Source organism: Schistocerca cancellata, chromosome 7, assembly GCF_023864275.1.
Source record: "Schistocerca cancellata isolate TAMUIC-IGC-003103 chromosome 7, iqSchCanc2.1, whole genome shotgun sequence".
Lineage (NCBI taxonomy): Eukaryota > Metazoa > Arthropoda > Insecta > Orthoptera > Acrididae > Schistocerca > Schistocerca cancellata.
In genome coordinates this window covers 446386809-446458897 of record NC_064632.1, presented here as the reverse complement: position 1 = coordinate 446458897, position 72089 = coordinate 446386809, and positions in this window count along the sequence as shown.

Sequence of the window (72089 nt, the reverse complement as noted above, 5' to 3'; positions counted from 1 at the left end):
GATCCTTCAAGGGGTGATCGTGGCCATGCGGCCCGGGTCTGTACTAGCCGCGGCTCGCGAGCTACGGGCCAGCCAGGCTGGCCGAGGCGAGACGCAAGTGAGCGAGCTGGCGATGGCGTTGGTGGGCCAACAGCCCGGGACGAGCCAGCACGGCTGTGCCGCATGCCGCTGCCTCTGCCTGTGCCGCTCCGTTTGACGTAAATATGTTTACCTCTTCTCCTGGAATCAGTATAAGAGAGGCAAGCATACACATCAGGCTGTCTGCCGTAATGGCTCACTGGGAGAGGTCTATTCGAGGTAGAGTCAAAAATGGTTCAAATGGCTCTGAGCACTATGGGACTTAACATCTGAGGTCATCAGTCCCCTAGAACTTAGAACTACATAAACCTAACTAACCTAAGGACATCACACACATTCATGCCCGAGGCAGGATTCGAACCTGCGACCGTAGCGGTCGCGCGGTTCCAGACTGAAGCGCCTAGAACCGCTCGGCCACTACGGCCGGCCGAGGTAGAGTCGTCGCTCTCATTGAGGAAGGAGGACGTTCCATCAGAGAAGCTGGCAGACGGTATGGCGTACCACATACCACTGCAACCTGATGGTGTAGGATCTGCCTTGAAAGAGGCACCACCAACAGGGCTCCTGGCTCAGGCAGGAAGAGAGTGATCTCACAGCAGGAAGACAGGGACCTAGTGTCTAGGAGCAGAGAAAATCCCTTTCTGAACTCGAAGCAGTTGCTGCGGGAGACCAACTTCCCCGGCTCCAGTGACACGATTCGCCGAAGGCTGAGTGAGGGACGCTGGACTGCATGCTCGACGATCTGCTGTGAAACAAGAGCTAAGCGAAGACAACGTTTTATACCGGCTAGCATTTGCGGAGCTCCATCTCAGGGCGTCGTGGGACAACGTCATTTTCACTGATGAGGTGTTTTCCACCAATAACGACGGTCCACGAATCGTTTTCAGGCCGCAAGGGACTCGCCATCGACGCGAATATGTAACCACGACGAGAAGAAGTGGCCGGCTATGTGTTACCTGCTGAGGTTGGAATTCTGCGAGAGTGGCGGGAATTCTTCACAGGATAGAAGGAACTCTGGACAGCGCGCAGTATGCCCACATATTGGAAAATGTGATGCTTCCGTCAGTGCGAATGCTGTACGCAGAAGGGGACGGCACATTGGAAGAGGACCATTCTCCCATTCACAAATCTGCATTTGTTCAGCAGCAGCTCTCCACGATTGGCGTCAACGTCATGGACTGGCCGCCACGGGCGGCTAATATGAACACCATGGAAAACATGTGGGCTGAGGTCTCCAGAACATTAACAGAGAACTGGCCACGAAACCAACCAACTTCTGCGGACGCTCTTTGGGACTGCGTCCTGGAAGCCTGGGAGGAAGTTGCTTCTTCAGGCTGTTACGTCCGACGGCTTATACGTTCTATGCCAAGACGCGTGATAGAAGTACAAATAATGAAGGATTCTGGTTAAAATATTCGAGTTCTTAAAATGTTTTGTTATGTCTTCTTTTTCGTCATTTTTCCTCGTTCGGAGCTAGTGGAAGATCGCGTGGCAACAGAAAAGATACAATATGGGTTAGCTTTCCTTTGAGTTGTCCTTTTAATTCAAGTGGGTTTCTTTTGAAAATACAGTTTGTTAAGTATTCTATTTTGATTTCATTTATACCCTGTCTACTTACTTACAAACTAATCAGCGTAGATGGACTCTGTCACAGTAGTTTTTGTTATTTCAAATACGTCTCTCTCTTCTCCTCCATCCATGAATACACCCTCCGTCCTCCACACAATACGCCAACGATTTCATATTATGTTTATTCGCCACGCGGGATTAGCCGAGCGGTCTGGGGCGCTGCAGTCATGGACTGTGAGGCTGGTCCCGGCGGAGGTTCGAGACGTCCCTCGGGCATGGGTGTGTATGTTTGTCCTTAGGATAATTTAGGTTAAGTAGTGTGTAAGATTAGGGACTGATGACCTTAACAGTTAAGTCCCATAAGATTTCACACACATTTGAACTCGTTGTTAGTATCTCTTTTATTCTCTCTCACACTCTCTCTCTCTGACATTATCGCCGCAAGTGCCCTTCTATTACACTCCCCCAAAACTTTGTAAACAAATCTAGCGGTTTCCAATGACGCTACATTTTCTCTTTTAATTGCTGCTGTATTTACCCTCTATCATTCCTCTCACCACCTATGAAACCGTATTCTTTGATCTCCCCTTCCCTATAACCCATTCTTCGTTCTGAGAACAGTCCTTCCTTATCTCTCGGTCCTAAGATAAAACGAACTGTGGTACACATCTAAGTAAGCAATACCTTGCAAGCATTTCACGCTTATATTTTGCACTTCTGCACTTCTATCCATTCCCAGACCCCGCCCTCCTTCCTGTTACGCGTCCCTTGACATCTGCATCTACATCTAAATGAATACTCTGCAATTCATAATTATGTGCTTGGCAGGGGGTTCTGTGGTCTGGTGGATTAATCTTGTATTGATGTGTAAAAAGTGTAGGTTCACATCTCACGTCAGGCGTAGATTTTTAACACACACAAGTAGCTCTCCTTCACCCCTAGTAACACCAAGTGCAGAACGCCAGTAAGCTCCGTAGTTCAATATCCGCAGTAAAGATAACATCACTTCGCTGCCGACTGGGCATTCGTTTGAGCTGTGACAGATGGATAAACCCCGTAAGGCAGAGACTCTGTCACCAGCAAGCCGTCGTAAACTAGAAAACGTATTTCATTTAATGAACCAATGGCCATGTAAGTTCACAAGGCTCTTACTTTATTTGAAACTGAGACGTTGAAAATTGTGGTGCTGGACTGGGATTAGAATTCGATTTCACTGTGTTCCCGAAGATTGCAAACTCTTCTAGGCGTCCTCGAAAGACACCTATCTGGTTTCGAATCCTGATCAGCACAAACTATTCATTATTTCATTTCAAGCCCTAGCATGTGCACTCCGAACTACTGGTGAAAAGTAGTTGCATTTCCAACGTCTCTTCGTGCGTTGTCAGCTGTAACGTGTTCGTTTCAACTCACAGTCACATGATGAGCTTTTTATCACAACATTACAAGATCAAAAGTTTCCTTACACCTTTTCAAGTTTAAACATTCCTCTCCATCTTACTGGTGAAAACGGATTTGGGTTTGACGTTGTGTTCGTCGTGATCACCAATGACGACATGTTGCGGATACAACTTCTAGCCAGCAGAGTATTGTCCATCACATCATTGAAAGTACAAACACGCCATTCCTAGGTATTATTGGAAAAGAATTTGATACTTAAAGTTTCTTCATGACCACGTGTGCGGGGTTTGAATTCCATTCAGCTCAGAACTTTTCGTCGCCAGATGTCTAGCTAAACATGCGCCCATCTCGTTACTGGTGAACCAACACTAGCTATTTATCGTCTGTTCCTAGCTAGAAAACGACGGTACTAGATGCTGGGTTCGAATCCCAGTCAGTAAAAAACAATTCTATCGTCAATTAAGATTCCAGCATTTCGCTATTGGTGAAAACATATGACATTTAACTTCTGATTTTATGTACAGTCGTGCTCAAAGGTATCCGGACGACCTGAATTGCATTTCACCTAATTCGCATGCGACCTACATAACGCAGCTGTCTAGCAAGTCCTCTAATCGCTCCTTGGTACAGTCGTTTGAATATTGAAAATGGTTCCAACAAATCACCACTAGAAAACACTGCTCTGTATCGCAATAACTCAAGATGTAAAGTAATACCACGATACTACAAATATCAGGGAACACCTCATCACAGATAAGACTGTCCTTAAGGCTTGTAAGCTCACATTTATTGCAATAAATGACATACCTGAAATGTTAGCACTCTCATTATTACGTCAGATAGGTAATGCACGTAGTAAGTTCGTCGTATTCATGATTTCCTCTTCAAAGTAACATACAATACTTGTTATTTAACACAAAATGTCATTAAAAATTTACGTTATTCACGAGCAGCTAGTTGAGAATATGTATGAACTTCAAATGACACGACGAACCACCTCGTTCTGCATATGGATTCAAACCCAGGTCATGCAGGCTAGCTCGTGGTGGTCGTGCGGTTCTAGGCACTTCAGTCCAGAACCGCGTAGCTGCTACGGTCGCAGGTTCGAATCCTGCCACGGGCATGGATGTGTGTGATGTCCTTAGGTTAGTTAGGTTTAAGTAGTTCCAGGTTCTAGGGGACTGATGACCTCAGATGTTGAGTCCCATAGTGCTCAGAGCCATTTGAACCAATCATGCAGGCTAAGATTTCGTGGCTGACGGAAATCAACAGTCATTCCTGACTAGGCATAAAGAGAGTGATATACCTCATTTTTGGACAGTATGAGTTAGCAAATATCAACTGTAAATTACATAACGTAACATTTTCAACGGACGCGAATTCCTACCCAACATCTATTGTCCCTGTTAACGAATTACGAGAGACGTTAAATATTGCTACTTCACAAGTAACTTATTTGAAATGCAGTGAGGTAAAGCTTTGTGTTGGACAGGGATTCTAACCCAGAACCTAATCGGATTGTTATCGAAGCACAATCAACTTTGACATATCGGATTTTCTCGGCAGTAGCTAGATGTATTAACTGAAATGACGAGACGAAACATTAATTTTTTCCTTCCCAGGACTCCAACCCGGCACATATCGCTGTTATATTCTAGAGAAAAGGAACGTTAAGTATGGGTTTGTTACACCAGCAGCGACATGTGAACATGTCTGATCTAGAAATAATATGACGAAGTGTTCAGTGCTGACTGAGAATCGAACTCCAAATATATCGCTGTTGACTACACACAAAGAGACGTCAACTACCGAATTTTTCTCCACCAGCAGCTCGGAATTACATCCTTGAACTTACAGTGATCTCGCAAATAGTTCTGTGTGTCACTGAGAGTCAAAAAGGTCAGATATCGTTAGTGTCGACAACGAATGAAAATGCATTAAAAATAAAAATTATTATCCACCAGCAGATAGGTGTTCTCATGCTAGAGCTTGATAACATATAGTGAAAAGATTAGTGCTGGGCCAGGATTCCAACCCATTCATGCGCAATATGTGGAGATGTTGAGGAATCTGAAGTTTTGAACAAACAACAAGTTGTAGTCGAGCTGTATTGTCACGAAGGGATCAAATTCCGCGTTAAGAGCGGTCTGAGTTGCATTCCCAGTTGAGAACCAATTTTATCGACATACAGAAGCTCAAATAAAAGACGGAATAAGTGTCCTGTGACCATAAACAGGGTTTGTTTCGTCACTAAAAATAAATAACTAGCATAAGAAAGGTTACTGGTGATAGTTTCTACATGTCGCCATTCCTTACTTTATTGTGGTTCCACCTAACGTCTACTTGGTAGAGAAGGAATATCATGTTTAGTGTGATTTTCAGACCACAATGCCATTATACCTTCTTCACTTGGCGTATCCAGAAGAGAATAGAATCTGCCTCTCCCTATCAAAAAACATCGGCAGAAGTTGGAATCGAAGCGAGACCATCATTATATGAAACCATAGTCAGTCCAACAGACCACCAAACCCTCTTCTCTACGACTCATTTCTCTATCATAACACCATTGCGGCACACAAGATGAGAATTCTGACACACAGGCTCCCTGTAGTGGTTTGCAGGATGTTCAGTCCATTCATTTACTTGGTTGACCGAATCGCCATGAACTAGCTGCCATGGCTACCCAGTGCATACATTCGACTCTGTTTTGTCATCACCGAAATAAAATAACGTAACTGCCACCTACGCAGAACTGCCAACAGTGTAGGATGCAGAAATTTAAATAGGAAGTGTTCCTTTCCATTTGAGCTACTCTATTGCGCTATCTGTTTGTTGAAACCATCGTGCAGTGCAAAAGAAATGCTGTAACTGTCTGTCTCTCAGAAGTCTAGATCCGGCCATATGCATTATCTCACAGCACTGTGAAATGCCAAAGTTCTGGAGGAACTGTTGTTCGCTTCCAGAGGTGCTGTAGCTACGTCACAGCTAGTAGCGTAACGTAAGCGTCGTACACTGTTGATAAGACGTCGCGTGTTCTATTACATTCGCTACTACATTTTCTTTAAAACGCAATTCTGCTGTCTGCTGAAGTTATTAACTTAATGGAACTTTGAACATAATTCACTTCTCATCCAAAAATAGTCGCATGTGGAAAAAAGGCTAACTTCTGCGTCATTTTGTTCTTTTCAGGTTTAATAGACGGCCAGGCAGTAGATGCGGTCGAAGCTTTTGTATTATGTACGGGGAGAGCGCATCGTGCCAAAATAGTCAGAAAAGTATTTTCTACATTACCTGTCGTCTGGCAGTGGCATTTTATTCTTCTTCAAACCTTGTTTCACACCTTTAACTCAGAACAAGTTTTCTACATGCATGTAATCAATAAACTGCATGTGCATTGTCAGACTGTTATAGATAACATCAGAGAATTCGCACATATCGTTGATGATTAATTTCTCTCTCGTGTTTAGTATTGTTTTAACAACACTAAAAGAAACCTTACGAAAACTGTGCACTGTACTGTAAGAAATGAAATAAAACTACCCACGATAAGCTTACGTCGAAAGTCTGTTTTAACAAAACTGAGTATCTGCACACAAGCGTGCCTCTGTCTACACGAATTAGTAAAATACTACTCACTTAGATTTCGATTGGGTCTGTGTTTAAATGGTATGGTGTGACATACTCAACAGATATGCAAACGTGGCATTTCATAAATAAAGTTACGTATTCCTAGAAACCCAAAATTTGCTGGTCAGCAGCGGAAAGAGGCGTTACCTGTTTTGCAGCATTGTAAGTTTTTCACCATTGTACATTGAGCTGGAAGTAATTTCTTGCGATTTGCTAATCAATTTATTTCCTTCATACTTAGCACCCTGGCATGGGAGTCTTAGGTGAAGAACGTTATTCAATTTCGTATCGTTGACGGTCGATTCGAATTTCTTCAGAGACGCTTTATTGTATAGCAGCTTGGCAGTCAGAAAGCCGAGATCTACGAGCATTAACACAACTTACAGAATCGAGCTGCCAAGAGGATTTGATGTGTAAAGGTTTTTTTCTGATTTTGTTACAGTATTTTTTCTGGGAGTTCGCAGTTCCATGATATAATGCACAAAAAAAGTTCGCACGCGCTGTCCATACCACTGTTAGAACTGACGATTTTCTCAACCGTTGTAGCACGAGACACGGGCGGTACCACGGGGCTACGGACACACTGTAGCCAGCACGCCACTCTCGTCATGGTATTGGTCGCTCAGCCTCATAACGCATCGTGAAAGATATTAAAAGTTGTCACTTATGTGAAGAATAGCATTTCTTTAGCCAGAAATTTGAAATTTCCGTCTCAGTGTCTTAGTTTACGTGAGGATTATATACCACGAGTCATTCAAATGGGAAGGGCATATCAAGTGAATTTAGCGAGTCAGTTCAGTACCATACACGGAAGTGATTGCACTGTCACAGTGCTGCCAAATGTCTGTGACGATGTTGCCAATTCTCAGATGTGCTAGGAACAGCTCTGTAGCGTTTTAGGAGGAGAATCCCGTGCTGGTATCATAGCAGGATACGGAGAGGAGGCGCGGGGTTTGGTTAATATGCAGTGTTTTCTCCTACAAGCTGTGTCAAACATTCAGGTGTGTAATCTTCCATCACGATTACAGTTTCCCACAAAATATATACGAATAAAACACTTACCTTGTTACTTTGTTGCAAAAGATTATTTCAGTACAATAAAAAGTCTTTGGAAATCAACTTTGCCAACCTGTCACGAAAAGTAAGATAACAAACACTTTGCACCTCGAAATCGATTGCATCTATGTGCAGTCTTGTGATCATACAAGTAGAGTTTCATGAATTACACGAGAGTGTAGAAAAATGTTGGTGCGAATGGAAGCTGTAAGAAACACAGTTACCTAACTATACTGTACCACGTAATAATCAATTCATTTGATAATTCAGAAGAGAAGAAACTAAAAATTATGCCCATTAAGACAGAAACTAAACTGCAGATGCGGGCACTGTGCAGATCTGCGCATTTCATCTTCAGATCTATACAAATAATGTATACTAACCAGCGTATTCATTGTCCGCCGCTCGTGGTCTCGCGGTAGCGTTCTCGCTTCCCGAGCACGGGGTCCCGGGTTCGATTCCCGGCGGGGTCAGGGATTTTCACCTGCCTCGAGATGACTGGGTGTTTGTGTTGTCCTCATCATTTCATCATCATCCAGGAAAGTGGTGAAATTGGACTGAGCAAAGATTGGATAATTGTACGGGCGCTGATAACCACGCAGTTGAGCGCCCCACAAACCAAACATCATCAGCGTATTCATTGCTTTCGTAATGTTTCCCTCTTGTTTAGTCTTCTTATGATGAACTGGATCCACACCCATGAGTCTGATTTTTTTCTTTGTATCCTTCCATCGGTGTTCAAAAAGCAAAATATTATGCCTGCTCCCACGAGGTATTAAAATGAGATCGCAAAAAGGCTAACGAATTATAATCAAAATACAGTGAGACTCCAGTTTGTCTGTCGTCATGGTGTTAAGTGGACAGAGGTAGTTGGGTGTAATTGTCGTCTTTTCTTATTGAGATTTTCATATTACACTGACACAAGACGCCGAGATAAATGTGTATATTCTCCGTGACGAAACATCCCACATTCCATTCATCCTGATCCATTCGTTACGTGCATCTGCGGCAATGAGTGATAGGAAAGCTGTTGTGGGGTGACGAATAACAATAACAATGGTACTAATTACAAATCAATAATCAAGGATGTTTACTTCATTACAGACGATTAACAAAATAACCAAGAATGACTGAGTGTTTAATTGGCGCACTGAGTAGGTGTTCTTACCACTTTGTTACTGAATTCTGTTCCAGTTGTTTGCAGAGAGAAAACAAAGAACCCCGTAGTCATACATATCGCTAGTACAACGAGATATTACCAATCAACTATCCTTGCTTTACATCACGAGACGAACATGGCGTCAGTGAGCTGATATTTGAAATACATTTCTGTTTTCTCTCTCTGTCTCTCTCTCTGTTTTTATTTTATTTTAATTTTTTGAGGAAATCATCGAGAAGCGCGATAATAAGCAAGCAGGCATATAACCTGTTTACAGTTATTTTCATCGGGATACATAATGCAAAAATACAACTTTTAAGTGTGTTATTGCGTAATTTCAGTTATTGACAGTCTGCTCGTGTGCTTGCTCGCATTCAGTGGGGTGAAACCTATCACAGAAGCAAACAAAACACAAATATTTCTTGCACCATGCGCAACACATAAACGAAATCTCGCTGCACTGACGTGTTGTCCGATATATTGCACGCAAAACATATCTGATTCATGTTGCTAAATACAGCTTTATCAGATACCAATTTGGAAGCGTACCAAGTGTGTAAAAGTATATCTTGAAATACGCAGAAAGGCCCATACAAGTATTCGACTAAAACATAGCCATGACCAAAATTGTAACTGGGGTCGACAGCATCGTCGTCTACCACCTTGACAACTCGAACGGTGACAGTGCTCGGCCGGTTACTTACGTTTACTGGTATCAAAGTTACAGCATGAAAACACAGAAATGTTAATAACCCGAAGATAATTAGTTTTGGAACCCGTAGAAAGTAAAGCAGTCATCAGTCGCAAGAGTGGTTTGAACACCACAGTGCTTTAATAGGCACGGTCTTGTTGGAGGTGGTATGCTGTTGCTTTCATCCGACCTTTGAGTTGACTTAGCTAGCCAGTTAATAGGAGAACCTACAGTTTTACGTGGCTTTCGGACCACAGTGCAACTCGGCAATTTTCACATCAACAAACACTGCCCCAGGGGAAATATGTGTAAAACGGCACATAAAAATCCTCGGACTGGTGAGGGATCGAACCTGAGACCTTCGTATCCATTGTCTTGCTCTTTATCACCTTGCCACCATGCACCCAACACTGTGATTTCTGCTTGCCATTCAAATTAAGGATCTCTCGTTTGTGCCTGCGTTGGCACTTGCGTGTCCCTTAGGAGACCTTACCTTTGGGATTACCCTCGTATACGTGTGTGTAAACGCCTTCCAATGCCCACTCAAGGAAGACAAGGATACCTTGTCTAGCTTCAATATTACAAATACGCCTCTGTTTGTGGATGAACGCAGACTTAGGTTGATAATCATTTTGAATATTTATCAGTACTGTACCCATTGGTGTGAAACTCGTTTTCTACCAATGATTCCCACAGTTACAGGAACACTACTTTAATACCTCTTATACAAAATACTTACGCAGTGCTATCAGGCGAAAAGATGAACCTGACGCAAACTGTGGGAAGTTTGTTTTACAACCTTCGTACCTGGATAAAGAGCTTTTCCTATTTGAGATATCTGTGAACGTTGCTGCATAAGACGATTTAAGAAAAAACTAAATTTCTTCAGCTACGCCAATGTTTAAAGAAATCGTGTTAACGGCACTAAATCGTGGTTTGTAAATCGTTTACCAGCCGTACTCTGCCGCATTTCGCTGGTTCGAAGGCAAAAAGCTTACTGACAAATTTCACAGAAGTAAAAGGGGGACGAAATGTCTCCCACTCGAAGGTCATGTTGTTTTACTTAAATGATTACAAAATCGGGTAAAACGAACAATGAGGTTGTCAGTATAAGCACATTACTGTTGTCAATATGATGATGCACCGCCCAGGGCCAGTAATGATAAAGGGCCCGTTTAGGTCAGGCATATTGTACACAGTAGTGGATGAGAGAGCACCACTAAATACTACAATCCGTATGCATTGCATACACAGAGAAATTACTGTTACAGTGTACTTATGGAGCCCAATGAGTGAATTGAATATTTTCCGGTGAGAAAGAGCACTGGCAAACAGTCTTCGCTACATTAGGTTACTTAAACTGGCGTGTGTAAGGACAGTGAGTCGGATGCTGGTTTTGCAACTGTGAAATACTTTCCTCACATTATGGAAGCGAATTTTAAATTTGATCTAATATTGCGAAAAGTTTGGACCTTTATAGCTTAGAATGAAAATCTTTCTGTTTATTGCAAAGGAAAACAATTGATTTTCTAAAACATTCTGTGTCATACACAACTTGAAACAGGTCACGTCGACCAAATCATATGGAAGAACCGACAGCGACGTATATTGGATGGGAGTAAGATCCCTTGGCTTTTGGTTTGGCAGTATTCGACAGCCATTTCTAGGCGCAAGTAAATGAAGAAAGGCAGCGCGTTTTCGTTATCAAGTAACGTCTTCATCAATTACTTTAGTTTTAATGTGATCTACGAGTAATTGCTGATGTTTGATATTAACATGAAAAGGATTACGTAGACAGGGAAAGAACTTGTTCTTGGGCAACTACTTCTATAATGACCAAAAGGACTTAAATGATCTTCAAGCACGTGTGTTCCAGCAGCGGCATGAAGAAAATGATAGTAATAATGACGGTGATAATCGAATTATCCGGTAACTTCACACTTCACAGTGGATTTTCTCGAACTAAGAAATTTCTTGAATTAGTGAAAATTTCAAAATGGCTTCAAATCGAGGCTATGACGCCTAGAAGAGTCATTACATCCTGCTGACATGAGAATAGCATAATCTCCACGTCAGAAGCTTGCTTCTACTTAACCATTTAATAGACTCGCGTTTTTTTCCACCGTGACTAGTTTAGTAAGCTAAGCACATCATCCATTACAGCACACTCCTGGGGCTGGGAAATGTGGCCACAATGGTCTGGTGGAACGAACTATCACAAGTGCAATGCGTGGGTTCAGGCATTTATTTTTAAGAGGCACAAACAGATTTACTTTACCTCTGGTAACCTCAAGAGAAAGCTGTTATAATCCAGAATCCGCATTAAACATCACGTTCCTTCATTCCAAACTGGGCAGAGCCGGTTTACTTTGGAAAATGACATAGGTGGAGGTCAGGGTAAACAGAAATACTGTCACCAGTAGATTTACTTACATTAGAAAATTTTATTTTATTTGATGAACTGATAGCCGTCTATAGGAAAAAGGCTCTTATTTTACTTGTACTTGATTGAACTAGAGACGTTGAAAAATTTGGTGCTGGACTGTGATTCGAATTCGTATCTCCTCTTTCGAGGATCTGAATCTCTCGGAACAGTATAGTTCAATCATTTCATTCCTTTTCCCAAGACTGCAGTCTTCTCTAGGTTTCCTCCAAAGGTAAGTATGTGGGTCCGAATCCTGATCCAGTACAAAAATATTCATAATTTCATTTCAAGCCCTATCACGTGCACACCGGCCTGCTAGTGAACCTGTTGGTGAGTAAGCAATTGATACTTAAGCAATATTCGTGGACAATAAAGAAGAACGATAGGAGTGCGGTTCGATTGTCGCTCAGGCACAAAAATTTGTGTCCTAATTTTAGATTAAACACCTAGCAGCTGGCAGGAAAAACCGATACGTAACATTTGATTTTACTTAGTTAACAATCCGATTACGTCTTGGGTTCGTATCTCCGTCACAGAACTTCACATCATGCGCTTCATCTTTAAATTCATACACACTTCGTTACTTCTGAATTGAGGTATATCAGACATCTTTCATGGTTAGTTAACAGGGATGAAAGGGTCTTGATAGGAGTCCCGGTTTATTACAAAAAACTGTCGTCTTTTATTTTCAAGTTTAGGTTTGGTTACTGATATAGGCGACAATTTTGGTAATTCATGACTCCTCAAGGATAGTCAGCAATATGATATGATTAGATTAGATTAGTACTTGTTCTATAGATCATGAATACGAAATTTCGTAATGATGTAGAACGAGGCATTTTACCGAAAGATTTCTTTACATACCAGAATTCAATTTCTTTACAACAAATTTTTACCCTCTCTCTCATTCTTTTTTATTTTTATGTCTCTCTCTCTCTCTCTCTCTCTCTCACACACACACACACACACATACATACACACACACACACACACATTCCCTTTTTATTTTTATTTGTTTGTTGTGCTCGACTATCGGCGAGGCACGAAAACGTCCGTAATTGAGTTTCTTAGTTTTGAGTACAGTTACGAAAGAAATATAAAAACAACTATGAGAGTTATTGATTTATGATGCTTAGTAGCAGTCAGTTCTGAGTATTATTAGTAACTAAGCTCCAGTCCCTAAACCTAGTTACAGAAATGTGAATCAGACGCATTACGTATTCCAGGCCGTAGCAGCCGCGTCTTTGAGGCGCCAGCTATGGTCACTTCCCAGCCCGCTGTAGGATCACAGCGGTTCGTCTTCTTCCTGCTGGTAATGTAATTGAGATTTGGCAACAACGTAAGGTATGTTAGGCAACTCTGTACTCGACGAGTTACTTCTTGGTGTGCACGGAATTAAGCCTCAAAGTTCACTTGATATCTCGTGTCATTTCCATTGAGTTGTTATCGGTTGAGGTGTAACAGAAGCTTGTAAATGTACGGTTTTCAGCCCAGAAAAGTCATTGAACGTGGCAATCGCAACTAATCTCGTCCTGTAAATAGCGGTTTACGAGTTCTAGCCACTATTGGCCTCGTAAGAGGAAGACTCAAACTATATCTATCCGCTAGCTCTGTGTTGACGTGCTGACCTGTGGAAACGCGAATGTTATGGTTCGCGGATCCAGCCTCGCTGAATGTAACGCTTTGTCCCTTCTGTGTAAGAGCTGCAAGCAGTCGGATAAAACATCGATAAGCAAATCGTAAGAAAATACTTTCAGCTAAAAGTACAATGGTGAAAAACTTACAATGCTGCACAACAGTAACGCCTCTTGCCGCTGCTGACAAGCAAATTTTGGATTTCTAGGAATACGTAACTTTATTTATGAAATGCCACGTTTGCATACATGTTGAGTATGTCACAGCATACCATTTAAACACAGACCCAATCGAAATCTAGGTGAGTAGTGTTTTACTAATTCGTGCAGATAGAGGCACGCTTGTGTACACATACTCAGTTTTGTTAAAACAGACTTTCGTCGTAAGGTTATCGTGGGTAGTTTTATTTCATTTCTTACAGTACAGTGTACAGTTTTCGTAAGGTTTCTTTTAGTGTTGTTAAAACAATACTAAACTTGAGAGAGAAATTAATCATCAACGATATATGCGAATTCTCTGATGTTATCTATCACAGTCTGACAATGCACATGTAGTTTATTGATTACATGCATGTAGAAAACTCGTTCTGAGTTAAAGCTGTCAAACAAGGTTTTAAGAAGAATAAAATGCCACTACCAGACGACAGCTAATGTAGAAAATACTTTTCTGACTATTTTGGCACGATGCGCTCTCCCCATACATAATACAAAAGCTTCGACCGCATCTACTGCCTGGCCGTCTATTAAACCTGAAAAGAACAAAATGACGCAGAAGTTAGCCTTTTTTCCACATGCGACAATTTTGGGATGAGAAGTGAAGAGAATTATGTTCAAAGTTCCATTAAATTGATAACTTCAGCAGACAGCAGAACTGTGTTTTAAAGAAAATGTAGTAGCGAATGTAATATAACACGCGACGTCTTATCAACAGTGCACGACGCTTACCGTTACGCTACTAGCTGTGACGTAGCTACAGCACCTCTGGAAGTGAACAACAGTTCCTCCAGAACTTTGGCATTCCACAATGCTGTGAGATAATGCATATGGCCGGATCTAGACTTCTGAGAGACAGACAGTTACAGCATTTCTTTTGCACTGCACGATGGTTTCAACAAACAGATAGCGCAATAGAGTAGCTCAAATGGAAAGGAACACTTCCTATATAAATTTCTGCATCCTACACTGTTGGCAGTTCTGTGTAGGTGGCAGTTACGTTATTTTATTTCGGTGATGACAAAACAGAGTCGAATGTATGCACTGGGTAGCCATGGCAGCTAGTTCATGGCGATTCGTTCAACCAAGTAAATGAATGTACTGAACATCCTGCAAACCACTACAGGGAGCCTGTGTGTCAGAATTCTCATCTTGTGAGCCGCAATGGTGTTATGATAGAGAACTGAATCGTAGAGAAGAGGATTTGGTGGTCTGTTGGACTGATTATGGTTTCATATGATGATGGTCTCGCTTCGATTTCAACTTCTGCCGATGTTTTTTGATAGGGAGAGGCAGATTCTATTCTCTTCTGGCTACGCCAAGTGAAGAAGGTATAATGGCATTGTGGTCTGAAAATCACATTAAACATGATATTCCTTCTCTACCAAGTAGACGTTAGGTGGAACCACAATAAAGTAAGGAATGGCGACATGTAGAAACTATCACCAGTAACCTTTCTTATGCTAGTTATTTATTTTTAGTGACGAAACAAACCCTGTGTATGGTCACAGGACACTTATTCCGTCTTTTATTTGAGATTCTGTATGTCGATAAAATTGGTTCTGAACTGGGAATGCAACTCAGACCGCTCTTAACGCGGAATTTGATCCCTTCGTGACAATACAGCTCGACTACAACTTGTTGTTTGTTCAAAACTTCAGATTCCTCAACATCTCCACATATTGCGCATGAATGGGTTGGAATCCTGGCCCAGCACTAATCTTTTCACTATATGTTATCAAGCTCTAGCATGAGAACACCTATCTGCTGGTGGATAATAATTTTTATTTTTAATGCATTTTCATTCGTTGTCAACACTAACGATATCTGACCTTTTTTACTCTCAGTGACACACAGAACTATTTGCGAGATCACTGTAAGTTCAAGGATGTAATTCCGAGCTGCTGGTGGAGAAAAATTCGGTAGTTGACGTCTCTTTGTGTGTAGTCAACAGCGATATGTTTGGTGTTCGATTCTCCGTCAGCACTGAACACTTCGTCATATTATGTCTAGTTCAGACATGTTCACATGTCGCTGCTGGTGTAACAAACCCATACTTAACGTTCCTTTTCTCTAGAATATAACAGCGATATGTGCCGGGTTGGAGTCCTGGGAAGGAAAAAATTAATGTTTCGTCTCGTCATTTCAGTTAATACATCTAGCTACTGCCGAGAAAATCCGATATGTCAAAGTTGATTGTGCTTCGATAACAAACCGATTAGGTTCTGGGTTAGAATCCCTGTCCAACACAAATCTTTACCTCACAGCGTTTCAAGTAAGTTACTTGTGAAGAAGCAGTATTTAACATCTCTCGTAGTTCGTTAATAGGGACAATAGATGCTGGGTAGGAATTCGCGACCGTTAAAAATGTTTACGTTATGTAATTTAAAGTTGATATTTGTTAACTGATACTGTCTAAAATCGAGGTATAACACTCTCTTTATGCCTAGTCAGGAATGACTGTTGATTTCCGTCAGTCACGAAATCTTAGTTTGCATGACCTGGGTTTGAATCCATATGCAGAACGAGGCGGCTCGTCGTGTCATTTAAAGTTCATACATATTCTCAACTAGCTGCTAGTGAATAACGTCAATTTTTAATGAAATTTTGTGTTAAATAACTAGTATGTTACTTTGAAGAGGAAATCATGAATTCGACGAATTTACCCCGTGCATTACCTATCTGATGTAATAATGAGAGTGCTAACATTTCAGGTATGTCAGTTATTGCAATAAATGCGAGCTTACAAGCCTTAAGGACAGTCTTATCTGTGATGAGGTGTTCCCTGATATTTTTAGTTTCGTGGTATTACTTTACATCCTGAGTTATTGCGATACAGAGCAGTGTTTTCTACGGGTGTCTTGTTGGAACCATTTTCAATAGTCAAACGACTGTATCAAGGAGCGATTATTGGACCTGCTAGACAGCTGCGTTATGTGGGTTGCATGGGAATCAGGTGAAATGCAATCCAGGTCGTTCGGATACTTTTGAGCATGACTGTACTTCGTTAACAATCCGATTAAGTGCTGGGTTCGCATCCCTGTTACAAGCTTTATATGATGGAATTTCAATTTTAAACATGAGCATACCTTGTTCCTTGTGAATGACACCATATTAAACGTCGTTGGGGGTAGTTCCCAGGACGGTAACTGTTATGACAGGATTCCCAGTTCAGTACAATCATTTTCGTCATTTATTTTCAGGATCTGAATCGATAACTAATACTGGTGCAAACGTCTAAACTTCACGTCTCTTTATGCCTAGTGATCCGGTCTCAATAAGGCACAAACAAAGCTTAGCTTAGTTAGCAATGGCTATAGGTGCTGGGTTTGAATCCAGGTCCAGAACGACGACGTTGGTCATGTCATTTAAAGTTCAAATTTGTGTACACGTAGCTGTTGATGTGTTACAAGAACAATGATATTACTGGTGATTCGCTGTTAATGTTGAGATTTCCTTAGAGTGCTTGTTTCCGTTAATCTCGTTTTTCTACTGGTTCGTCCAATATCCAGTTTCCAGAGCCACTCGCCATTGAGCGACCTTCAGCACGTGGATGTAAAACCTTTTAGAGAGCGAAAAACTTTTTTCCAATTGCCGTACAGCTTTGTAACTCTGTGTATTGTCTCAAGTATTTAATTTTGACTAAGGATTACTGTACAATATATGTAAAATAATCCATTTTCTCAGAACTTTTGGAATGTCACTTGTTGTAATTAAGGTTAGTTTATGAGTGTTATGGGGTGTCTCATCGCTAAGAATGTGTTTTCTAATATGTTTTGTATGACGATATTAGTTGATGCTTAGACTGACTGCCATAAAGACCTTTGGTTTCTTAGTAGTTTCTTGCAGTACCTATTGTGTGTAGTCAAACGACTGTACCCCAAGCGGTTTTGGTGTTTAGAGGACCTGCAACACAGCTATGTTATGTTGGTTGTATTCGGCAGTGACCCAGTTTTTTTGCTGTCAAGTGTACATGAATTGCTTTTAAGTTTGTTACAAAAAGCGCAGTTCACCTATCAGCTATCTGTGTATTTATTATGAACCCTTGTGAGCCTGGTTGTAGAAGCCTGCTGTCTGAGTAAATGTATTTATCTCTGTACTGTCCCTCGTGAGCAACTGCTAACTGCAATGAGAAGAAAATGGATAGCAATACACTACATTCATATGCATATACTAAGATTGGATGGCCAGGAGAGTATACACGCCACTTAAACATGTGATTAGATAAATTTATGTTTATTAATCAAACGATACTAAAGATTTTACGTTGGCAGTAGAAAAGTATTACAAAGGGCAGCATGTTTGGTTTCTGGAAGCAGTCAATACACTGATGTGCCAAAACGCTACAGTGAGATGCCAAATATCATTTGATCGTGTCGGATCTCCTTTTCCCCGGCGTAGTGCAGCAACTCAACGTGCCATGGACTCAACAAGTGGTTGGAAGTCCCCTGGAAAAATATTGAGTCATGCTGCCTCTATTGCCGCCTGTAATTGCGAAAATGTTGCCGGTGTAGGATTTTCTGTACGAACTGACCTCTTTATTATGCCTCACAAATGTTCGATGGGATTCATGTCAGGCGATGTAGGTGGGCAAATTATTCGCTCGAGTTGTCCAGAATGTTCTTCAAACCAGTCACGAACTATTATGGCCCGCTGTTATAGCTTATTGTTCTCCGCGAACATAAAGTCCGTTAGTGGCTGCAAATGGTCTCCAAGTAGCCGGTCAATCATAGGTTCAACTGGACCAGAGGACACAGTTCATTCCATGTACACCCAGCCCACACCATTATAGAGCTACCACCAGTTTTCACGGTGCCTTGTTGACAATCTGAGTCCATGGCTTCGTGAAATCTGCGCCACACTCGAACCGTACCATTGACTCTTTCCAACTGAAATCGGTACTCAACTGACCATGCCACGATTTTTCATTCGTCTAGGGTTCATCCCCTACGGTAGCGAGCCCAGGCGAGGCGTTACAGGCAATGTTGTGCTGTTAGCAAAGACACTCGCGTCGGTCGTCTGCTTCCAAAGCCCATTAACGCCAGGTTTCGCCGCAGTGTCCAAACGGATACGTTCATCGTACGTCCCAGACGGATTTCTGCAGTTATTTCACTGAATGTTCGTTGTCTGTTAGCACTGTCAACTGTACTGAAACGGCGCTGCTGTCGGTCTTTAAGTGAACACCGTCGTCCACTGCGTTGCCCGTGGTGAGAGGTAATGTCTGAAATTTGGTATTCCCGGTAAATTTCGACACTGTGAATCTCGGAATATTGAATTCCCGAACGATTTCCAAAATGAAACGTCCCATGGTTCTAGCTCCAACTACCATTCCGCGTGCAAGGTCTCTTAATCAAGGTCATGTGGCCACAAGCGGCGCATAGCAAAGTAAGATCCTGCCAGTATTTTGTAATTGTGTAATAGGCGTGTCAGCGTTTTAGTAACTTTTTCGAACATGATAGTGTGTTTAACCAATGACCAAATTTGACGAGAGAAACGTCATTGACCCGAATCGCTAACTATCAGCAGGGTCGTATCCTTCCACCATAAATTTAGAGAAAGCGTCAACTGAAAGAAATAGTCAAAAGAAACCAAATCTAGTTAAATGTACTGTTGATTTTCAATCAATTACTTACTGTGTTCAATAGCAGTATGGCTATAGCTATTCTTGTAGTGTTGCCCTATTACTGGAGACAATCAGTTCAAAAGCAGCTGGCTTTCATGTTGTCAAAGTTGTTTTAGAATTTTATGTTGTAATTTGTAAATGACATTATGTGTGTACCATTAGTACTGAAAAACAGTTGTTGCAATAAGTGAAAGTTTTCACAGAATCTATTCCAAAAGCAGTCAGTTGCAGAGTAATAAATAAATAATGATTTGATTAAGCGTATTTTCAGACAGCGTTATCGTGAATTACATAACACAAGACAGTTTCCATAAAATATTCCTAGTCATTCCATACTATTGATGAACGTTATGGAAACTAACACAATTGCATTCTAGGTTAAGTTCTCTTCTTTTCATTGTCAGACGTGTCCTTTACATGTAAGATAGTGCGTGTGCATTTTGTCCAGTTGCAACTTTGTCTTTCCCATACGACACTTCAGCGATTCAAAGTCATTACGCCGGCCGTTGTGGCCGAGCGGTTCTAGGCGCTTCAGTCCGGAGCCACGCTGATGCTACGGTCGCAGGTTCGAATCCTGCCTCGGGCATGGATGTGCGTTAGTTAGGTTTAAGTAGTTCTAAGTCTCGGGGACTGATGACCTCAGATGTTAAGTCCCACAGTGCTTAGAGCCATTTGAACCATTTTGAAAGTCATTACAATCACTTCCCAATCTTAACATTTGCTTGTTTTTGGAGCTGGCGACCGTTTTATTTTGCAATCTAAATTCATTCAAATCATATTCTGGCATTCAAAATCACGGCTAAATACGGCGAAATTTTAATTTATTGCCACTTTTTACCTTTCTGTCGTTGTTATACGTAGCAAGAAAGAGTCGTGCGATAGCGACCAGCTTGTAACTATCTACATCCTAACGGTAAGTATCGATCTTCGGATTCGATACCTTGTTTCCACCAATAGCGGAACATTAGGTACACGTGTCACAATAAAACCTTGCAAACACCGTCGAGTATAGGTACGTCATATACCGACTGAGCTATCCAAGCACGAATCACGACACGCCCTCATAGCTGTATTTAGGAATACCTCATCTCCTACCTGCTAAACTTAATTTTAATTGTTGGTGTATGACTGTAGTTAACACTGTTCCCTGATTTGGTGAGACAGTATTTGGCGCGCATGGTTAGCCACACTTTGAAATATTTGTTTCCTTGTTGCTCGCAAAGGTCACCTGGCAAAGCTGGTGGTCACTTCACAGATTTTCCGTGTCTGATCTGCAAGCGGTGCCGCTCGTTAGCGCCACCTACCCTGTCCAGCTTGTACACACAAATGCACATCTTTAATTTATTTTTAATAGCTGCATGTCAGGATTATGTCGTTACACTATACATTACTTTGATTGACATGCATGTTATATTCATTTGGCCCTATCATAGCTCTTTTGAGGAATGAATGTCGTTACATGTACTTCCGATAAGAAGCATGCAGTATTTATTCCACCACATAAAGTGGCCAGAGAAACTGTTCTAGCCCACTGGTGATGCTTTTGGGATGAAGATCACACTCGATATAAGTCTAAAGATACATCACAAAGGACGAGAGGACGCCAGAAACACAAAATGATTGGAATTTAAATCAAATAATTGTCCAGGTTACAAGTGCCTGTAAATTATAAACAGTTTCTTTTCATCTCTTACTGAACTGAACGCTGGTGATGAAAATTCTTTACTCCAGCAAGAATTGAAATTCTTTCCTCAGGCTGTAACGCCACTACACTGTCATGCTTAGTATTCTCGTCCACTTAGCTTGACGTGTCGTTGAAGTGTTCACCTCAGATACGTTTCTCGGTGAGTTTCGCAGTATTTCAACAGAACTGCTGTTACTTACGCATTATCATTAGAGTTTAGAAACTTTAAAACACATATGTGACAACTCCTTTTTCTATTTTATATCTTGGTGTCGCAGATTCAACGAAAATGTGGGTGACACAGGAGAAAACTCAGTGTGTAAGCCGAAACATAGGGACGAAGTCCGACACCCAGTTTCAGCGAAACTTTCGAATACTGTATGTAAAGATAACACCCATCTTCACCAACTATTCGGGATCCGTATATGTCATTTATGGCAACAGATACTGGCCGAAACAGGGAGAACGTCAACCATGTGTTTCCGACGCACAAGGTACAACAAGCGTTTGCAACTGCGACTAAATATTTTTATGCCCACAAGGTGCATCTCGTTTATGTACCAAAGCCGATGGACAAACTGCAGCATGAACAGTTCGCAATAGATATGTTGGCCAAGACATCCGGCCGAGATGGCCGAGCGGTTCAAGGCGCTTCAGTCCGGAACCACGCGACTGCTATGGTCGCAGGTTCGAATCCTACCTCGGGCATGGATGTGTGTGATGCCCTTAGGTTAGTTAGGTTTCAGTAGTTCTAAGTTACAGGGGACTGATGACCTCAGATGTTAAGTCCCATAGTGCTCTGAGCCATTTTAATCATTTGAGCCAAGACAGATGTAAACAGTTACTTTTCGGAAAATATTTGTTTCTCCAATGAGCTAAGTTTTCATGTACCTAGCAAACTGAACGGTCAAACGTCCGTATATGGTGAAACGTCCCCTTAGAAAAATTATAAATGACTGTGCTTAAACTGACACACAATATTTTTAGCGCAACGCAATCTGACTTCCAAAAAGCCCTACAATAGAATGGCCCTGACTAATAATAACCTATACTTTTCATGAATCACTTACCTCACAAAAATCTTCGTTACTCGAACTACTGCAATACAGCAAGCGCCACTACTGCCAGCTAAATAAAAGATTCTAACTACTGAAGCACTAACTACTGATAGGCATACTTAGCAACTGAAAGATTTTGATAGAAAACAATGTATTTGCCTTAATAGTGTTCAAAAGTCATAATATAAATATATATTCCTGACATCAAGTCCTACAAATTGATTCTCCCTGATGGACATACGTCCAGATCATCCGCTCTCAAAACTCTGCCATCTCTCTCCCCACATCCACCACTGCTGGCGGCTCACCTCCAGCTGCGCATCGCTACGCGCTGTTCACATCCAACTGCCCATTGCAATAGCGAATTTCCAACAATGCCAACCAGCCACAGACTGCACGCGGCACAGCCAGTGATTTTCATACAGAGCGCTATATGGCGTTACCAACATAAAAACCTAAATAGCCTACTTACAATGGGTATCAGAGTACTCTCATGCTACATGTGAAATGGAAAAAGACAGGTCTAAGGTCAAAAATCTTTTTCAGCTAACGTTCCGTCATTAACAAGAGATGTTTAGTCGGACATGTTACAAGAGTTTGCTGTGCAGGATTGCAACACCTGCAACCCGAAGGCAGCGTGTGGCCCGACCTCACTCGATGCTAAATGACCGTCAATTTGTAGACGAAAAGTTTCCGGATCGGTAGATTCGACGAAATTGTACGAATAGTTGCCACTACGACCACCTGACTTCACGCCACTAGCCAACTTCCTAAGAGGTATGTGAAGGGTCAGTTCCGCTGAACGAAGGTTGCAGACCTATACACATTCGCAGTGTATTCGAGCATGTCACCACGGAATTCTTGGTGAGTACATGATGAGAAATTGAATACCTACTGCACTTTATTCATGCCACACGTTGCTACGCATTGACTAGGACTAATGAGGAAACAATACTTACTTGTCAGGTGTTCTGTCGCATTTTGGAGCTATTGTTATGTACAATTTTAGAGTTGTTAAAGTCCAAAGCTGTAAAGATAACTTATGGACACACTTTATTTTTAAGGTTTCTTCAGCCAATGCGCTTTCACAGGGTGACAATTATTAAACTACATGAAATAAAATCATCATATTCTCTGACCCTTCATGAACCATGGACCTTGCCATTGGTGTGGACAGTGTCTTGAAAAACATCAACAAAAGCAAAACGAGTATAATGGAACGTAGTCGAATTAAATCGGGTGATCCTGAGGGAATTAGATTAGGAAATGAGACGCTTAAAGTAGTAAATGAGTTTTGCTATTTGCGGAGCAAAATAACTGATGATGCTCGAAGTATAAAGGATATAAAATGTAGACTGGCAATGGCAAGGAAAGCGTTTCTGAAGAAGAGAAATTTGTTAACATCGAGTATAGATTTAAGTGTCAGGAAGTCTTTTCTGAAAGCATTTGTATGGAGTGTAGCCATGTATGGAAGCGAAACGTGGACAATAAATAGTTTAGACAAAAAGAGAATAGAAGCTTTCGAAATGTGGTGCTACAGAAGAATGCTGAAGATAGATGAGTAGATCACATAACTAATGAGGAGGTATTGAATAGAATTGGGGAGAAGAGAAATTTGTGGCACAACTTGAGTAGAAGAAGAGATCGGTTGGTAGGACATATTCTGAGGCATCAAGGGTTCACCAATTTAGTATTGGAGGGCAGCGAGAAGGGTAAAAATCGAAGAGGGAGACCAAGAGATGAATACACTAAACAGATTCAGAAGGATGTAGGTTGCAGTAGGTACTGGGAGATGAAGAGGCTTGCACAGGATAGAGTAGCATGGAGAGCTGCATCAAAGCAGTCTGCGGACTGAAGATGACAACATACTTTCTGAATCGTTTGCGTTAGGACGTTCAAACTGCAGGTTGGTCGCGTGGCATGGTGAGAATTACTATGCGCTGTATGGCTTATTTTAGCGACGAAGCGCACTTTTATTTCGATGTGTCCGCTAAAAAGGAAAACTGGCGCATTTGGGGAACTGAGAATCCGCATTTCGCGATCGAGAAGTCTCTGCACCCTCAACTGACTGTGTGGTGTGCAGTGTCCGGTCACGGAATAATGGGTGCGATATTCCTTGATGGCACAGTAACTAACGAACGGTACGTGCTGGTGGTTTTGGAAGATGATTTCAACCCTATTATTCAAAGTGACCCTGATTTCGACAAGATGTTGTTCATGAGAGACGGATCTCGACCCCATCCAAGCAGGGTGAAACGTCCCCTTAGAAAAATTATACATGACTGTGCTTAAACTGACACAATATTTTTAGCGCAACGCAATCTGACTTTCAAAAATCCCCACAAAAGAATGGCCCTGACTAACATTAACCTACACGTTTCACAAATCACTTACCTCACAAAAATCTTCGTTACTCGAACTACTGCAATACAGCGAGCGCCACTACTGCCAGCTAAATAAAAGATTCAAACTACGGAAGGCACTAACTACTGATAGGCATAGTTATAAAATGAAAGATTTTAATACAGAACAAACAATGTATTTACCTTACTAGTGTTCAAAAGTCATAATATATATAGCAGTTCATGACATCCATTCTTAGAAATGTGCTGTTTCTGATGGTCACACGTCCAGATCATCCGCTCTCAAAACGCCGCCATTTCTCTCCCCACATCCACCACTGTTGGCGGCTCACCTCCAACTGCACAACGCTACGCGCTGTTAACAGCCAACTGCCCACCGCTACAATAGCCAACAACAATGCAAACCAGCCACAGACTGCACACAGCACAGCCAGTGATTTTCATACAGAGCGCTACGTGGCGTTACCAATAAAAAAACCTAAACAGCCTACTTACATAGCCCCCATGCTCCCCACAAAAAATTATACAAATTGTTTTGGGCACTGGCCAATACATATTTGTTAAAATTTTTCCACAATTACAATAACAAAGAAATCAAATGCACACACTTATTGATACAATGTTGGTCAAAAGCTAAAATTTTCTCACAGTCCATAAAGACAGTCCTGATCATTCATCACAGTAGTAATTACAGTTTTTTTCACAAAGTCTCATTACTAAAAGAAAATGCACGTGGAATTAGTGGATTTCCACGCAGTCTTGAAGTAGTGTTGTCCTTCCAACGGAAAGACAGTGCTGACTCTTGACATGCAAACAGGTAATGGGCCACAACAGAGCAAACCCACAGCAGAGTCAGTCGAAGTTTTGAAGAATATTGGTAGGTAGGTCATCAAAGAGCAGACCCACTGTAGTCCTGGTAGAGATTACGGTATTGGTGGGCCACCAGAGATGCAGACCCACTGCAGTCCTTGTAGAAATAATGGTATTGGTGGGCCATCAAAGATGCAGACCCACTGTAGTCCTTGTAGAGACGGCCAGCAACCATCTGTTGCGACTGTGCAGGTGCACAATCACCATCGAAGAGTCTTGCGGAGAATATAGCAAGTCCATGAACCACCACTTGTGCAGTCACAATTTTTTTTAATGTCCTTACAGCCAGCAATGCTGTTATCCAGTCTCTTGCTGAATTATTAACACACGTGCAAGCACTATGAGTCCCTACTTCTCACATATTGTCCATATACTATGACCAACAGAAACGTGTGCAGTGAAATGTAACTTACAAGTTACTTAATTTGATGAACTGGTGTCAATTACAATTTTATAACATAAGAAAACAATAACAAAGGTACAAAATACATCATTAAAGAACATAACAATACAGATAACATTTGTAGTAGAACAGGCGTTACAAAAGAATAGAAATAAACATGCACATCAATGTTACAAAAATTATGACATAAGTACATACATAAAGATCAGAATAACTTTTGAAACATCAACTTCACATATGAGCAACAAAACAGAACAGATAAATAATGTCTAAACATCAGAAAAATTCTACAACGTAAATCTTATTAGCTAAACACATAAAGACAGGAAAAACACAAATTCACATACCAAAATAACACAAAAGTACAGGACAGGGTTGTTTTCCGTGTGACATTTGGTACTGCAGTCCAACCCAAAACTTCATTCTGTAGATCTTTCCTCTTATTTCAATATTTGTTTCCACCAAAAAAATCCTATCCAAGCATGCTTTCTGTATGCTGTTCACATCCTCTTCCAAAAATAGTTTTTCTCCACTGTACACTACTTTTTTTGGCCAATCATTTTCTTATAGCTTCTCAATGCATTTCTTCCAATTCATCATAGTTAGTTTCTTATATAGTCTACCCCCTCTTAAGCTAACTTAAATCTACTGAGCTCAGATATATATACCAAGGGACGAAGCAATGCAGCAACACATAACAAATTAACACAAACAGCAAGGACAAAAAAAATGCAAATTGGCAAAGCAAGCAGCAGTAAATCTAAATTAGCAGAGAAATTGCAATATTAAAACTAATATGAGCCAATGTGCAGCAACAAGAAAAATAAATCAGTAGTAAAACTGTCTTAACAGAGTAATACAAAGTGAAATTTAGTAGCACTATGCCTGGCAAACAGCAGCAGCAAACGCAATAACGTATATCTAAACACGACAAAGCTCAAACAGAAAAAATATTACACTAAAGACAACAATGCAGATAAGGGAAATGTATATTCACATCTTAATGTCTATATAATTAAAGTGGTGCACCACAAGAAGTTATTCTACGAAAAATTACCAAGTACGTGAAAGAAAATTCTGTATGCAATTCCTATGAAGGGAAATGTCTTTTGTGCTCCTTTGCTTTTTTTAAGTACATCATAAAGTTATTATTTACTGGATCTGTAGGCATAAAAAATTTATATTAGTACATCTATAAAATTTTATTTTAACCAATGCTGCAGTGCAGCTAGAAACTAGATATTAAACAAAAGGAGCAATCTCTCAACTAGAAAGACAATAGACATAAAATGTTTCTCATCATTTCATTAGGCATTTTAGTAAATATCATAAATTAAGAGCTCCACAGTGTAATCATATGTTTTCAAGTTTGAGCATGTCATATTTGCGATGCTTTCTACAAAGAAATGTCAATAGCGAGGCTAATGGTCTCTCCCTTTTTTTTTCTACCTAATGGCTTTTTCTCCAGGCGACTCGCACAGCTGGTCGCCCATAACGCATTATGTCAAGGTCACTTAGTTTTCTAACCGAAATATTTACGACACCAGTTTGCACTACAGTGACAGTCTCATAAAAAAAATTTCACAGGTCGAGAATTTGCGTTGCAAATGTGTAGAAACAAAATCCTATGAATATAACAGTGTCCAAAAAAATTTCACCGGCATTGTGATACATTCACGCATGGACACACAAATCATAACTCTTAAAGTATGATTCTTGGTTTCCAACATCCTTTTTCACAAACCAGAGTCCCTAACTTCTATTCATTATTTATATACATATAAACACGTAATCACACTCCTCGTATAGCATCAGCTTATTGATCATAAACATACCTCAACAGCATAATACACATTGTCATCATAATAATAACATCATAAAAACTCAGTCAAATCTTAAAATCGTCGTAGCTTTCTGCAATAATTTCAAACCATAAAAAATATTCTCTGCTCATTTCAATAGTGTCATCTACCTCAAACGTACTTTAAAAATCATGATCTCATACCAAATACATCATTCAAAGTCCTCATAGTATAACAATGGTTCTGAAAAAATATGAAGAGTTCACAAAGTACAGACAAAATACAGTTTCATAAGTGTGAAGTTATCCAACTGTGTAATTGCATAAACATGTCACTGATGTAGTAAAAGAAAATGTTTGTTTCTCTGTTAAATAATCAGGTAGCTGTGTATTTTGTGTTGGAGAAATATGGTACCGATGTGTAAAACTGTATAAGCAAATACCATATTAGTTAGGGCTCCTTGTGCTTGCCACACACATGGTACACAAAGTAAGTGTGTACCCCCCTGAGGATTAATGTAATTATACCCTCAAGTGTTACAGATTATAGCAATGGAATGAAATGTATCACTGAAAACCTTTGTATCATTGTACTACAAAAATATTTAAAAATAAATCTTTTAAGTACAAAATTAATCACTCAAATACGTATACTGTAGAGCTAAACTGTGCGTCTTGTTGTAAGATAATCTCTGTGGAAGTGTCGTAGTTATCGTCCTCCGTAAGCAAAGTTCTGCTGAAATCAATGTACTTACCTCATCATAAACGAAAGTGAAATGCTTTGCGTATAGATATCGTAGTTATTACGTACCTTACCATGGTCAAGAAAGTACTATAATGTAACGTATTGTTGTGCTACGAAAAAGGCTGTCTAATTGTAGCTATACCACAAAAGTTACTACTAAAACATGTTTTACTTTCCAGAATAATAAAGAACAATGGTGCAGATATAAAACAGAAACACCGCAAAAGCAACATTGTAAATTGTCACTCATTAGTAGCGTCGTGATAAAATCGTGCAGCTGTCACATAAACTAACCACTGCGTCATCTGGTATCTCACAGAAAGTACTTTAAATCCAGAATGTATTTTCAAGTAAACCAAAATGTTGCATTAAAATCTCATTAGCAGTACTGGTAAATGTTCTAAGTATGTGAGCCTTATAGTCGTTACGTAATCGTGCAACTAACAAGCAAGAAGGTACACACACAATAACACTGTGTCGTCTGTTCACAATAACAATGCATTCGTAATTTCCGTTTAAATAAGTTCTCTTGGTTCTTGACTGGGGAGTGCCTGATGTCCTGGAGGAGCATTTTGGGAACCGCATTCTGGCTTTGGGGTACCCAGGGGTCACTGGCATGGGCCTCGATTGGTCGCCATATTCTCCGGATGTGAACACATGGGGCTCCTTTTTGTGGGGCTATATTAAAAACAAGGCGTACAGCAGTAAAACTACAACCATTGCTGAGTTGAAAACATCCATTCCGGAGGTCATCGACAGCATCGATATTCCGACACTTCAGTGGATCATGCAGAATTTCGCCATTCGTCTTCGACAATGATGGCAGCCATATCGAGCATGTCATAACCAAAATCTGAATATCTGTAGTGACGTTTACATGTTGAACAATGTGTGTGCAAGCCGTAGTTTGTAACTAATTTACGTTTTTTTGACATAGTTCAACACCTGTCACCCTGTATATCCCTCCACCATCGAACTTCTGTTCCGGATTCACATGTGTGTCTTCTTTCATACATCATTGTCGAAATGTGGTGGTGGAACAGTGGCAGTGGGGGTAGTGTGTAGAGCACACAGTTGAGTGCGCCAACATGAGGCCTGATTTTTCACGTGATTGGCGAAGCGCTGCTAGCTGCCGTTGGCCGGCGCCTCCTTATTCAGGGGCGGACAGGACAGCGCGCTGTGTACACAGCATCAGGCGACCCCCTAACGAGCAGCCGACACACAAACAGCGAGGGACAAAGCCGGTGCGGCCCGTAATTCGATGAAAGTCCTGCTGTCCACCCCTTCTGGAAGGCCATTGTGTTGACTCAAAAGTTGGCCGCCACCCCGGCCAAGACACACACGGCTCTCTTAATTAACTGCCAGTGGTCACCAATCAGCAGCAGAGGCGGAGGCGGCGACGCCGACGTCGGGCGTCCCTCCCTAACTGGGGGGAGGGAGGGAGGAGGGGAAGAAGTGGAGGGCCTCGAGAAGCCCACACAATCGCTCCTGCGCCAGACAGCTTTTGCATCACTCTGCTTACACACATATCATACATTTCCTGTACACTGACGACGTAAGTATGGAAGCTGACTGACTGGCTGGTTGAATGGAATTCGCTTGATGCTGTTATGGACAAACAAGAGATTCTTGTGAATTGCGGCTTGTGAACAGCACACTCATCTCTGGAAAACTGCATCATGGATGGACTAGTGGCAAACTGTGAAAATCTTCGCTGAAACTGCAAATATCCTTGTACAACTGATGTGAGAGGTGACATCGATTGCTATGGTGTCTGAAGGCAGGTTCATATCAAAGGGGAAGGATGGGCAAACGATGGAACACCTCCCACCCTACAAAACCAAATATTTTAGTGAAAGCGCTTATACGAGGGCTATCCGGAAACTAAGTTATGATCGGTCGCGAAATGGAAACCACTGTAAAAATCCGATTAATTTTTTCGCAGAGATATTCGGTAGCACGCCCATCGTTCGCGTCACGTCACCCTTTTCACTTCAGAGTGCACATTGAGCACGTAAAGATGCCTAAAAGTAGATCTCTCACCAAGTATGACGACCTAGTGAGAGATTTCGCCTGATGTCGTACAGCCCACATAACATAACCGTCAAGCGTTTCGTTCTGCATGAAAATTCTCGGATACACTCTGCAGGGGCCATGAAAGATGATCCTGCGGCCTTTTAAATGGGACATGTTTGATCACTCACAAGAAAGCCCATAATTGGCTCGTCCTGAGTTTCATCTCTGCTCACATGAACCGCTGGCTATGAAGACAACATTTTGGCAGAGACAACAACATGTAGACGAACGTAGAGAACTGGTGGACACCACAGGCAGTTGTCTTCTGTGACGAGAGTACTGGAAAGTTGGTGCAACACTACGACAAATACCTGAGTCAGAGTGGAGACTATGTAGAGAAGTAGCTGTAAGGTGTAACTAACTACTGCTAATAACACATTTTTGTTTTTCGCAGTGGCTTCCATTTCGCGATCGATCGTAACTTACTTTCCGAATAGCTCCCGCATATTTACTTATACATTGCTCAACAAAAAAGTAAAGCTACTAAAAGGGCAGAAGGAAACGAAACGAGACTTCGTGGTTTAAGAAGGTGTGTAATATTATTTCACTGTTTACAATATCGAGCAAATAAACAATTATCAGTACGACATTGCACCCTCTGTGGCCTGGATGCATGCGTTGATTCGGTTGGGAAAGGTGTCATGAAGTTGTTGTATGATCTCCTCATAAAAGCTAGTCCGCGACTTTTGTGACTGGTCCTTAATATCCTGAATATTGGCACAGGAGTGGGGATCTATCAGGCCCAGATCTGGGGATGTTGCTAACCACACGAGTGCCTCAGCATCATGCAGACAGTTCACATTCATGTGCCATGTGTTCACAAGTATTGTCCTGTTCAAAAATAGCACCACGACACAGTCGTATGAGAGGTAATGTGTGAAGCCACGGGGTATTTGTGACGTATTGCTGCGTCGTTAGATTTATCTGAATCACAACCAGCCATTACCTTAAGTCGTGTGTAATGTGTTCCCAAACCTTGACGCCCAGAGTAACACCATTGTGCCTCTCCAAGGAACTGGAATAATAAGACTCCTCCCCAAGTCGTCGCCATATTGGTCAACGATAGTTATCAGGGAGAGTGAGAACCATTATTTGTCGATGAACACAATGTAATACGATTTATCAACAGTCTATGCTTCCTTGTCACGGCACACAGCCGTTTATGTAGGGCTATTAAAGGAAGCCTACCAATGGAACGGTAGTTCCTAGTCAGGCTACTGTTAGTCTTTGACCAGTGGTGTGGGATAATACTGATTTCTGTAGAGAGTCCATTACTTGTTCTCGGATGGCAGGTGGTCAGACGAGGACGGCCAGAACATTGACAACAAGTATGGCTGCCCTCAATTTCCCACTGAGTCCAACATCGGGCCCCACAAATCCGGATATTGCACGATTCGACCAGACGGCCACATGGAACCCACAGCGCGACAGCATTTCAGCTCTGTCAGATGAGATAACGCCATCTTGCACAAGTAAGCAACATTTCCGTGTCCTTTACAGTGATCACTCAACATCTGCCGCTGTTCTCGTCTATTATATGCCCTACCAGGCCTGGTAACAACACTACAGCATTGTGATATGATTTCCTCCAAGCAGCTGTTCATGTGTTTACTTTTTTTCCTCTTTGGAAACAAGGTCTTTCGCTTCCCAGTGTATTGCTAGCTTCGACGTTCTGCTTAAGTCACATCATTCTGTTACCAATACGGTGGATGTACGCACGTCATACACGATTTTGTTTTACTTGCATCGGTTTTATACAGCAGGTGTCTACCGAATCCTTTAATATAGATCCTATTGGGTGTTATCCGGCAAGCTGTTTTTCATATTTCTTTCATTTTCTACATTTCGGTCCCATACTATAATACACTCCCGGAAGCTGAAATAAGAACACCGTGAATTCATTGTCCCAGGAAGGGGAAACTTTATTGACACATTCCTGGGGTCAGATACATCACATGATCACACTGACAGAACCACAGGCACATAGGCACAGGCAACAGAGCATGCACAATGTCGGCACTAGTACAGTGTATATCCACCTTTCGCAGCAATGCAGGCTGCTATTCTCCCATGGAGACGATCGTAGAGATGCTGGATGTAGTCCTGTGGAACGGCTTGCCATGCCATTTCCACTTGGCGCCTCAGTTGGACCAGCGTTCGTGCTGGACGTGCAGACCGCGTGAGACGACGCTTCATCCAGTCCCAAACATGCTCAATGGGGGACAGATCCGGAGATCTTGCTGGCCAGGGTAGTTGACTTACACCTTCTAGAGCACGTTGGGTGGCACGGGATACATGCGGACGTGCATTGTCCTGTTGGAACAGCAAGTTCCCTTGCCGGTCTAGGAATGGTAGAACGATGGGTTCGATGACGGTTTGGATGTACCGTGCACTATTCAGTGTCCCCTCGACGATCACCAGTGGTGTACGGCCAGTGTAGGAGATCGCTCCCCACACCATGATGCCGGGTGTTGGCCCTGTGTGCCTCGGTCGTATGCAGTCCTGATTGTGGCGCTCACCTGCACGGCGCCAAACACGCATACGACCATCATTGGCACCAAGGCAGAAGCGACTCTCATCGCTGAAGACGACACGTCTCCATTCGTCCCTCCATTCACGCCTGTCGCGACATCACTGGAGGCGGGCTGCACGATGTTGGGGCGTGAGCGGAAGACGGCCTAACGGTTTGCGGGACCGTAGCCCAGCTTCATGGAGACGGTTGCGAATGGTCCTCGCCGAGACCCCGGGAGCAACAGTGTCCCTAATTTGCTGGGAAGTGGCGGTGCGGTCCCCTACGGCACTGCGTAGGATCCTACGGTCTTGGCGTGCATCCGTGCGTCGCTGCGGTCCGGTCCCAGGTCGACGGGCACGTGCACCTTCCGCCGACGACTGGCGACAACATCGATGTACTGTGGAGACCTCACGCCCCACGTGTTGAGCAATTCGGCGGTACTTCCACCCGGCCTCCCGCATGCCCACTATACGCCCTCGCTCAAAGTCCGTCAACTGCACATACGGTTCACGTCCACGCTGTCGCGGCATGCTACCAGTGTTAAAGACTGCGATGGAGCTCCGTATGCCACGGCAAACTGGCTGACACTGACGGCGGCGGTGCACAAATGCTGCGCAGCTAGCGCCATTCGACGGCCAACACCGCGGTTCCTGGTGTGTCCGCTGTGCCGTGCGTGTGATCATTGCTTGTACAACCCTCTCGCAGTGTCCGGAGCAAGTATGGTGGGTCTGACACACCGGTGTCAATGTGTTCTTTTTTCCATTTCCAGGAGTGTATTAACTTTTGGATGACATCTTCCTGTGTACATATAGTACTTTCCCTAGACGTTAGTTTATTTTTAGGTAATTCATTCCCAATCACATCACTATCACATAGAGTACTTTTTTCCCAACTTTTTTCTACTCCTGACTCTTTCAGTAGTCAAAATCTGTACCCGTTTGACAAAAATCTTTTGGTTTTTATTATGACAGCCCAGCAATGTGTTTGCTTCTTAAGGCGGATAAGATGCAGGAACTCCATAATTGTCCATCTACATTATGAAAATACAACCATTGTGAGAACTTGTCATTTTTTTTTGTTGATTGCCAACACTATCTATGGTTCTGTATTTCTACAATTACATAACATTGCACACAGTGACTTGTGTTCTACGCACATGAACATTGTCTATAACGACGTGAAGCCGGCAATTGCGAATAAAGCACCTGCAGAAAGCTATGCGACTTTTGGAAACATCTCATAATTCTTGACTTTCTAATTGTTAACACTTTTATAGTAATTTAAATGGTTATTATGTGTTGAGTGTTTTTGATTTCTAATGCACTCTGATGGCCATGGGAACTGTCACAGATAATTGTAGCTCTAATCATTTACATTGATGGTGGGTAGGTGTACGAAGATACAATGACATCGACCACGTCTTCTCTGACTTTCAGGTTCCTTTTCCAGGCATTGTACAAACTGCCAAGTTTATTTGCTAGCTTCCGGAGCTTGCCATGTGGCAGTGTTTGCGACCTAACTGCATGCGGAGAACATTCCAGTGCCTCTAGTCACTGACTGCGATGCCCTTCCCGTCGGAGGTTTGAGTCCTCCCTCGGGCATGGGTGTGTGTGTTGTTCTTAGCGTAAGTTAGTTTAAGTAGTGTGTTAGTATAGGGACTGGTGTCCTCAGCACTTTGGTCTCTTGTAAATTCACACACATTTGAATATTTGAACATTCTAGTCATGAATAGGCGCTCATTCAAGGGCTGACCGCACCTGGCACCAACAACAAATCTGTCTCGGTTCGTGAAAGCGCAAGGAAAAACGGCAAACCACAGGAAGTTAAGTGACACAAGAGAGGAAACGAAAGACCCTCACCTAATAAAAAGTAACAGAAAGACCGACTTCCCAAAAAAAAAGTCGTAATAAATATCATTCCTCCCATTCAAGTGTTCGCATAGTCGTAATCTACAGCATGCGCACGAGCGGCATAGCGCTCAGCCCGGCTGCAGATTTCCTCCACCGCCACGGCACGCTGACTGAGCTTGGATAGGAAAAAGAGGGGAAAGCTGTGAATGCGTCACATTCAAAGGGCAATGAAGTCGCAATTCTAAGTGCTTCTTTTTATATTTCACGTTTCTCAGTAACACAGATCACAAAATAAATTTCAGTATTATTTAATTATTTTTGCCACGCTAAAGGACATAATACAATTTTTTCTGGTGCAAACTGTTGGCATACAGATAGACGTTTTCACAAACTTTAGCACTCAGGTTGACACGTAATCGTGACGTATTTAGTTTCATAATCGGAAAAAAGGTCTTTCACGCACAAATGTTCCTCGAGACATTGTAGCATTTTTATAACCTCATTATGGAGATGTGGAAACTCTACCTGAAGTAAACAATATAGGCGTCCTCGACAGTTTTAATGCAAAAGGGTTTGTCTTTAAAACAGGAATTACATTGCAGATTAATCAGTTACATCTGGACATGCACAGGGGTGCTTTCAACTGAAACGGTAAACAGTCTATATAGCTGGCACTGTCTCCAAAACGTTTAGAAAACCTTACTTGTAATTCTTTCAAATCTAAAATGAATTATTCGAACGTCGCGTTGCCCTCAACGTCAGTGAGCTTTCTGAACGGGACTGTGTTTGTTCGTCAGAATCTGTCTCTTCTACGACGCAATTATCCCTTAAATACATCCTCACCAAATCAGAACTTGAAATGTCTTACTATGTGCAGTGTGCGGTCAAGTCCACTTAAAATGGAAGGCCTGAAATCCATTCCGGATGTTCTAATTTTCGTTCCTTCATAAATTCAACAATAGCGGTTTATGTATCAAAAAATCGTTCGAGGCATGCCTCTTTTTTCTTCTGATATTGTGTTTATGTATACCATTCTTACTTTCGAAGGGTAGTGAATTATTTACAACGAACTTTATGACAGAATAAATATACTGTGAAGCACTAGTCAAAATGCCTAACCCCTTAAACAGATGTGTATAAGATGACCGTGGTTGAGAATCATACATTATTGATAAATCACATTTTGAGCAATGAAGGATGAATCACCCAGAACATTATGCCATATGACGTTATTGAACGAAAATATGCACTCCGTTTTCCTTCATAAATTCAACAATAGTGGTTTATGAATCAAAAAATCGTTCGAGGCATGCCTCTTGATTTAACCAACACACTTGCAGTAATATAAAAAGTGTCCATACTCTTTGTTCTCTTCCATCGAAAACTACTGAAACTGACAGTGGACTGAAGCATACGACATTAGAAATTTTATTGTATGTACCACTAAATTCTTCATGCGTTCCCTGCCCGATAATATAGCATAAAGTGGTTCCTGATGTGCAGCACAATGAACCTCGTCTGTCGATCGTTGTGATTTTTTGCTCTTTCACTGTGAACTAAATTTTTAAATTATTTCTGCATGATATTGTAATGTTGTTTCATAGCAAATTTGCAGTACGCATCGATTATATGGCTACATAATAGATACTGAAAATTCTCATACGTCTCTTCTGTCATTCCAATTCGGTTTCAAAGGCTTGTGGTAACCGATTGCTAGACCGCCTCTTTTTCTTCGAACTGCAGAGGGAAATGTGAATGTCCTTCATACGACAAACAAATAATGAAGGGTCCTCCGAACTTCAGAGGGTTATGCCGACCGAAAAGTGCCACACCGCAATACTGAATGGAATGCAGCACTGTGCCGAATACTTCCGAGAAAGTCCGAGCAAAGCCCAGCCTCGGCACACACATCCGGGTCGTGTGATGGCCGAGTCTCAGCTCACACACTCACTAGCCAGCCCTGCTACACAGATTTGTATTCGCAATACAGAGATAAGTGAAACACTAGTAATGGCGAGTGCACACTACTATTTCACATTTCGTAAATTATGTCGTCGACGTTGTTCGACTTTTTGCTGCTGCAGTTCTTAAATAAATTGTACGACACATTTCTTTGTCAAATTAGCTGAGTAAACAGCGTTTTCCGTGTATGTATTTATTCCAATCGTCTTTAGTTCATCTCCTCCCCCCCCCCCCTTCTGTCTTCATGTTATGATCCTCACCCCCGTAGAAGGCTGCTGGTATTCACATTCAGTTTGAAATCAATTCAGACGTTTAGGAGGAGCTCTGCACCCATGGCTTTACTCACGTAGCACATGTCACACATGTATTTCACATATGCCACACACACTTATACACATGTTTCACCCGTATCTCTACCGAATTTCGCCCTACACATTCATTTGCAAACAGCTCTTCGTAAATGACGTCATACCTTCTGAACTATGTATCGTGCAATGATGCAATTCTGCAGGTACATTAACTGGTATACGTGAGTATCGTCTGTCAAATGTCTAGCGAATAGAATTACTAGCATAGAAGTAATAAATGAAGACATCATGTTTGATGCCGCCAGTTTTCTGCATGAGCAGCGCTAATGTAGTAAATGAGTAACTGGTTTTCCTTGTGATTTCGTGGTGTGGAGGTCTCGCAAAGGAATTGTGCATCAAGTTCGTTGCAAGTCAGTAAGTGATATCATTCTCAAATACTGGATGAATATAACTAGCTACTTGCGCATCTTGAGCTACGCTTCCTGGTCACTCCCGCCCTACCCCTTGGGGAGGTAGTGTGTTTCTACTCCTGTAGTTACTCTTTGGTTCAAATGGCTCTGAGCACTATGGGACTTAACATCTGAGGTCATCAGTCCCCTAGAACTTAGAACTACTTAAACCTAACTAACCTAAGGACATCACACACATCCATGCCCAAGGCAAGATTCGAACCTGCGACCATAGCAGTCGCGCGGTTCCAGACTGAAGCGCCTAGAACCGCTCGGCCGCTGCGGCCGGCAGTTATTCTTTCCGGACAGTAAATGATCTGTGCGCAAAGTTTGGTTGAAACCTATGCAGTGGTTTAAGAGAGAACATGGAACGTACATACATACACTTTTGATTATATGATGGAAATTGTTGTATCCTGCCTACTAGTCAAATATAGGATGCCTAGGAAACCTGCTTTCTCGGATCGCTAGACAACAATTCAAGCAAATCGTATTAATGAATTTTATTACAAAAGGAAATGATTACAGTACTTAACTTTCTGTAAAACAGATGTGTCGCAAGCAAAGGGTCAAAGACAAGAAATCTCTTCAGTATAGACAGTGCTGCTTAGTAGAAGCGAAATGACTAGTCTTGATGCTACTCTTCAACTCGCAGTACTCGGCGCGGCGCTTATGTCCTCTTCGTGTAGAGGGCTCTGCCGTAGCGTTGTCGTCCTGGAGAGGGGTCGGTCAGCATACTATTGGCTGACGTCGTCTCACAGCCCTCTCTGCTCTGACGTTCTTGACCGTCGCGCCGGCGCTTGACTTTACGCCGGAACAGAAAGGACAGATTGCTACTTACCATATAGCCGAGATGCTGAATCGCAGATAGGCACAACAAAAAGACTGTCAAACAAATAAGCTTTCGGCCAAAATGGCAACATGCGCACATACACACTCACGCGAACACAAATCACAAGCGTATCACGCGTTTTCGTGTGTGTGTGTGTGTGTGTGTGTGTGTGTGTGTGTGTGTGTGTGTGTGTGTTATTCGTCTCCGTTATATGGTGAGTAGCAATGTATTCTTTTCATTATATTGGATTATACACACACTTTTATTATGTATATGGATTTCAGCCAAATGACGATTGTCTTTCAATTATTTTATTTCTCCTAATGTTCAAATGTGTGTGAAATCTTATTGGACTTAACTGCTAAGGTCATCAGTCCCTAAGCTTACCCACTACTTAACCTAAATTATCCTATGGACAAACACACACACCCATGCCCGAGGGAGGACTCGAACCTCTGCCGGGATCAGCCGCACAGCCCATGACTGCAGCACCTCTCGGCTAACCCCGCGCGGCTATTTCTCCTAATCATAATTTTATAAAATTTACGCTAAACCATTTGTAATTAACGCTGATGTAAATAAATTATGATGATGATGAAATGTATGGGATCACAAGGCCAGAATCGTGCTACGGTGCTTTGAAGAGTATGGTAGTGAACTTACCTTGATGTCTTGGCCACCAAGTTTGCCTGATATGAAACAGATGGAACTCGTCTGGGACACTATAGGCTACCAGTCGAGCCTCCATTAACCACCTGCTCTTAATTTACGGAAATTGGGTGAATTGTGTGTAGTCATTTGGTGCCACACACGTTCGGTAACATACCAAGGAATTATCGAATCTATACCAGGCAGAAACATTTCGGTGTTACAGCGTTTCAAAGGTGGACATACAGGCTGTTAACCAATTAGACTTAATGTCTTTGTTCATCATGCATATCTTGAACAATAATGGTCTTATAACACTCCTTGCGATTCTTTCAAAGTTACTTTCACAGCTGAAGTCACCACTAAGAACGACGAAGTGATTTCCGTCTGTTAGGAACCCCTGAATTATATTACAAAGTTGGTCAGAAATTCCTCAAGCTTTAAATTTGTTCACTCGACGAAAGTGCGAAACTGTATCGAACGCCCTCCAGAAGTAAATGAAGACGTTATTATATCAGGCGCCACTCTAAATTGCCCTCTCAGCTTCAGTGACGAACAAGGTGAACCGAGCTCCATAGTATCGCTGTTTGCGGAATCCTCGTTGATCCCTAAAGAGAAGATTTTTTTTGGCTTCGAAAAAGGTTATAATACTCAAACTTTAGCATAAAACGAGTTTCGTAATGTATAACGTACTGACGTCAGCAACACAGAGAATTCGTAAGAGCATCTGTCTGACGCTCAGTCTTAAAAAAGGACATGGCTTGCTCCTTTTACCAATCACTTGCATGCTCAAGCGACCAACGATAAACTGCTGATAGAAGTGGGAGTGTTAGTAAATTTATGGAAAATGCGAGACACTTGAAGATGATCAGTAACTGATGCAAAAATTAGTAGTTGAACCTCAACATAAATTAATGAAATGTTACACGCGAAAATAGACGAGAAGAGATCTGATATCATTCAACAACAGAATCAGCCGTTAGTAAACGAAAGTCGCAACCTTCAAGTATCTAGGAGAATCTGCCTGGAAGGAATTTAGATTGAGCTACCAAATAAATCAAGCAGTGCGAAAAACTAGATGACACAGATTTCTCTGAAGAAACCCAAAACATTGTCTTTTATCCGGCAAGTAGATATCTTCCAAAACCTTCCTTCTACAAATTAGTATTTTATAATTTCTTAATAGCCTGGGAGCCTTACATAGTCAGATTAAGGAAAGAGAAGGTTCCAAGAACTGCAACCCACTCGGGCTCGTTCAGTCAGCATGGGAGCTTAACAAAATTTGTCAATAAACTTCAGTGGGATACGTTACAAGACAGTGCATTGTTCATCGTGGAGAATCTCTCAGAAAATTTCGAGAGCCAAAAATTCTTCTACAGAATAGAAGTTATCAAGGAGAAACTTTCTCAGTTTTCTTTCAAATTTTAATTTGCTATTTGTCAAACATTTTATGTGATTCGGTAGATGATCAGAAATTTTGGTTGCAGCACTGTGCACTCATTTTTGTGCTACGGACAACATTAATGGGGAGTAATGAATGTCATTTTTTTCTTCTGATATTGTGTTTATGTATACCATTATTCCTTTCGAAGGGTAGTGAATTATTTACAACGAACTTTATGACAGAATAAATATACTTGAAGCACTAGTGAAAATGCCTAACCCCTTATCGTGGTTGAGAATCATACATTATTGCTAAATCACATTTTTGAGCAATGAAGAATGAATCACCAAGAACATTATGCCATATGACGTTATTGAATGAAAATATGTAAAATACATCTGCTTACTGATTTGTCTCTCCCCATTATTTGCAATGTTCCTAAATGGAAATGTGACTGAAATGAGTTGTTTTCGGAGTTCCAAAATGTCCTTTCTCCAGTTCAAATTCTCATCAATATGGGCACTTAACAGTTTTGAAGTTTCTGCCCTACTTATTATTTCCTCGACATGAGTTAGACTATACAAACCACTATATTATACAAATATAGCCTTAAGTCTCTTGCCACAATTACTGATTTGTGATGTGTCTTCCATGTTTCTTGAATTTCTTAAAAACTTTGATATTTTTGAGTAATTCTTGTAGTGTGCATCTACTCCAGGATCTTTTCTTCATCTTCCCAACAGATACCCTCCCTTTCCCTTTTGCAAGATATTTTATTTCCTCTAGTGATCATGGTGATTTATAGGGCTGTTTACTGTCTTTTCTGATTAGCTACTTTCAAATAATTTGCTTGCACGTAACTCACTTGCCCCACTTGCTCATCTCATACTGTCATTCCTGGTTTCTATTAGGAACCATCTTAAGTAAAGTACTTATCTGAAGCCATCCTTGACCTTCGACGTCATTCCTTGTGCAGACGATGTTTAAAAGAATTATCTGAAGTGATGCCTATTTATTGTGTATAAACGAGCCTCTTCTCTACGGTCTCTTTTACCCCATTTCAGTGCAATTTGTTATGTATGTTGCATTTTCAATGTATCAGTTTGGACCAGAGAATGTAGTCTTTTGTTGAGTCAAAAGTGAACTCTAGATTCTAGTGGTTGTGAATATCAACCTTCCTGATGATGAGTGTCCCAATCAATAACCTTAGCTTTATTAAGATATCATGTTGTAGGAAAAATCTTATGCCTATAATTGCTATAGGCTATGGTTCTCTTGCAGAGAACAACCCAACTGAACTCTCAAGTTGTCTTTGTAGCACAGAAGCAGTCAAGGCAGTCAGGGGGCCTGCCATACGTGCCATACACCGGAAGTTTGTGTACCTGTTCTTTTCCTACATTCCATAACGTTCGTGTATTTCTTACTTCAAGAATATCATTTTTAACAGTTTGAATTGTATGTATTACATCAAAGAGGAAAAAGAGATCTGATGAAAGGGAGGAAGCTGAAGAACACGTAAGGAAGTAGTAGTAAAAAATTAAACGGAAGTAAATGAGTCGAACAGAATGAGAAACGTAAATTGAAGAATATGGAAGGAGGACAAAGATATGTTGAAGATGAATGGGGGAGGAGGAGGAAGAGGAGCGGAATTGTCGAGGAACAGAAGACAATAAGAAGTGTCAACGAGAATAAGGAGAAATTGAGACAGAAGTGACAATGGCTGAAAAAGAATCGCGTCGCAAATGTAGCAGTAGAAGAAAATGGTTCAAATGGCCCTGATCACTATGGGACTCAACATTTGAGGTCATCAGTCCCCTAGAACATAGAACTACTTAAACCTAACTAACCTAAGGACATCACACACATCCATGCCCGAGGCAGGATTCGAACCTGCGACCGTAGCAGTCGCGCGGATCCGGATTGAAGCTCCTAGAACTTCTCTGACACAGCGGCCGGCTAGCAGTAGAAGACGACAAAGAAGTATTGTCACGTAGAAGCAGGAGACATACAGAACGAGATACGGAGTAGGAGATGATGGTAAACAGGTACAGTCTAGCTAGATTTTCGACAGGTATTCGACACTGTACTAAATTATCGTTTAAAAACTAAGAAACGATCCTTCAGAATATACGACTGGTTGGAAGAATGTTTGACTAATAGAACCCAGGGCGTTATACAGAACGTAGAGCGTTAAGCAGAAACGAAAGCAACATCGCTTGTGTCCCAAGAAAATATAATAAAACCTCTAGCGTTTTCAGTGTACATAAACTAATTATGAGATAAGACCAACAGCAGTATTACATTGTTCGCTAACGATGCTGTTGCCTGCAGGAGAGTATCGTTATTGGTAGATCGTAAGGAAATGCGAAAATTTTGGTCAAAGTCTTCATTTGGCCTAATAAATGATACCTTTTTTAAAAAAAAAAAAGTGGCTAAATGGTAGACAAAGCATACAACAAACCCCTCATTTTGATTCGAGTCTCTAAATCATTGATGTGGTTGACAGGCTTTTGGTACTCTCTCCTTGACATATCCCAGTAGAAAGTCAAGTAACCTAGGAGGCTCAGGAACTGAACCGCCCTTACCAATCCAGAGATCTGCAAACGCCTGGTCTAGAACATCTCACACAATCTGATCACAATGTGGCAGTGTGCTATCTCGTTGGAAAACGATTGTGTCTTGGCGGTCAGCCAGTTGTGGTGTTTCTAACAGCTCCAGCATATCAAGGTAATTATTAAAATAAACTGTAATTTTCTGAGAAAAAAGCCAGCCGTATTCGTTCTGTGCCGGCTTCGCTTGTTCCCGATAGTTCAGGATAATGCTTCAGATCCTGCCTGCTTAAAATTCCTCTACCAACGGCGTATCGATATCCGCTATGGTGGCTCGTTCTCGTATAGAGTGGTTGGAAGTTCTTTTGAACCTGCATGTCTGATGTGGTCTGAATAAATCATTCCACACATTCTTTTCTCTAACTATAGTCATTACGCCTAGCTCACGACAACCCTGACCACAAACAAACAAAACTTTGTGACTTTGTCTGTCTCATAGTCCAGACATAGTGCGAATACATTAATTATGCTAATGTACTATAACACACTGAAGTTGTAGCGTACCTTTTCATACACCCTGTACATCTGTAAAGAAAACAACATACTTCATGTTAGTACGACCAGTTCTCACACATTGCACCACCTTTTGGATCCTTATGAAGTAGGTTTGATAACTCACACTGAATTCAGAAAGAAGCTACAAGGGTCTTAACAGGACCCTACAGCCCATATGGAAGTTCAACAGAGACGCTCTTGGAATTTAAGTGGGAATCTCTCGACGAAAGGCGACATCTTTCCAGAGAAAACTTTTGTGGGATTTTAGAGAAGTTGTATTCGGGGAACATCTTGCGACGATTCTTCACCGCGGTGGTATATCTCGCATAGGGGTCATGAGAGACTAGTGTGTGTACAGAGTCATTTAGTCATTTCTGCATCACAGAAGATGTGAGTGGAGTAGAATAGAAAATCGCTCATACTACGTCACGTATTGAAAAGTGTTTTGAGGAGTATACAGGGTAATTCAGCTGCCACTACATATGGCTTTTATGCAACCTGCAACGCCCTCATATACCGCATGCAAGATTTTCACATTCTCTCCTTCACTACGTGCAAACTGTTACTCCTAGAGGGAATATGTTTAGGACCTTTTCGTAGGAAATTCAATGTAGTTAAATTTTGTACAGGGATACGGTTTCGCTAGAGGCTATAGTTTTCGAATCAGTCAAGAAAAGCGTACAAAAGTGATCTTCAAATGCGTTTTTCTTGAATAGCTCGAAAACCTTTGCCTCCAGCGAAAACGTATCACAGTACAAAATTTAATTACATCAAATTTCCTACAAAAAGAGCCTGTTCATTTCTGCTGTAGGACTATGCACGTAGCGAGAAAGAGAATTTGAAAATCGCGAGCGTGGTTTTTTAGGGTGTTGTGGGCTGCATAAAACCCACATGTAGGGGCAGCTGAAGATTCCGCATGTGTAAATGTAGCAGCATATGTAGGTGAGTCGGAAGGTTTTCATTTTCACTTTGAAAACTTTAGGTTGTGAGCATGAAATTTAGTTATGGTATTGGTCTGCATCTATTCACCCTTCAAAGCGACGACTTTTGCCCAGCAATGGATGATTTGAGGCCTTGTGAAAGCCTGCAAGTGGCTGTTTAGGAAACGTTCCACCTCGAAAATCACCTCGTCGTCATTCTGAACATGCCTGCCAGTCATTATTCATCTCAGAGAAGAGAAGGAAGTTACTGGGCACCGCGTCAGGGGAATAAAAGGGGTGAGGCAGAATATCATTGTCCAGAACTGCAGCGTGTGTGACTGCGACCTGTGCAGAATAACTGGAGCGTAGTCCTGTGGCAAAAACAGCACCTTGGCCAGCTTCCCGCGACGCTCTTCTTGACAGCTTTCCATAACCTTGGCAAGAGATTTCGGTAGTATGCCCATGTGATATTTTGCACCAAATGAGCATCATCTGTAAGCACCACACCATGGCAGGACAAAAAAGCACTCAGCACCACTTTGCTTCTTACAGCGATGGAGAATCCGCATGACTAAACTATTTGCTTTTCTGGTAAACCTAATTTCTTCTTCGGTGATCGGGTGGCTAAAAGTTCAACTGGATAAGACTGGCACAGTTGCAACGTTCCCGCTGCTGTCTCGGTTCGAGGGGCTTTTTGAATGGGCGTCGGCAGTAGCGGAATCCAGTGAACGACAATCGTTGTTACACTCAAACTGAAGTGCAGGATGTTGAAAACTGATCCATGATTACGTTTACGGCTACCATCTCAATTGCGGTAAGCTGGGCCTTTACTTCTCTTGCAATTACCCGTTCTTCACAGAGAGCTGGTGGGCCACTTCATCCTTCATCAGGTCTTGTTCGAACGCACTGGAAGCAACGAAGGCATCTGTTACTGTGTCATATGATGATGCATTATTGCAGTACAGTTTCACCAGCGCTGCGCCCCTTTAAAGTGCAGTATATGAATTACCGGGAGATAATCCACGTTATCAATGTAATGCGCCACTTTTCTCTCCTGTAGTGGAGTGCTGGGTGCTCTGTTGCGGGGATCTCATTGGGAACCATGATTGCGCAGATGTACCTGCAAACCAACAAAAATTTAATTACGTACTTCCGCTCTTCGAGACGATAAAAGTTTATGAGTACCGCTCGACTGCAGGGTGACTCACTCAAAACTTGCACTGCAATTATTTCAATAACGGGTAGTGTCACTGAGATGAGGATTTCACAGATTGGACTTGTAGGCAGTCCATACGTCTTTACAGTCCATATACAGACTGTTATGAGTTTGAAATATGTATTTATTTAAAATAAATGTAGAAATATTTCAATGGAACAATGCGTATTGAGAGTACCACAATCAAAGTTGACTAAATTAGATCGTCAGTGTTTGTTGCAGGAGTCTAGTGCAAGTAGTTTACGATGTATCGCAGTCTGAAATTGTAAACACCGACAGTTGTTTGTTCTATGATGTAGCACAACCGAATGTGAATTTCACATGAATGCGTATGTGAAACCCTACAGGAATGTTAATACGTCACCAGAGGGGTCGTGTTTTAAGTGGTACAATGCCTAGGACAAACAAAAGACAGAAAAAAGTGGATATAATGCGTTTGTAGGGTCTGACATGTAAGGAACCAATGTATCCTCAAAATGACCACCATCAGCATCAATACAATTTCGCAGCAATGATTGCTGCCCAGGTTCTAGCATTTCAGAGGGAACTGCAGCGCAGGCAGCAATGACACGTCGTTCCATATCATCTGTAACTGTTTGAAGAGGTTGGGATATCTTTCAGCATACACGTACACGAACGAACGCCATACTTCTTACATTCGCTATAAACCATGAGTATCTTCGCTTTTTTCGAGTTGGGAAAATGCCATCTAGCAAGCACTTTCTACTACGTCCACTATCAAGCAGTAGCTGACAGAACAGTCCCAATGCAATCGAAGTGTACGAGCAACACAGTGTATACAAACATACCATCGTCGCCTAGCATCTGAGCATTAGGATGGAAGATACGCTGTCGGCTGTCGGAGTTTACAATGTTAAAAATACGATAACTCGTAAACTACTTGCACTCGCTCTTGAAAGACGTCTTGTTTACGCCAGTTATTGTTAAACATTTTATTTTCACTATTGCAATTTCGGCCTTAGGCCATTATCAAGTGCAGATGTTTTGGCTTTAAGTCATGTCTACTTTATACAAGCTGACACATTTATATGTCGTTGTCATTTGCTGTTAAATACATTCGTAAGGCTGCTAAGTAGACATGGCTTAAAGCGAAAACATCTGCACTGGATAATGGCCTAAGGCCGAAATTGCAATTGTGGAAATAAAAAGTTTAACTGTCGCTGGAGTAAACATGATGTCTTTCAATAAATTTCACATGACTGTGAATCCCAGTTATGAAAAGCTACTTGCACTAGCTTCCAGTAACTAACACCACTGACATTCTCATTTATGCTTCTTTTAGGATTTTATTGTCAAAAGGCATTGACCTATTTAAAAACTTGGAACTGTCGTAAATAACTGCATTTTCGTGAACTTCTCAGAATCTGTGTATCGGCTGCAAATACGGCCGTTGCCTACAATTCAATGGTGTGAAAATCGTGCATCGATAGTGCCTTCCAGGTCCACAATATTTGCGGTGTAAGTGTTATGTGGTTCGCCCTGTATATAGAGAAGAAAGAAGAGAGGTTCAAATGGCTCTGAGCACTATGTGACTTAACATCTGAGGTCATCAGTCCCATAGGCTTAGAACTACTTAAACCTAACTAACCTAAGGACATCACATACATCCATGCCCGAGGCAGGATTCGAACCTGCGACCGTAGCAGCAGTGCGGTTCCGGACTGAAGCGGCTAGAACTGCTCGGCCACAACAGCCGGCTAAAGAAGAGAGGAAGTGAAAATTAATACGAGGGTGAGTCAAATAAAAACCTTAAATTTTAATTACAAATCGAAACTTTGCGCCGTTATCCTGAAAGTTGGTAAGCCGGCTACAAACATCGTGCAGAATGGCCTGTAGGTGGCAGCATAGTGCAGATGCACACATACCGTCGCAGCATCAGTATAAAGATGGCCGCACTTGCGACTTGCACTAGGGAAGAACAGCGTTCTGTTATTCGGTTTATGCGTAAAGGTGTGAAACTTATTGAAATTCACCGACGAATGAAGGTTCAGTACGGTGATGCATGTTTGTCACAGCAGCAAGTCTACGAATGGAGTAGGAAGTTCGCAAATGATGTGACTTTAGTGGAAGATGCTCCTCGTCCAGATCAGGCACAACGAGTTGTGACTCCACAGAACATTGCAACAGTTGAAGACATAGTGAAGGAAAACCGCCGAGTGACACTGAACGACATTGCAGCTTGTTTACATATTAGTCATGGTTCAGCACACCACATTGAGCATGATGTGCTCCAGTTTCACAAAGTGTCTGCAAGATGGGTGCCACGGCATCTGACTCCTATATGAGAGAACGAAGTGCAGATGCTTGTGAAGAACTTTTCTGGTGCTTTGAACGAGAAGGTGGTGGCTTCCTTGCAAGAATCGTTACTGGGTACGAAACCTGCGTTTACATTCACCAACCGGAAAGGAAGAGAGCGAGAAAGAAATGCCACCATTCCTCATCACCAAAACCAAATACGTTTCGAACAGAACCATCAGCAGGGAAGGTTATGCTGACTCTCTTTTGGGACGAAAAAGGCGTCATTTTGGAGCATTGCATGCCTAGAGGGACCACTGTCACCAGTGCATCATACACTGATCTCCTAAAAAATCAACTGCGGCCTGCAATCAAATCAAAGCGACGTGCATTGCTGTCAGCAGGTGTCCTTTTTTGCAACATGACAATGCAAGGCCCCACACTGCTCGTACAACAGTTGCAACAATGACAGACGTGCATTTTGAGTGACTTCCTCATCCACCATACTCACCAGACCTTGCCCCAAGTGATTTCCATATGTTTGGAGCACTCAAAGACGCAATGGGAGGAAAGAAGTTCCGTTCTGATGAAGAGGTACGCCACACTGTGCGTGAGTATTTGCGCGGACTACCAAAATAATTTATTCCTAAAGAAATTTATGCTCTTTGTAAGCGCTGGAGGAGTTGTATTGAGCCGGCCGCGGTGGCTGGGCGGATCTAGGCGCTTCAGTCCGGAACCGCGTGACTGCTACTGTCGCAGGTTCGAATCCTGCCTCGGGCATGGATGTGTGTGATGTCCATGGGTTAGTTAGATTTAGGTAGTTCTAGGTTCTAGGGGACAGCTGACCAAATATTCCATATTGCTCAGAGCGATTTTGAACTTGTATTGAGCATGGGGGAGATTATGTTGAAAAGTGATACAGCTTTGTACCATTTCTGCACAATAAATAATATTTAAAAAAATATTTAAGGTTTTCATTTCACTCACCCTCGTAATAAATAGTTTTGACACTTCCAGATCCACAACATTTGCAGTGCAAGTGTTATGTACGCTACTGGCCATTCAAATTGCTACACCGCGAAGATGACGTGCTACAGACGCGAAATTTAACCGACAGGAAGAAGATGCTATGATATGCAAATGATTAGCTTCTCAGCGCATCCACACAAGGTTGGCACCGGTGGCGACACCTACAACGTGCTGACATGAGGAAAGTTTCCAACTGACTGCTCATACACAATCAGCGGTTGACTGACGTTGCCTGGTGAAACGTTGTTGTGATGCCTCGTCTAAGGAGGAGATATGCGTACCATCACGTTTCCGACTTTGATAAAGGTCGGATTATAGCCTATCGCGATTGCGGTTTATCGTATCGCGACATTGCTGCTCACGTTGGTCGAGATCCAATGACTGTTAGCTGAATATGGAATCGGTGGGTTCAGGACGGTAATACGGACCGCCGTGCTGGATCCCAACGGCCTCGTATCACTAGCAGTCGAGATGACAGGCATCTTATCCGCATGGCTGTAACGGATCGTGCAGCCACGTCTCGATCCCTGAGGCAACAGATGGGGACGTTTGCAAGACAACAACCATCTGCACGAACAGTTCGACTACGTTTGCAGCAGCATGGACTATCGGCTCGGAGACCATGGCTGCGGTTACCCTTGACGCAGCATCACAGACAGGAGCGCCTGCGATGGTGTACTCAACGACAAACCTGGTGCACAAATGGCAAAACGTAATTTTGTCGGATGAGTCCAGGTTCTGTTTACGGCATCATGATGGTCGCATGCGTGTTTGGCGACATCACGATGAACGCACACTGGAAGCGTGTATTCGTCATCGCCATACTGGCGTATCACCAGGCGTGATGGTATGGGGTGCCATTGGTTACACGTCTCGGTCACCTCTTGTTCGCATTGACGGCATTTTGAACAGTGGACGTTACATTTCCAATGTGTTACGACCGTGGCTCTACCCTCCATTCGATCCCTGCGAAACTCTACATTTCAGCAGGATAATGCACGACCGCAAGTTGCAGGTCCTGTACGGGCCTTTCTGGATACAGGAAATGTTCGACTGCTGCCCTGGCCAGCACATTCTCCAGATCTCTCACCAATTGAAAACGTCTGGTCAATGGTGGCTGAGCTGATGATTCGTCACAATACGCCAGTCACCAACCTTGATGAAGTGTGGTAACGTGTTGATGCTGCATGGGCAGCTGTACCTGTACACGCCATCCAAGCTCTGTTTGACTCAATGCCAAGGCGTATCAATGCCGTTATTACGGCCAGATGTGGTTGTCCTGGGTACTGATTTCTCAGGATCTATGCACGCAAATTGCGTGAAAATGAAATCACGTGTCAGTTCTAGTATAATATATTTGTCCAATGAATACCCGTTTATCATCTGCATTTCTTAAGGATGTAGCAATTTTAATGGTCAGTAGTGTAGTTTTGACACTAGCACAGCAGAGATGAGGATGAAGATGGTATAATTGTATACATCAGCAGACGCCACACGCTGGCTGTGACGTAGGTCCCGGCCGGCAGCGGTGGGGACGGAGACAGCCGCTCCCCCGCAGGTGGGGCACGGGTGCGACCCGACCCGGCTGTCAGCAGCGCGCGCGCCCCCCGTGTAGCGGCAGCCCCTCACACGTGGCCGGCATACCGCCAGCAGGCCCGTCCCCTGGCCCTGTAGCGCCGGCTGCGCCGCCTGTCCAGCCGTGTCGTGTCGCCGCGCGTCTGGGGATCTGCGGCACCGACGCACAAAAAACACACGCTGTGGCGAAATCTCTGCTGCTGGCGGCGTGTGCACAAGCGAGCACACGAGTCCGTATCTACAACAAATATTAGTGACCTCTGATACTCAACATCACACACTAGAGGCAATCAGTATGTGAACAATGGTCAGCGTCCTTCGTGTGATGATCAGCTGACTTTCTACTCGTGCGATCATTCCATTTATCCAAAAGCGCGGAAACATGTGCGCGTAAAACTTTTTTAAATTAAATATGTTTTTTGGAAATTTGTGGTAAGTTCCTATGGGACCAAACTGCTAAGGTCATCGGTCCCCAGGCTTACACACTACTTAATCTAACTGAAACCAACTTAGGCTAAGGACAACACACACCCTTTGCCCGAGGGAGGATTCGAACCTCTGACAGGGGTAGCCGCGCGAACCGTGGCAAGGCGTCATAGATCGCAAGGCTACCCCGAGCGGCAAGTATGTTTCATAATTTCACTCGAACCAGGCATTCAGCTATAGGCGATTTCAGTGATGGCTTTTAATGACTTTTTTCAGCCTCTTGCCACACAAATCTACATAAATAAAAAGATAAATCTTCGTTTTTGTTAAAAATTTAAAATTCCCGGAAGTTCCTCACCCATTTCGTTGCATTCTAATTCGCGCGTGTTTTTATGTAACTACCGCATCGCCTTCTCTTGAACGTATATACAGTGTGGTCCATTCATAGTGACCGGGCCAAATATCTCACGAAATAAGCATCAAACGAAGAAACTACAAAGAACGAAACTTGTCTAGCTTGAAGGCGGAAATCAGATGGTGCTATGGTTGGCCCGCTAGATGGCGCTGCCATGGGTCAAACGGCTGGCTCTGAGCACTATGGGACTCAACATCTTAGGTCATAAGTCCCCTAGAACTTAGAACTACTTAAACCTAACTAACCTAAGGACATCACACACACCCATGCCCGACGCAGGATTCGAACCTGCGACCGTAGCATTCCCGCGGTTCCGGACTGCAGCGCCAGAACCGCTAGACCACCGCGGCCGGCATGGGTCAAACGGATATCAACGGCTGTTTATTTTTTTTAATAGGAACCCCCATTTTTTATTACATATTCTTATAGTACGTAAAGAAATATGAATGTTTTAGTTGGACCACTTTTTTCGCTTTGTGATAGATGGCGTTGTAATAGTCACAAACATATGGCTCACAATTTTAGACGAACAGTTGGTAACAGGTAGGTTTCTTAAATTAAAATACAGAACGTAGGTACGTTTGAGCATTTTATTTCGGTTGTTCCAATGTGATAGATGTTTCTTTGTGAACTTATCATTTCTGAGAACTATTCCTCTCAACGGCAAGTAGTTCGCCTTCCGTAATGTTCGCACATGCATTGACAATGCGCTGACACATGTTGTCAGGCGTTGTCGGTGAATCACAATAGCAAATATCCTTCAACTTTTCCCACAGAAAGAAATCCGGGGACGTCATATCCGGTGAACGTGCGGGCCATGGTATGGTGCTTCGACGACCAATTCACCTGTCATGAAATATGCTATTCAACACCGCTTCAACCGCACGCGAGCTATGTGCCGGACATCCATCATGTTGGAAGTAGATCGCCATTCTGTCATGCAGTGAAACATCTTGTAGTAACATCGATAGAACATTACGTAGGAAATCAGCATACACTGCACCATTTAGATTGCCATCGATAAAATTGGGGCCAATTATCCTTCCTCCCATAATGCCGCACCATACATTAACCTGCCAAGGTCGCTGATGTTCCACTTGTCGCAGCCATCATGGATTTTCCGTTGCCCAATAATGCATATTATGCCGATTTACGTTACCGCTGTTGGTGAATGACGCTTCGTCGCTAAATAGAACGCGTGCAAAAAATCTGTCATCGTCCCGTAATTTCTCTCGTCCCCAGTGGCAGAACTGTACCCGATGTTCAAAGTCGTCGCCATGCAATTCCTGGTGCATAGAAATACGGTACGGGTGCAATCGATGTTGATATAGCATTCTCAACACCGACGTTTTTGCGAGTTCCGATTCTCGCGCAATGTATCTGCTACTGATGCGCGGATTAGCCGCGACAGCAGCTAAAACACCTACTTGGGCATCATCATTTGTTGCAGGTCGTGGTTGATGTTTCACATGTGGCTGAACACTTCCTGTTTCCGCCGGCCGTTGTGGCTGAGCGGTTCTAGGTGCTTCAGTCTGGAACCGCGCTCCTGATACGGTCGCAAGTTCGAATTCTACCTCGGGCATGGATGTGTGTGATTTCCTTAGGTTAGTTAGGTTTAAGTAGTTCTACGTCTAGGGGACTGATGACCTCAGATGTTAAGTCCCATAGTGCTTAGAGCCATTTGAACAATTTTTTGAACTTCCTGTTTCCTTAAATAATGTAACTATCCGGCGAACAAGCCGGACACTTGGATGATGTCGTCCAGGGTACCGAGCAGCTATACATAGCACACGCCCGTTGGGGATTTTGATCACAATAGCCATACATCAACACGATATCGACCTTTTCCACAATAGGTAAACAGTCCATTATAACACGGGTAATGTATAACGAAGCAAATACCGTCCGCACTGGCGGAATGTTACGTGATACCACGTACTTATACGTTTGTGACTATTACAGCGCCATCTATCACAAAGCGAAAAAAGTGATCCAACTAAAACATTCATATTTCTTTACGTACTACACGAATATGTAATAAAAAATGGGGGTTCCTATTTAAAATAACGCAGTCGATATCCGTTTGACCTATGGCAGCGCCACCTAGCGGGCCAACCATAGCGCTATCTGGTTTCCCCCTTCAAGCTAGACAAGTTTCGTTCATTGTAGTTTTCTCGTTTGATGCTTATTTCGTGAGATATTTGGCCCGGTCACTATCAATCAATCCCAGTATAGGGAAACACTGTTAGCAAAAATTTTGGAAAGCTCGTGACAGATTTAGTTCAACACTATATTCTAACCAACAATTGGACACAGACACGAACTTTACGCTGAGGTGACAAAAGTCATGGGTTTCCTCCTAATATCTTGTCGGATCTCCCTTTACCCGGTACAGTGCAGCAACTCGACATGGGATGGACTGAAGTTGTTAAAAGTACCCCGTAGAAATATTGATCCATGCTCCCAGTGTAGCCGTCCATAATTGCGAAAACAGTTGCCAGTGCAGTATTTTGAGCATGAACTGACCTCTCGATTATGGCCCATAAATGGTCGATCGGTGGCCAAATATGTCCCTCGAATTGCCCACAATGATCTTCAAGCCAGTCGCGATAAATTGAGACCGAGTGACATTTTGATCGATAAATATTTCATCGTTGTTCGGGAGTATCAAGACCGTGAATGGCTGCAAACGGCCTCCACGTAACCGAACATAGACATTTCCAGTCAATGACCAGGTCACTTGGATCAGAGGACGCAGTCCATTCCATGTAAACACAGCCCACACCATTATGGAGCCACCAGTAACTTGCACAGTGCCTTGTTCATAACTTGCTCCATGGTTTCGTGGAGGCTGCGCCATACTCCAACCCTACCACCAGCTCTTACAAACTGAAATCGGGACTCATCTGACTAGGTCACGGTTTCCCAATCGTCTGGGGTACAATCGAGATGGTCACGAGTCAGGGAGAGACACTGTAATCGATGTCGTGCTGTTAGCAAAGGCACTCGCATCGGTCGTCTGCTGCCATAGCCCATTAACACCAAATTTCGCCGCATTATCCTAACGAAGACGTTCGTCGTACATCCCACATTGATTTTTTGTGTTTATTTCACGCGTGTTGCTAGTCTGTTAGCACTGATAAATCTACGAAAACGCTGTTGCTCTCGGTCTTTAAGTGAAGGCCGTCGGCCACTGCGTTGTCCGTGGTCAGAAGTAATGCCTGAAATAAGGTTTTCTTGGCACTTTCTTGACGCTGTGGATCTCGGAAAATTGAATTCTCTAATGATTTCCGAAATGTAATGTCCCATGTCTAGCTCCAACTAACATTCAGCTCTGATAGTCTGTCGTGCGGTCATAATCACGGCGGATACTTTTTCACATGAATCACCTGAGTAGAAATGACAGCTCCATCATACACTGTCGTTTCATACCTTGTGTACTACCGCCGTCTGTATATGTATATATCACTGCGCCATGACTTCCGTAACTTCAGTGTAAATTTTTGAAAAAATGTGTATCATACACTGTTAGCAAAAATCTCGTAAAGTCATTGACCCATTTACTTCAATTATTTACTCGATACTCTAATAAGCAGTCAGACAGTCATAGGCTACATACAGGTCTCTTTAGCAACAAAGAACAGGTTTTTTCTTAAATTTAACTGCGAGAAAGAAAATGATGTGCTGTACTGTGAAAATGTGCGGTTTCGTTTGCTTTACCAGAGGCGGTTTAAACTACGACGGCAGCACCTTTAAACTAATCATTCTCCCATATTTATTCGTTTACTTATACATAATTTTAATCAAAATTGGTTTCTTCCTCACTATCAGTTTTAACAAAATACTGGAAAGTTATACTTATGGCTTAATGGCATTTGATTAGAATACTACTACGGAATCTGAATCATCCGAAAGTTTATAATCCGTTCGTAGATAAAAACTATGCGAAATATTGTTATTGAAGCTGCAGTGAGAGAGGTCTCCCTCTCCTGTAACCAATGATTCAAACTTTTTACCATTTATTCTAAGTGACTTCCCAATCAAGATTTCGATTGCTATAACAATAAACAAGGCTCAAGATCAGAGAGAGAGGAACACGAGACGGATAGAAAGGGGAGGAGGGGGGAGGAGGTTAGTGTTTAACGTCCCGTCGACAACGAGCTCATTAGTACAAGCTAGAATTAGGGAGGCATGAGGAAGGAAATCGGCCGTGCCCTTTCAAAATAACCATCCCGGCATTTGGCTGAAGCGATTTAGGGAATTCACAGAAAACCTAGCCGGCCGCTGTGGCCGAGTTGTTCTAGGCGCTTCAGTCTGGAACCGCGCTGCTGCTACTGTCGCAGGTTCGAATCCTGCCTTGGGAATGGACGTGTGTGATATCCTTAGGTGAGTTAGGTTAAAGTAGTTCTACGTCTAGGGCGCTGATGACCTCAGATGTTAAATCCCATAGTGCTTGGAGCCATTAGAACCATTTTTGAACGGAAAACGTATATCAGGATGGCCTGACGTGGGTGAAATCTGGTTTCGCATTACAGAGCGGATGATGTTGTGGAAAGGGGCCCAGATCAGTTGCTGCTAGTAAATGGTTGAAATGGGTCTGAGCACTGTGGGACTTAACTGCTGAGGTCATCAGTCCCCTAGAACTTAGAACTACTTAAACCTAACTAACCTAAGGACATCACACACACCCATGCCCCAGGCAGGATTCGAACCTGCGACCGTAGCGGTCGCGCGGTTCCAGACTGTAGCGCCTAGAACCGCTCGGCCACTCCGGTCGGCTGCTGCTAGTAGCACAAACATATACACTTTATTTTGCTAAAACAATCACACATGCTCTTAAAAGAATTCCGAAACAATACGGCTGAAGTCCAGAACACAAGTTATTTAAATTGCCTTAAGGAATACACGCAGCTGACGGCCTTAGTTACAAAATAGAAGAAGTGAGGGCTTAAGGGCTGGATATCAAGAACTCCAGTAAGAAAATTGTATAAGGTTTTAAATAAAAAAACAAATTTTAATTTAAGGCTGGTGAAGGCCTTATCTAAAAATATTTCACGTAGAAGTTCGGCTGAAGGCCACATACTGAACATTAAAACAAACTAAATTAATACATGGCTGAAGACCTCGCACAGTACTTGAGACTAAATCAAAATCACAATCCAAAACAACAGAACAGTGGTGCTCAGAAGTGATCCAAGGGTCGGCCTGGGGAGGAAACTCTAACATAAGTTTAGGTAGGACAGACAGCCAAGCGTAATACTGAATAATCGGATGGCAACACGACCTAGGGACAGCTGAAGAACCAACAACAACCTAATCAGTTCCCTTCCACCCGACCAGCGGCACGACAACCGAAAGTATCAGCGAGGACGAAGATACCAACAGCACTACGTCTTGACATTTGGCGTCTAAATACAGTCGAGGCACAAAAACCACTCAAAAAAAATGAACAACACCAAGGCTGTCGAACTACACGCCGTACCGGACAGCATAAACACGGCGAGGAAAACACACTGCCGGAAAACTTCGCTAACGACTAAGGCAGGTAACCGGAACTTTAACGGCCACAAGGCAGAAGATACTGCTGGTGCACTTCACTAATAAGTTATAATCATTTCAACAGCTAAACACCATACAGGAAGACGGATGCAAAATTTTGCCGATTCCAGCACACCACACATTGCTGCTTGCAGGAACGGCCCAGGAAGCAACAATCGGCAATGAATGAAGGGACGTCACAGCAGTTGAGGTCTCATAACTTGTTAACTAATTACTCAACTCCAGTGTCCAGGTTCAGTGGGCGACGCACTTTGCAGCTCTCGTACCTAGTGCCTCACAAATCCGACCGCGCGGGCACACTGCCAGCGGCCATAGCCTGACCCCGCGCCACAGAATCTTCCTCGCTGCTCTGTCGCAACCTACCGACTCCCTCACACACACCACCACCCCAGGGAAATGTAGCGGTCAAACCAAAGATGGTACAGCAATACTAGTATCGATAAATGCTGCTACTGCCGCTAATGGAGGTAAGTCAGCAACTCGTTATGATAGTAAATGAGGGAGCAATAAGACGACACTCGATTGTGAGAAAATGCCAAAGAAGAAAGGCATCAACGTGAGCCAGCCACGGTTCAGTGGGTTTGATCCTTCGTCTTCCCGATTGCGAGTCCAGTGTGGGTAGAAAGGGGGGAGGGGTAATCGACATTGCGAGGTGGAACGAGAGGAGGAGGTGGAGTCTGACAAACAGAGGAGGTGATCGACAGTGAGAGGTGATAGCGCATGGACAGAGGGAGGGGAAGCAGGAGGTGGCCAGAGAGAGAGGGGGGGGGTGGGGTGCAAGGAGATTAGGAGTACATCCAGTTCCCATACATATTTAACGACCGTCTACGTACACATGTAACAAACACGTCACTGGTGGTCATAAAAAAAGATCTGCCGCTCTGGCCATAGTTGGATCAACCGGAACCGACTGACCGCCATGTCCTCCTCAGCCAATGACGTCATTTGGATGCGGTACACAGGAGCGTGCACACTGTTCTCAAGGCCGCAGTCGGGTTTGCAGACCTTGGAGCCACTACTTCTCACTCAAGTAGCTCTTCAGTTGGCATTACGAGGCTAGCTGCACCTCCTACCATGAAAAATCCCTAGCAGTAACAGGAATTTAGCCCGGGTCATCTACGCTGACTCCTTATCTACGGCGGTCATAACTGTACACTTAACAGCCCGTATGATACAAGCGGCTATTTAGTGTACAGTTTAGTCTGCCGGTGACCGGTTCGCTACTCGCGCATATGTTTATGTGTGGCTAAAAAGTCGGACGCGGTTGTAATTCAATTTGTATGACTTGGGGGTGAAAAATATTTTAAAGAATTCTTTTACAAAACAGAAAAAATTAGAATGCAATTTCCAGTCCGCATTAACATATTATAGAAAACAAAACTTCACTTCTGAATGAGGCTACACTCCATACAGGTACCTTCAGGTAAGACTCCCTAAAGTTTAAATTTTTATTTGATCATATGAAATTTCTCCTCTTCATAAATAGTCAGCACAAATAACTTCTATATGACAACGCTGTTGGTACGTCATCAGCACTAAATCGAAATGTGTTTTCCCAGGCGCTGACGTTAAGAAGCACTTAGGTCCCTAAAGAGATTGCTGCAAGCGAAGCTCTGTCAATGCTTTTTAGTTTCGTTAATGTTTGTCGCCAAACTCTTCGGGCACTTCCAAGGCTATTATACCATGCGCGGGGTTGTTGGGTACCCTACTTTCATGTGTGAGTTTCTGGGATGTCGGTATTCCAAAACGGGTGAGAGAATATTGTGAGCGGTGAACGGACGGCATTGAGGCAAATGCTTTCATGCCAGGGAGCAATCCCAGCTGTTTCTGCTCGCCTACGTTCCTGCATGAAGTTAGGCTAACTGGATACCAAGACGGACCGTGGAACCCAGCTTCTTCCGTTGCTCTGTATACAAGGTGAACCAGAGCTCCACCGACAACCTTTCAGAGGTGTTCAGCGATACCTTGTGACTATTTTGGTATAAGGAAACCACGGTCTTCGGCGAGTAAGTTACACAACTAACGCATTTTATTTCTCTTCTTGCCCCGAACTAGCTCTGCATCTTCATTGCACTGAAAATAGTGCACAACAGACAAATGTCAACGTTAAGCGCCATATGTCTTGTTTGGAAACAAACTTGTTCCACTGAATCACGGTGCTAGCTCTTCCACAATAATGCCAACTTTACTCCTCAGCCTCAAGTTTGCATTTAGTACTCCTATGTTCTATTTCAGGATTAATTTTCCGGCTTGTTAGTTGTACATTTCTGTTCTGTGTTGTAGCTTTCGGTGGTTGCATATTACATGCTTATTCACTGCTGTGATGGCATTTTCACAGAAATAGAAAAACACTCTAAGACGTAAAAAGGAGAAACAAAACAAGCGAAGAAGGAAATCAAATAAATTACTGAAATACACCAACGAAAAACGACGCACCACGAAGGAATTATCCGAATGGGACGGAAATCGGTAGATATGATATACACGTACAGATTAACAAATGATTAGAGTTTCAGAAAAATGGGATCAGTTATTGAAGAAAAAGAGCTTCAAATGTTGAGCAAGTTAATAAAGCATTGGTCCACCTATGAGCCTTATGCGACCAGTTATTCCGCTTGGCATTGGGAGTTGTTGAATGTCGACCTGAGAAATAAAATGCCAAATTCTGTGGAAATGGCACGTTAGATCCTCAGAATACTCGGCTAGTTAGAGGGACTTGCTCATAATGCTCCAAACGTTCCAAATTGGGGAGAGGTCCGGCAACGAAATGTTTGGCAAGCACAAAGACATGCAATAGAAAACCTATCCATGTGTGGGCGGGCATTATTTTGCTGAAATGTGAGCCAAGGATTGCTTGCCATGAAGTGCAACAAAACGGGGCTATAAGGATGACAACCAAACTGGTCCTGCTGTGAGAAGAAATGACACGCCGCAACATCACTTCTGTTTGTCCGGCCGTGCGGCACGCGATATTCAGGCTGATATCCCACCATCCGAGACTCGGCCTTAAATCTCATCGAATGGAGTAGAATTGTCTTCAGTGATGAGTTCTGTTTCCATATTAGCCCCGATGACATGACATACCCACTCAACACCGAAGTTCCCTCTCATATGCTTCATTTATTTTGACAGGAGTGTACCATACTATTGTACAGGGCCGAGTGCCTCGAAAAGCGGCACTTCTTCAGTGGCTCAACCAACGCAGAAATTAGACAGTAGTAGACTAGAGGTCTGTAGCCAGAAAAATCGCGATCATCTCTCTTTTCAGATGACTCAGTGCGACGAGTGGAACAATACGCCAATGAAGCTATCAACCCGTAGCGTGTGGAGTCCGTAGTTCAAGTCGGAGACGTTCTATGATGGTTTTCGCATCATAACTAGTAACTAAAGATTCAGGATGCCGTGAAAAGGAACCAAATTGTTTATTTCAAAACTCTGGGTGACCAGGTTGTTCCTTTTTCTTCCACAGCTTCCTGATGACTATGCTGCGGGCATTCCCGTTTTCCAAGATGACCTCGACAGACCCGCTAAATCTTTACCCGACAGAAAATTGCTAGATCTCTTTGGATTGGCAGTTGAAACGTAGCAACCACCACCCACTCAATTTCGTTGCTCTAGGGATTCAAACCATCAATGACTGGTTTCAGCTTGATGTGGAATACCTAAAGAAACCAGTGGACTCTCCTCGCAAAATTAGGCCATTATCAAGGCTGGAGGCAGTGCTACACGGTGATAGCGTGGTGACTCCTACTGTGATTTTTCGTGTGGTGTGTCAAATTAACGATGTTCAGCTGCAGACACTCACCTGACTCTGCTTTGTCTAGTAGTCCCAGACCGACACTGCGCCCACACACACCGCACGCATTCCGCTGTAAGCGGAGCCTGCGCAAACAGCGGCCACAGCCGCGGAACAAAAGAGCGCTGGCGGCGCCGGCGGCGCGTGTGACGTCAGCGGCGGAAGGCCGTGTTGTCTCAAGGCGTGCCCGCGGAGCGTGTTTCTGCAGCATTAACGAGATGATAGCCCGCCATAAGCTGAATTAAGTTTTGGCTCCAATTTCGGCCTCCGCGAGGGGGAATACGCTCCTCTGCACACCGTCGAGGTTCACTAATGGATACTGAGACAACACACACTGACGCAGAAAGCGACAAAATAGACGGTGTCTCGTTTAAGCAATGCTGTTCTCCCGTCACGTTCCTTCGACAGACACGTGGCATGCCACATTTACTTCAAGTTTCTCGGTTCTGTTTCACGACTGCTTGAAACAGAAAACAGAGTGAACTCAAACTCCACCGAAAAAACTTCGGAGATTATTCAGGAATATTTTCTAAGAATTTTAGTATTAGGTCCCGAGGTCTCCAGTGGCTCGTTACAGAGCCATGATGCAATTGTTATTTAAAAACGCACAATACCAAATACAGAGTAATGCAACAAACCTCAGACGCAAAGGTTCTATGATGTGGTTGCCATCACTGCAGAAGTAGCTGAGCATAGCATCCTTGCTCCGCTCTTTCATTTTGTGAATCCATGTACGACTTACATCTCGGCCAACTCTTTATCAGTGAACTAATCCATACCACTGGGCATCACCGTTAACGTAAAACTGATACTGTCGGGGAAACAAACCCGCGACAGAACCGAGCAGTACCGAAAGCGAACTTGAGGTCAAATAGTACTAAAGTGAGCATTACCGTTGACAACAATACGTAAGTGAGTCAATGCAACACGTTTGTATCCAAACAACACACATAGTGCTTACGTTCGCCAGCTACACTGTTACAAACATACTCTCAGCGGGCTAAAATTACAGACATGAATGGGGATAGGAAATCAAACTGTGCGGCTGGTCCCGGCGGAGGTTCGAATCCTCAATCGGGCATGGGTGTGTGTGTGTGTGTGTGTGTGTGTGTGTGTGTGTGTGTGTGTGTGTGTGTGTTCGTCCTTATGATTATTTAGGTTAAATAGTGTGTAAACTTAGGGACTGATGACCTCATCAGTTGAGTCCCATAAGATTTCACACGCATTTGAACATTTTGACCAAATCATAAGAAATGCAATTACTGCGCAACAAGCAGCGGAGACTATGGGTTCGTGATTCTATATTACTCAGAAAATATTCCTGAACAAACTTTGAAATTTTTTCGATGGCGGCCAGTTTATCTCTGTGTGTTGATGTTAATCATACAATGATGCCATCTTCCTTTTGGTTACAAATAAAGTAACATGATACCTTGCAGCGATACATCAGAACACAGTATTTTCGTATAAAATTCAAGTATGTCATAACCAAAGTTATTGAGGTCGAGAAATTCCAAAGTTGAAAATTTGATAATTTTTTCATAGTGTGGGGCCACAGTCATAATAGATTTCTTTAAAGTCAGTACCGCCATTAGACTGTTGTTTATTTACAGCGTTACACTTACACTTACATAATCATGATTTCGGCTTCAAAGTGCCATTATCAAGTCTTTTAAGAGATATAAATTACCATCTTAGGCAATTTGTAATACTTAAGGTTTCATTGAATAAATTTCTGCTCTGATAGATAGAACACCGCGCCTAGCGCACGTCCACCGCGGCGCTCGGAGCCCACAGCACCAAGTTACGACACCTGAAGATGGGCTTATAAGAGCCCGAAACCGGTCGTGTGATAATAAAAAGAACTTTACAACTTAAGCGGTATTTTCAACCCCTGGTATTAAAATATTGCCATAGATATTCAAGTTGAGAAGTTTGAAATATTACGTTTCAGTCAACCCATGAACAAGAGACAGGCGAAATCACAACACAGCCGAAGTCTCGAGACTGGAAAGATTTTCTATGGCTGTGTAAATGACTACATGTCTCACCGTTTCCATTAGAACCATTTCACGACAGCTGCAAGTCTCGTAATGTATTCTCGTAAGCTCATTTTGTTCTTTCCTTAGACGTTTAGACGATTCCATAGGAGACAGCAAGGTGTACTTAAAATCATGACGGGACCTAGCAGTGTGTCAGAATGATGTTCTAAGGCGATTCCTGATTAAGGTAATGAACTACTCTGTACATTAGTTGCGTAGAAGGCAACGACAAACACGTCCGAAACTTACTGGAATATGGCAGTTACTCTGCCACAGAAGTCGTGGTTTAGGCGTCTATTACGGTCCGTTAAAGAATATCATTGGTTATCAAAACGGTCATAAAACGGAAAAGTATTGCACCGGGCAGTGGACCGATACATTCAACATCTGCACAGTGAATTCAGCAATTACGTCATATTTAAGGACGACGCCAGTATTCACCACATTGCAAGCATCATCATTTCCGGGACAATAAAGAATCAGTATATCGTTGTAATGACGAGAACATCATTTTGCGATGTATAAAACTCTCAGAGCTGGTCTACAGTGGTTGCCATCTCGAACTCTCTGGACCTTAATATCGCACTGGGGAGGCTTGGCAAAATATGCATAGACAGCCTCAAAGAGAGGAGTAATGTAATCTGTCTTCCCGTCGACATCAGTATTATTAGGAAGCACGAATACGACAGTAATAGCGCCACACGACCTTGTTAAAAGAACAGTATTCGCAAATACTAAAGTTATCCGTAAGAACCACGAAACCAACACCCTCATGACGGGCCAGGGATTGATTTCAGCTGCTTCTCAGTGCCATCGCTATTGTGCCATCTTACCCAGTTAGTACTGCATAGAATGGGCGGAGGTAGTCGTCCGTCCTGAAGCAATAGCCGTATATATCAGTGTCGCCGTCTTCCGGAACTCAGTGGGAACCGTCATTGCTCAGAGCTCACTCGGCAACGTGCACCTCAGGCTCAGCAGTGGAAACGGATCCCTCGACTGCTTGGAGAGAAGGCAGTTGTGAGAGACAGGAAGCGAGGAACAAGTGGATTGCATTCTAGGGCCCGGGGCGCAACTTTGTTAGGGGGCTTTCGCTCCGGCGAGAAGCTGCGACTGTGGGGAGAAGAGACGCCAGCTAGCAAGCGCACCTGCTGAGTATACAACCCGCGGCGCGCTTAACACGAGAACAGGGTATCTAACACCTTGCAAGCTTTACCACAGCGTACAAAAACGTTCTTTCGACAAACTGCAATTAACGCAACTGATTTTTTCATGTATTGACTAATATTTGACGACGCACGGTCCAGTTTCAGCTGAACTTTGTTTCCAGAACTAAAATAAGTCAATGCCGAGCATCTCATAGGCTAGCAGTGTATTTAAACCCTTAGTCATTTACCATATGTTGCTTGTTTGGCCACACGAATATCACACTTTTCTGCATCAGAAAAAAATCTGAGATAATCCCCCATCAGGGTAACAGCTAGAAATTCTAACCACTAGACTACAGAGTTGGACATTTCCAGAATTGCGAACGGTTTCTGTCACATTTAGTATCAGTTATACTGTAATGCTGTATGTCCAAGTGTCGTCTATGACACGGAAAAATTTTGTGTCGTACATGTTACCGCTGAAAGTTACAACTATTTTAGCGAGATAGCTTCTTGATTGTAAAATAGCCCTACTACAAACATAGGTTACACACAAATACGAAACTTCATTTTCAGGGTTAATGCAATTATGCGTGAAACAGTGAGAATTCAGTTCACTGCACATAGTAAATGAACAACGTCCAATTGAAAAAGTAAATTGAAAGGTAAAATACCTTTGCTAGTGTGTAAGAACAAACAGTAGGCAAAGCTAATGATGCTGCTTGGAAGTATGCTGTCGCAGCATTCGTTGTACGTTCACAAGTATTTCATTTTCCATTTTCTTCGTCTACTATAATCCGTTGACAATATTTCCGAAGTCAGTTATGGCATATCAACATTTTCTGTATAGCAAATATGAGATTCCACATTTCACAGCATGTCCAAAATTCCTTTGCATTTGGGTTTCAGGTAAAGAGAGTGTAAGACAATGACGTACATTCAACAATACGTAACATAGATTATTTTGTGGTTTTTAGAATTGCCTGTAATATACACTGTCAGTTACATTCTTCAATGAAGATGAGTTTCAAATATTTCGTGAGACACTTTTTGTGAAACTAGGAGCGTCTTTAGCCAGGCTATACTGATTTCATCTGATGAAACTTGTTCGTTATTGCGTAAGTGTCAGGTCAAGACAAAGGTAAATATAATATTTGTTTGATCCGCGCTATCTCCGTGTGCCAAAATAATTAATTGCGTGATCATCGATAACTTCGATATCTAAAAATATGGTAGGATGCAGTCTAGATTGCGTTTTATTTTATTAGAACAGATAACATATTCGATTCTTCGGCAGTTATCACCTTTGTAAGAGGGAAATAAAAAAATAAAGGTATTTTGGAATTTGTTTGCTGTACAAATGACGCACAACCTGAAAAATAAGCAAGCGCATTAGCTTATAAGGAAGCGCAAGCGCATTAGCTTATAAGTAAACGACTAAGAGTACTAGCCGCTAACGGAATAATTTATACTTAAAACAATGGAAGAAAGTTATAAAATTTGGCGATAGAGGAGCTGGATTTTATTTTAACCACCCTCACTAAATATTTTACTATTAAAGACGTGGCACCACCTTTTCGACATGGGCACTGCCGACCACCTGCCGTGTCATCATTTGCCAACGGTGTCATTTGGATTCGGCATGGAAGGGCATGGGATCAGACGTTGTTGGTTTTCCATAGTGTGGAGCAGATACTTCTCCTCAAGAAGCTCTTCAGTTGGTCTAACGATATGACTGCATCCAATTCCAGTCCTCACACCAACGAAAAATCCCTGGCAGTCCCGAGACCTTTACCAAGGTCCTCCACACGGCAGTCAAGCATGCAGGCCACTCATCCGTGCGATGGTCCGTTGGCTATTTTACTGTCTTTCGTGCTGTATCAGACATCTTTCTCAATAAGTCACTAGATGTTAACATACCGACGACGGTTAAAACCCGCGTCCACCCATCCTGTTTTAGGTTTTCCGTAATTTCCCAAAATATCTTAAGGCGGGATAGTTCCTCCGAAAGGGCAGGGCCGATTTCCTTCTCCATCCTTTCTTAATCCGAGCTTGCGCTCCGACTCTAATGATCTAGTTGTCGAAGAGACACTAAATACTAATCTCCTCCTCCTCGTTTTAAAATACAGCAGTTACTTTGCGTGTAAGTTAAGAAAAAAGATTTAGCTGATGCTGTTAACATTTTTTTTTTTACTTGTAATATTTCAGCTCCGTAGGAATGAAACTGCCATTACGCATGGAGTCATATTTGACCAGAAATTCCCAAACTTCAAGCTCGGCCATTACGTGCTTTGTTAGAATAGTATCTGGTGCAAAATACTGCATATGACAGTATTCAGGTAATATGTTTGTCACATTGCCAAATATATGAATAACTAATAATATCTGCTTCGTTCCCCCTAAGTAATTAGGTATGACTAATCGCAGCAACAATACTAAAACGCTGAAACATCTGACGCCAAATGATGAAATGGAAATTTAAAGTTAGTGCTTTCGAATTCTATGAACGATCTCCACGTACCTTTTACTACAAATGTAAGTCTTAAAGTAATTCGATCGTTGATTAGTTACTGCACTTGATAACATATCGTTTTCCTTCTTAATCTTCTGCATGGATTATTTCAGTTTAACGAACATCCGGGACTCTAGGAACGATTCAGCCAAAAAGCGAAAGTTCTCCTCAGTTCGTTTGCAAATACTGATTCTCGAAGTAATATAAGCCCTTTCTTCTGTGTTCGTCTTTAGAAACAAATTTCAGTTATAACGCAGCAAATCATAAGTGGTTATATTTTTTCAGTAAACGTCACTCTTACAAATATTCTCACATTTTCTGCGCATAGAAATACTTGCAATACTTCATACTTTGCAATATTTCTGTCCTTTTCTGCCTCCGTCGTTGAAGAAAGTTCTTTCTGCAATTATAAGAGTTATAACTTGTATAAAGCAACCAGCCACAAGTATAGTATAAAAAGTTCATTCAATCAAATCATTACCGGCTTCGGATTTCTTTTTTAATCCATCGTCAGATGACTCGTATAAGCTTCCATGCTGAGGCTTCACTTTTTGGTCGTATGGAAGCATGTAAGAGCTATGTGGTGATGGATTTTTAAAAATTACGAAAGTGATGTTGATTTGATTGAATAAATTTTTAAACCATACTTGTCGGAGGTTGTATTTTCGCTATGATTCTAATACAGACACGTTTCTAATAAAGTCTGTTTTCGAAAAGTTAAAATATTTTGGCAAAATTTAACACTAATATTAAAATGAGTATTTCCGAGTATAGATTTAGCGAACCATTTAGTGTCACAAATGTGACAGTAAGATTCTTATGCTTTCACGACTAAATCTGAAACTGGTAATTGTTTGAGTGAATAAACTTTCTGTAGCATATTTATAGCTGATTGCTTTATTTAAATTATAATTCTTATAGTTACCGAAATAACTTCTACCAACGATGGAGACGGAAAAGGACATATTTTGCAAATCATGGAGTATTCCAAGGTTTCTATGTGTAGCATAGGCCATTTATTGATTTGAAGAATATAACGCGAAATATGGAACAATAATTACCCTTTGAAAAAGCTATTTACTCGTTTACTTTTGGATTTTATCATATTTGTGCAAATGCATCTATTGTTTGATATGTTATATATAACATAATTCAACATAATGAGTATAAAACTTACATAACGACGAACGTATTTAACCCGCATAGAACGTGGGAGCCTTTTATTGAGGCATAATGAACATAATGTTTATATAACCATCAACGTATTTAATCCACATAGAACGTGGAAGCCTTTTGTTGAGGCTGCATTTCATTATGTATGCGAGCGCAGCCTCTGGAAACAGGCAGAAGCATGTCGACAGCTGATGGTATTGCACGTACAAATATTTTAATATTTGTGACGAGGCGACCTCAAATTATTTATTTTCTTTCTTCATCGGTTTAACACTATTCAATAATTTTAGAAAGTTAACATTTTATTTTGGTACCGCCACGACCATTCAACATAACAAAATTTCTGGTATGCTAGCGCAGTCGCGGGTAACAGCAAGTATTTTAGATTATGTACCTGTATTATCAGTTTAGTTATCGTCTACTTGTACGGAGAAAAAGGCAACGACCGCGATCTTTACTTGCTGAACACCATTGGAACCGACCACACGAGAAACCAGATCACAGATGCCATTGCAGGCCTGAGAGAAAGGATCCATATTATTCCACGAGAACGAACATGCAATAAGTGACGAAAAGATGATTTAACATTTAAGTAGACAAAAGTAACATTTGGTGCAGCATAAAATTATTTAATCCCTCTTTATGTTCACAGGTAACCTTATCAGCTTCTATCTTGCTATTGTAGTTTTATAGAGATCAGTGTCATCAAGTATTAAAGAACAAAATTTAAAGAGAGATATAAACATCAAAAACGAAGTAAGAAAACGAAGTATAGAGCATTACATCTTCATGGAACAATATGATAAATCTGAACGTAAACCGTTCGTTTCTCGTGCATTTACTTTAAACACCGAAACTTCCTCGTAGATTAAAACTGTGTGGCAGCCAGGCACTCCAGCCTGTTACCTTTGACTTTTGCAGGCATGTTTCTACCGGCTGAGCTATCCATGCAAGACTCCCCATCCGCCGTTACAGCTTTATTCCCACGTACCTGTTCTCCTACCTTTCTAATTCTACAGGAATTTTCGTACATACCTTGCCAGACTAACACTCCTGGAACAAAGGATACGGTGGAGAAATGCCTTAGGCACAGCATAGGGGATTGTTTTAAGAATTATCTTACACTCTGCCAGGGAGCGTCCGCTAATTTGAAACTTCCTATCAGAGTAAATCTTGCATGTTAATGTTATTTTGGGGTTGTGAGGTTTAGTGCCCCATGCCATGTGCATACTAGTATGGTTCTTATAATAACTCAAATGAATGAGCTGGGAGATTTTTTAAGGGAAAAATATAGAAACAATTGGTAATCTTGGACAATTTGAAATATTTTATGTAACGGAAACGTGTCCCTCAGTGTTCCAGAATCACATTTATTTTCTATAAGCTACCCTACAGTGCACTTGAGTGTCATACATTTAACAAAAGAGGGGTAAAATGATGTAAATTGCATATAGCACAGGTCTGCAAAGGAGTAACAGAGGAGTATAATTAAAATATACACAAATACCAGTCTAAATTCCTTATTCCTTTAAAATTCAGAGTCAGCGCACATGTGCTTTCAGTATGAAGTGTGAGGGGAAAAAGGAAATACAGATGTAATACGAAGTACCTAAATTATTTTGATAGAAATGATTTAATTTAAACAAGAGTGACCTGGGAGCATTGATGCACATGAATTTTTCCCACTATTGCTCTATGTGGCTCTGTCTCATTGACATTTTCACATGTACACTCCTGGAAATGGAAAAAAGAACACATTGACACCGGTGTGTCAGACCCACCATACTTGCTCCGGACACTGCGAGAGGGCTGTACAAGCAATGATCACACGCACGGCACAGCGGACACACCAGGAACCGCGGTGTTGGCCGTCGAATGGCGCTAGCTGCGCAGCATTTGCGCACCGCCGCCGTCGGTGTCAGCCAGTTTGCCGTGGCATACGGAGCTCCATCGCAGTCTTTAACACTGGTAGCATGCCGCGACAGCGTGGACGTGAACCGTATGTGCAGTTGACGGACTTTGAGCGAGGGCGAATAGTGGGCATGCGGGAGGCCGGGTGGACGTACCGCCGAATTGCTCAACACGTGGGGCGTGAGGTCTCCACGGTACATCGATGTTGTCGCCAGTGGTCGGCGGAAGGTGCACGTGCCCGTCGACCTGGGACCGGACCGCAGCGACGCACGGATGCACGCCAAGACCGTAGGATCCTACGCAGTGCCGTAGGGGACCGCACCGCCACTTCCCAACAAATTAGCGACACTGTTGCTCCTGGGGTATCGGCGAGGACCATTCGCAACCGTCTCCATGAAGCTGGGCTACGGTCCCGCACACCGTTAGGCCGTCTTCCGCTCACGCCCCAACATCGTGCAGCCCGCCTCCAGTGGTGTCGCGACAGGCGTGAATGGAGGGACGAATGGAGACGTGTCGTCTTCAGCGATGAGAGTCGCTTCTGCCTTAGTGCCAATGATGGTCGTATGCGTGTTTGGCGCCGTGCAGGTGAGCGCCACAATCAGGACTGCATACGATCGAGGCACACAGGGCCAACACCCGGCATCATGGTGTGGGGAGCGGTCTCCTACACTGGCCGTACACCACTGGTGATCGTCGAGGGGACACTGAATAGTGCACGGTGCGTCCAAACCGTCATCGAACCCATCGTTCTACCATTCCTAGACCGGCAAGGGAACTTGCTGTTCCAACAGGACAATGCACGTCCGCATGTATCCCGTGCCACCCAACGTGCTCTAGAAGGTGTAAGTCAACTACCCTGGCCAGCAAGATCTCCGGATCTGTCCCCCATTGAGCATGTTTGGGACTGGATGAAGCGTCGTCTCACGCGGTCTGCACGTCCAGCACGAACGCTGGTCCAACTGAGGCGCCAGGTGGAAATGGCATGGCAAGCCGTTCCACAGGACTACATCCAGCATCTCTACGATCGTCTCCATGGGAGAATAGCAGCCTGCATTGCTGCGAAAGGTGGATATACACTGTACTAGTGCCGACATTGTGCATGCTCTGTTGCCTGTGTCTATGTGCCTGTGGTTCTGTCAGTGTGATCATGTGATGTATCTGACCCCAGGAATGTGTCAATAAAGTTTCCCCTTCCTGGGACAATGAATTCACGGTGTTCTTATTTCAATTTCCAGGAGTGTATATAGAGACCCATTTTTCAACTTTACGTAATTTTAGAACAAATGCAACTGGACAATTTGTGGCTCTTGTGACTAAAGAAATGGAACCAAATGAATAAAGTAAATCAGTCCTGCGCGAAATACTTGCAACTCTACTCATCAGCTTTGTTATGTGTACTCGACCAACTATAAGGATGTTGCTTTTTTCTCGCTGATGCGATTGAAAGACAGGAATGAAAGAAAGTACCAGCGCCAATGTCAAGGATTTTAGTACGCCCGAGCAACCAACACTACAATTGTCAGTAAGTTAAGTAAAGAGGAAACACATCAAGTAGCAATACGTAAATACGATAAAGATTTTCGAGATGATGCAAAAGGTGTGAGACAGGCTGGACTCCTTTCAACTTTGCTTCATAGTTTTAAACATCATATACAGGGTGTTACAAAAAGGTACGGCCAAACATTCAGGAAACATTCCTCACACACAAAGAAAGAAAATATGTTATGTGGATATGTGTCCGGAAACGCTTGCTTTCCACGTTAGAGCTGATTTTATTACTTCTCTTCAAATCACATTAATCATGGAATGGAAACACACAGCAACAGAACGTACCAGCGTGACTTCAAACACTTTGTTACAGGAAACGTTCAAAATGTCCTCCGTTAGCGAGGATACATGCATCCACCCTCCGTCGCATGGAATCCCTGATGCGCTGATGCAGCCCTGGAGAATGGCGTATTGTATCACAGCCGTCCACAATACGAGCACGAAGAGTCTCTTCATTTGGTACCGGGGTTGCGTAGAAGCTTTCAAATGCCCCCATAAATGAAAGTCAAGAGGGTTGAGGTCAGGAGAGCGTGGAGGCCATGGAATTGGTCCGCCTCTTCCAATCCATCGGTCACCGAATCTGCTGTTGGGAAGCGTACGAACACTTCGACTGAAATGTGCAGGAGCTCCATCACGCATGAACCACATGTTGTGTCGTACTTGTAAAGGCACATATTCTAGCAGCACAGGTAGAGTATCCCGTATGAAATCATGATAACGTTCTCCATTGAGCGTAGTTGGAAGAACATGGGGCCCAATCAAGACATCACGAACAATGCCTGCCCAAACGTTCACAGAAAATCTGTGTTGATGACGTGATTGCACAATTGCGTGCGGATTCTCGTCAGCCCACACATGTTGATTGTGAACATTTATAATTTGATCACGTTGGAATGAAGCCTCATCCGTGGAGAGAACATTTGCACTGAAATGAGGATTGACACATTGTTTGATGAACCATTCGCAGAAGTGTACCCTTGGAGGCCAATCAGCTGCTGATAGTGCCTGCACACGCTGTACATGGTACGAAAATAACTGGTTCTC